At 49.4% G+C, this 70,998-nt stretch overlaps 1 protein-coding gene and 2 long non-coding RNA genes across 3 annotated transcripts; all 3 read right to left on the reverse strand.

Annotated features, from left to right (window-relative positions):
- Positions 1–15,482: 15,482 nt before the first annotated feature.
- On the reverse strand, positions 15,483–38,429 carry LOC125153316 (uncharacterized). The gene is made up of 4 exons (XR_007147457.1): positions 38,163–38,429; positions 37,444–37,557; positions 16,137–16,263; positions 15,483–15,606 (listed from the first exon to the last, which is right to left on the reverse strand). It is a non-coding gene; the product is annotated as an uncharacterized LOC125153316 (long non-coding RNA).
- A 12,388-nt stretch (positions 38,430–50,817) lies between these two features.
- On the reverse strand, positions 50,818–55,379 carry LOC125153130 (uncharacterized). Its single transcript, XR_007147421.1, has 4 exons — positions 55,220–55,379; positions 54,834–55,063; positions 54,572–54,711; positions 50,818–51,017 (listed from the first exon to the last, which is right to left on the reverse strand). It is a non-coding gene; the product is annotated as an uncharacterized LOC125153130 (long non-coding RNA).
- A 1,490-nt stretch (positions 55,380–56,869) lies between these two features.
- HSBP1 (heat shock factor binding protein 1) lies at positions 56,870–61,451 on the reverse strand. Its single transcript, XM_047837058.1, has 4 exons — positions 61,299–61,451; positions 60,797–60,863; positions 60,149–60,269; positions 56,870–58,449 (listed from the first exon to the last, which is right to left on the reverse strand). Exons 1-3 carry the CDS (start codon positions 61,341–61,343, stop codon positions 60,151–60,153), a joined length of 231 nt encoding a protein of 76 aa, XP_047693014.1. The 5' UTR covers positions 61,344–61,451; the 3' UTR covers positions 56,870–58,449; positions 60,149–60,150.
- Between the last annotated feature and the right edge of the window lie 9,547 nt (positions 61,452–70,998).

Genomic DNA, 70,998 nt, shown 5'->3' on the forward strand with positions numbered 1-70,998 from the left:
AGTGGAGCGCCCACTGAGGCTGTACTGGCGGCGGGAACACCGCTTTGTCCCTCTGGGAAACGTCAACCCGGGACCTAGAGAAAGCGGTGGCCCTCCGTCACCCCACGATGCCATCAGTGCCCCGTCACCCCCCTGAACTATAAGAGAATACATTTTTGTTGTTTGAAACTGCTAACTCGGTGAAAATTTGTTACAGCGGCCCCAGGAGACCAATACAAGGATTATGATTATCACCACTTTTTTCTGTCTGCCTTCAAGAAGATATCCATTCCCTCCCTCCCCCCCAAAAAATCAACCCAAAATGGATTAAGGACTTGGATGGAAGAGCTGAAACTCTAACACTCCTAGGAGAAAACACAGAAGGAAAGTTTCTTGACGTTGATCTTGGCGATGATTTCGTGGACGTCACACCAAAAGCCCAGGCACCAAAAGCAGAAATAGACAAGTGGGACTACATCAGACTAAAAGCCTTCTGCCCAGCCAAGGAAACAATCACCTGAGTGGAAAGGCAACTTAGGGGATGGGAGAAAATATCTGCAAAATCTAATAAGCGGTTAATACCCTCAAATATATAAGAAATCCCTACAATTCAATGGCAAAACACCCGAACCATCCAAATAAGAAATGGTCAAAGGACTTGAATGAACATTTCTCCAAAGACATACTCGTGGCCAACAGCTATTTGAAAAGGTGCTCAACAGCACTCATCATCAGGGAAATGCAAATGAAGGCCACAATGAGGTCTCACGCCAGGCCACTTAGAAGGGCTACTGTCAACAGGACTAGAGGCAGCGAGCGTTGGTGAGGACGGGGGAAGATTCGAGCCCCTCTGCCCTGCCGGTGGCCATGCCGCCACCGTGGCCAACGGTTTGGAGGTTCCTCAAAAAGCTCAAAGTAGAATTGCCTTGTGACCCGGCCCCCTCACGTCTGGGTGTATTTCCTCCCCCCCCAAAAAAACTCAATTAGGATCTCAAAGACCCATCTACACTCCCACGTTCATGGTAGCGCTTTGCCCCGCAGCCAAGATGCGAGAAGAGGCCTGATAAGCATGCAGCACAGGGAACTGCCGGGTAATCGCGGGACGAACAAAAGAGGGAGAACGGTGTCTGACACCTGACGGTGTTTGTGACAATCGAGTCAACCCTGTGACAGCTCTCTGGTTTCTCATAGACGCAGAGCACCCTGGTGTAGCTGGAGCCCACGCCGGGCACGCGCACAAAGACCCAGCGGGCCTGCAAACGACCAAGAATGATCCCCTTCGCTAGGGGCACTCGAGGACACCCAGGAGACCTTGACGCTACAGGGGGACTCCGCAAGAGAAAAATCAGACTGTGCCTGCACAGACTCGGATCCCCCGAGGGCACCCCCGCTCTCCCTCCCAGTGTGTACTTCTGGTTTTGCAATGAAGCTTCTCCTGCTATACTTCACTCTGACTCCTTGAATTCTTTCTCAGGGCAAAGTCAAGAACCTGGCACCTGCTGGTGGTTGAGTTTGCAGGACTCTGGAACAACCCCCCCCCCCCTCCCGCCCCATCTCTGGTATCAAAATATCCAAGACAGATGAATGGACAAAGAAAAGGTGGTCTATGCCTACAACAGACCATTATTCAACCTCAAAAAAAAAAAAAAAAAAAAAAAAGGAAATCCTGCCATTTGCGAGAACATGGATGGCCCAGAGGGCATTATGTGAAGTTTCGTAAGCCAAAAAAAGAAGGACAAACATGGCATGATTCCATTTATATACAGTATTTAAAATGATTAAATGCATAGAAGCAGGACTCGGACTGATGGTTGCCAGGGGCTGAAGGGGAAGGGGAAATGAGAAATCCCTGTTCAGCCAACATGAAGTTTCAGTTGTGCGGGGCGAGGAAATTCTAGACCTCTGCTCTACAACCAAGGGCGCAAGGTTAACAATACCGTATTGTGCTCCTAACGTGTCCAGGGGATAGAGCTCATGTTCGGTGTTTGTATCACACACACACACACACACGAGAAATAAAACAAATGGGACACAAGGAACCATTTGGAGGTGATGGATATGTTTATTAACTTGATCGTGGTGATGGTTTCAGGCTGTAGGTATAGGTCCAAATTCGTCCACTGTATGCATTACATATGTACATTTTTTTTAACATATCGATTACACCTCCATAAAGCTCTAAATAAAAGAAGTAAAAAGAAATAAAAGAAAATCTCCCTTTCCCTGCTAAATCTTCCTAGAGGGACAGATTTGACGCCTCCATTTCTCCACCACCTGCCGCCCTTCATTCAGAATTCAACCGAATTCTCCCCGGAAAGCCACAGGTAGCAGGCTCACTGGGACAGGCAGGGGTGGGGTGTGGGGGGTGCGGGGCTCTACAAGGCTCTGCTGCAGGATTCCTTGTTCTAATTCCTAGGAGATGGGCATGGAGTACAAAAATCTCCATTTTTTAAAACAGATTTTATTATTTGTAAAAGTTTATTTATCTTGAGACAGAGCAAAAGGACAAGTGGGGGAGGGGCAGAGAGAGAGGGAGACACAGAGAATCCCAAGCAGGGTCCGCACTGTCAGCGCAGAGCCCGATGTGGGGCTCGAACTCAAGAACTGTGAGCTCATGACCTGAGGCGAAGTCAAGAGTCGGACGCTTAACCAACTGAGCCACCCTGGCTCCCTCAAAATCTCCATTTTCCAAAAACCTGCACTCCGAAAGATGTACATGAAAGTTTAAGAGCCACTGGCTGGAATGCAAAATGGATCTCACATTCAATCTTTATTTGTTCTGTTAAAAAACAAAATTCAATCACTTGTCATCAGGGAAATGCAAACTGAAGCCACGCACCTGTCAGAACGTCTAAAATCAAAAATACAAGAAATTAACAGGTGCTGGCGAGGATGTGGAGAAAGGGGAACCCTTGAACGTGGTTGGTGGGAATGCAAATTGGTGCAGCCACTCTAGAAAACAATATGGAGATTGTCCTCAAAAAGTTAAAAATAGACCTACCATGTGATCCAATAATCACACTACTGGGTATTTATCCCCAAAATATGAAAATACTAATTTGAAAGGATTTATTCACCCTTATGTTTACTGCAGCATTATTCACAATGGCCAAATTATGGAGACAGCCCAAGTGTCCATCAATAGATGAATGGATAAAGAAGACGTGGTGTGCATATGCACCCGTGCGTGCACGCGCGCGCACACACACACCCACACACACCCACAGAGGAATATTATTCAGCCATAAAAAATGAAATCTTGCCATCTGCAACAACATGGATGGAGCTAGAGAGTATAATACTAAGCAAAATAAGTCAGTCAGAGAAAAACAAATACCATATGATTTCACTCCTATGTGGAATTTAAGAAACAAAATGAACAAATGAAAAAAAAGAGCGACTGAAAAACAGACTCTTTGAAAAAAAATTTTTTAATATTTATTTTTGAAGGAGAGAGAGACAGAATGTGGGGGGGGGGCGGGGCAGAGAGAGGGGGAGACACAGAATCCGAAGCAGGCTCCAGGCTCTGAGCTGTCAGCACAGAGCCCGGTGCGGGGCTCAAACGCACCACCGTGAAATCGTGATCTGAGCTGAAGTCAGACACTCAACTGACTAAGCCACCCAGATGCTGTTGAAACTAAGTTAATACTGAATGTTGACTGTACTGGAATTAAAATTAAATAAAAGAAAATAAACAAAATTCGACTGAGTAAATTGAAGATCTCTTGGGGTTTATTAAGCAATTCAAGAATCGAGCAGCATGCCTTCTATCAAGTAGAGATGCTTGCAGGAGTTTGACAAAATGGAAGTTTTTACAGGCAAGAGGGCCAGGCAAGGAAGTGATTAACCAAAGAAAAGAAAGGACATTGTTTTTGGGGGGAAGGGACTGGCAAGATTTTATCGTGGGGATTACCTCTCCAGGGCTGATCAGGAAATTTCAGATGAACCATTAACAGGCCATATTCTAGGAGAGACTACAACTATAATTCAGTCTTGGGGTGGGGGTGGGGGGACGATCCCATTTGGGATTTGTTTTTTTCTTCTCTTTCCTTCTTTCTTTTAAAACACTTCTTAATAAATATTGTTGCAATACCTACAAGTTCCAGCAGAGGGGGATGTTACCGCACGAAAGAAAAAAAACCTCTGGCAGGAAAAGGGGATTGACAAGCCCCGCCTTCCAGGGCAGGAAAATGAGGATGTTTGCTTTGGAGGATGTCCACCTGTGAATGGGTTTCTCCACCGCCCACACTCTTAGCGATCTCCGATGAGGATCAAGGCACTTTGTAGAACAAATACCGCTGATTGTGTTTATGTTCTGTGAATCTGCGAAATTGTCAAAGCCCACCGCTGCTGCATTAATGAGATCCTTGTTTTTAAGGAAATTATTTCGACACCCATTGCCAGGTCAAGGATGCGTTTGGTTCCAGGTTGGTTGACTTATCAGTGTCATGCTTGGCACTGTTCTTGAGGAAGCTATAAGCTTCATAAGCTGTATGTCTGTTAGTCCCTAAATGAAGCCAGGAAACTGGTGCAAAGCGGTGTTCACTTTGGTGCAAAGCGGTGTTCACGCTTGACTCAAATTGCGCTCACGTTTCCGCATCTTCATGGAGGCAGAATTGCACGGATGGAAATTCTGACTCCTAGAGGGAGAGAAACTGACATTTCTCAGCACGATCCTTGGGCAAGCAATTTATACACTGTGGCCTTTAGTCCTCCCCGCCACCCTGCAAAGTCTGCATTAGCTTCTGTGCTTTAAAGAAACGGTAACTCTGGATCAGAGGGGTGGGAAATTTGTCCAGACCATACAGGGAGAAGTGCCCGAATCAAGATCTGAACCTTGGTCCAGCTGACTCGGTAGACAGCAAAAGGGCATCCCAATCTCCTGTTACTTGAACAGGAGGAAGCTTATTACTTTTAGCCAAAAGGGCAGAGACGTGACAAAAGCTGAAGACGTATTAGCTGAAGACAGAGTCCAGCTCCCCTTCAAAGCAGAGCTTTGAAGGTGAGCTTGTGGGGACCTCCCTGCTGGGAGCTTCCACACCCCATCTGACCGTGGCTGGCACAATTTCTTTCTTGCTTGGGTCAGCTTTATCGTTCTTGCTCAAGGTTTCTGCAGTAGGCCAGAAGATGGCCCCTAAAGATGTCCACATGCGGGGTGCCTGGGTGGCTCAGTCGGCTGACTTTGGCTCAGGTCATGATCCCACAGTTTGCGGGGTCGGGCTCTGTGCCGACAGCTCAGAGCCTGGAGCCTGCTTCGGATTCTGTGTCCCACTTTCTCTGCTCATGCTCTGTCTCTCTCTTTCTCTCAAAGATGAATAAATGTTAGAAAAAAAAAAAGAAAAAAAAAAAGATGTCCACATCCTAGTTCCCAAAACCTGTGAATATGTTACCTCACATGGCAAAAGGGACTTTGCAGATGTGGCTGAATTAAGGACCTTGCGATGGGGAGATTATGGGGGTGGGGAGCAACTTCATCCGAGGGGTCCTTGTAAAAGTGTGGCAGGAGAGACAGAGTCACAGAAAGAAATGTAACGATAGTGGCAGGGTCAGGAGCTCAGGGATGCAGGCCGCCCGTAGAAACCAGAAAAGCAAGGAAATGACTCATCCTTAGAGTCCCTGGAAGGAACCTGGTCCTGTCGACATCTTGATTTTAGCCCGGTGAGACCCATTTTGGACTTCTGACTTCCCAAATTGTAAAACATTATCTGCGTGATGTTTTAAGCCATTATGGTTATGGTACTTTGATACAGCAACTACAGGAAACGGATACAGTCTCCAGACATTTTTGACCAAACATATTCGTCAATAAAAAAAAAGGTTGCCGTGCACAGATAACATGCATATTGTAAAGCAAAGACACTAAAAGCTTAAAAAGAAATGTAAAAGGTTAAAATCAAAAGAACATAGTATTTTAAAATGCATTTTACGTTCAAATGTTTAATTTTTAAGTTTAAAGTTTAAGTTTTAAGTTAACCATATGGAACTTTTTTGGTTATCATTAAGATTATTTATATTATAATATAACATTTTATTTTCTTATATTAAAAAATCTTTTGACGTTTATTTAATTTTGAGAGAGGGACAGAGTGTGAGCAGGGTAGGGGCAGAGAGAGAGAGAGAGAGAGAGAGAGAGAGAGAATCAGAAGCAGGCTCTAGGCTCGCGGGGCTCGAACTCATGAACTATGAGATGACTTGAGCTGAAGTTGGACGTTTAACTGACTGAGCCACCCAGATGCCTCTATATTACAATATTTTAAATCAAAGTGAAGGATTGAGTATGCTTCACCGTGTTTTAACTCTTTAACATTTTTCGATACCACAACTGAAGTCCTGATTCTAAGGGTCCGAGTTTAATATACGGCTTGAAAGACGATCACAGCTGAAAAGTATTCCGTACAAAGCTTCGTGGCTCTATGTGTAAGAAGTTGATGATGCTTATTTTTCAACCCCAACCACCAATTATGCAAAGATTTTCAGTGACATCTGCCTGGTAAATTTCCACATTTCCTGATCTTGACGCTGTTTTTACAAACTAAGTGGAAGGTATTTTTTTTTAACAAGTAGGTTCAAAACTCGCTAACAGTTTTTGAGAGATTTTGTAAATAGTAAGAATGGTTTATTTTCAAGGTTTTAGGCATGCAGCTGTGAGCACTTTTATAGATGATGCATTTAAAAGTAGGTTTATTTTGGGGGGAAAAAGTGACATAGTAATGAAAACATTCCCCCAAATGCTCTCTCCATAGCAAGAGTTTCTTTGGAAAAGCAATCCCCTTCTCGTGTGTATCAAGAATGGCATGTTTTTTAAAAGTAGGCTTCATGCCCAGCATGGAGCCCAACATGGGGCTCAAACTCCTGACCCTGATATCAAGACCTGAGCTGAGATCAAGAGTCAGATCTTAACCGACTGAGCCACCCAGGCGCCCCCACTGTGTTCTTAAACAAGTGTAACATCTTTAAGTTCAACAACTCTTCTGTGGCCTCTGCCACAAGGTCCTCAACACGGCTGGGAGGGTTCTCCCTGTCTCGTTGTGAGCTCTGGCTTTCACAGGGTCACCCGCACCAATGACATCTAGTGGCACTAATGTGTGCTGTGCTTCTGACTTCACCAGTTTCTCTTCCTTCCTTTTGCTGTCCCCCCTCTTCTCCTTTCTTGACCTTGAGTAGACAGTTGGCTTGAGCACACTCTTCCACTCATAACCAGCATCACTGACTCACCCACGATCTCTCATTGAAAAGAAATACTCCCTTGTGTCGCCATAGATCACTCCAATTTCTCTGGTTCACCAGGCAACGCTTCTTGTATTTAATGTTCTCTGGGTACGTGTCCTTTGCAAAATTGTCATGAGATGCGTTTTTTAAAATATTTTTTAATGGTTTTTCATTTTTGAGAGAGGCAGAGCGGGAACAAGAGAGGGGCAGAGAGAGGGGGAGACACAGAGCTGAGCTGTCAGCACAGAGCCTACTGCGGGGCTTGAACTCACAAATGGCGAGATCGTGACCTGAGCTGAAGTCGGACGCTTAACCGACTGAGCCACCCGGACGCCCCTAGGCTATTCTAGATATATCAGGTTAAATAAAGTATAGTAACAATTTCACTTATTTTTATGCTCTTTATATAGGAAATTTACAATTATGTCAGGAGCTACATTATATTTCCAGTGACATATGCAATGCTAGAGATCACCCCCTGGTACCTTTCAGACCTTGTAAACGTCTTTTCTTGTTCTGTCTCCTTTGTATCAACTTTACTCAACGGAGGTCCTTTACTTTGGAAAAAGTCTCCATTTTGATCTAGTCAGATTCATTGATTTTGTTGCCTTACGGTCGACCCTTTGAAATGTGATTTGAGGATTTCTTCCCCTGTCCTGGCTCGCCAAGATATTTTCCTGTTTCTTCTTTCCCTTTCAACTCCTCAATTCATCGGAGGCTACTTTTATGTAAGGCTTTCTGCGGGGATCTTGTCTCGTGAGTGAGTTTTCTGCAAACCATCTATAAAGCAGCTTGTAGCTGCAACCTTTTTTGCACGTGGAATTCTTACACACACAGACACGCACACGCGTGCGCACAGGTCTGAGAGCTCCTGTTTTGTCAGTGGCTCTCCCTACACAGCTTTTGCACAGACATTATTCTCATCAGAGGATACACTATTGAGAATATGTGTTCCCTGGTACAGCTTTCACTTAATGGCTCTCAAAAGTGGTCTTTTGTGTAGTTCCTCGTCGAGACAAAATCTAGCAAATACCATTAGCTAGGACACGTTCTTTTTTTTTTTGTTTGTTTTGTTTTAAATCTGGGCTCTCACATGGATTTTATGTTCTGCATTTTTCTTTCTATTATTTTATCCATTTCTTTTGTTGTTGTTGTAGCAGAAAGAACGAGCATTTCCCCAATGGCATGTGTCTCTTTTGCCTTTCCCTAGGAATCTCAAGAGAGGCTTTTATATATTTATAATTATGTTCAGTACAATTTTATAAAGTACTAGACTGGGTACGGCATGATCTTACACAGGGCTGGAAAAAAAAAAAGTGTAGGGTTTTGTCTTCATGCCCTGGAGGTTTGGTTTTTCAAGGTCTTGTTATCGTGACTGCTTTGACTCTCAGTAGCTAACGGCCCTGGCCTAGCATCAGGTAGGCTGAGAAAGGGCTACATTCTGCTGACCCATTGGCCACCCCTCCTTCCTTCCATTAGCATCTTGATCTGATTGGGAGCAATCATCACATGGAGTTTTTGTACCAATGACACCAGCCAGTCTCATCTAGAGGCGGGCACAAGACCCAGGCCCAGCCAATCAGCCTATTCCATCCTCCGGGCCCTGATTGGCTCACGGATGGGCACATGACTCAGGCCAGGCCAATGAGAGTCAGTTCTAGGGTATTGCTGGAATATTAGCAAAGAGAAACTCCCCTTCCGTTGAAGGTGCAAGCCTGGGCCACTGGGGAAGACCGTCTGCCTGAAACCACAGGAGGCCTGATGGTGTTGCCCCTTCGGTCTCTCGCCTACCTGCCGTGACATGAGCCAAAAAATGCCCCCCTCCCTTTTTGTTTATAGCTGTTTGGGTTTTTTAGGGTCATTGTCAAGCTAAAGAAAATCCGAGGAACCACGATGCCCTTTCCTTTATCTTTAAGGCTGTTTCTTTTAAAAAAAAAATTTTTTTTTTCAACGTTTATTTATTTTTGGGACAGAGAGAGACAGAGCATGAACGGGGGAGGGGCAGAGAGAGAGGGAGACACAGAATCGGAAACAGGCTCCAGGCTCTGAGCCATCAGCCCAGAGCCCGACGCGGGGCTCGAACTCACGGGCCGCGAGATCGTGACCTGGCTGAAGTCGGACGCTTAACCGACTGCGCCACCCAGGCGCCCCAAGGCTGTTTCTTAATTACAAAGCTCTGTGGTGAAGACAGGGCAGAGGGACTCAGCGTCATCTGAGGTTCTGTGCTGTGGGTGACCTGTCACCCGCAGGTTTCCAGCTGGCCTGAATGGAAAGGGCCTTTGAATTCTCCACTCTGTCAGCCGGAGCTGATGGCATCGACGGGGACATCACCGGCTTCACTCCCAGACTACGTTAAAAACGTGAAGTTGATGATACTGGATTGTATACTTGGAGTTTACCAAGAGAGTAGATCTTAACTGTTCTCACCCCTCCCCCCCCACAAAGAAAATGGCAATTATGTGATGTTATGGGTACATTAACTGGCTTGATCGTGGCTATCCCTGTATCAAAACATCCCACTGTACACCTTAAATATACGCCATTTCTATTTGTCAGTTACACCTCAATAAGGCTGATAAAATACATAATGCTGTGCTGAGAGCACTTGCCTCTGATTTCCGATCTTTGCAGATGTTCTGGGAAAAGGGAGGATGTACCGACTCAGCAAAGTCCTGTGCAGCTAATTACCCGGAGAATTTTGCGTTAGAAAACAGTGATGCTGGCATTACAAGGGAGGCAAGAACCCCAGACTTGACAGGAGCTCAGAGATTTTGATTTGTAGCCTTATAATCAGAGGACTTGTGTCATCCCAACAGAGACTCAGTACTCGTGCGTAGTTCCGTGGCAAAACCCTTAAGAAAAAGTCTGTAAGTTTCTTTTAAAGTTAACATTGACTTTACCCTGCAACCAAACAATCCCATCCCTGTATTTTCAGTCGTGAGACACGAAAACCTGTTTACACAAAGATGTGTACACAAATGTCCTCCAAAGCTTTCTTTATGATCGTCCCCAAATAGAAACAACCCAAATGTCCATCAACAGGAGACACAGGTTGGTTTGTTTCTTTGTTTGTTTGTTTTTTTAAGAAGCCATATATTCAGGGGTGCCTGGGTGGCTCAGTTGGCTAAGCATCTGACTTCAGCTTAGGTCATGATCTCACAGCTCATGAGTTTGAGCCCCGCATCCGGCTCTGTGCTGTCAGCTCCGAGCCTGGAGCCTGCTTCCGAATCTGTCTCAGTCTCTCTCTGCCCTTCCTCCACTCTCTCTCTCAAATATAAATAAACATTAAAGAAATAAAAAAAAAGAAGTGATATATTCAGACAATGGAATACCACTCAGCAATGAAAATAAATGGATTACTGAACAAACAATCTGACTTAGAAACAGGCAAAGAAACCAAAAAGATATTGTCCCAAAGAAGACACAGTCATGGCCAACTGATGCACGAAAAGATGCTCTATATCCCTAATCACCTGGAAAATGTGAATCAAAACCACAATGAGGGGCACCTCGGTGGCTCAGTCGGTTGAGCGTCCGACTTTGGCTCAGGTCATGATCTTGCCAGTCATGGGTTTGAGCCCCGTGTGGGGCTCTGTGCTGACAGCTCAGAGCCTGGAGCCTGCTTCCGATTCTGTGTCTCCCTCTCTCTCTGCCCCTCCCCCACTTGCACTGTCTTTCTCTGTCTCAAAAATAAATAAACATAGAAAAAACCCCCACAATGAGCTATCCCCTCACGCCTGTTAGAATGGCCACCACTGAAAGAACAAGAGGTAACAAGTGTTGGCGAGGGTGTGGAGAGAAGGGAACCGTGTGCCCTACTGGTGGGAATGTAAACCAGTGAGGCCGCTGTGGGAAACAGAATGCACGTTCCTCAAAAAATTAGAAATAGAAATGCCATATGGTCCGGCACTTCCACTTCGGGGTCTAAATCCAAAGGAGATGGAAACAGGATCTTGTGAGATCCAGGCGGAGATTGGGCACATTCAGAGGGGTGTGGCCAGAGACCTAAAACAGGATCTTGAAAAGACTGGGCATTCCCATGTTTATTGCAGCACGATTCGTAGTGGACACAAAGAAACAACCTAAATGTCCACCAATGGGTGGATGGAGAAAGAAGACATGCCATACATATTGTATCCAATGGGCTATTATTATACAGCCACAAGAAAGAAGGAAATCCTGCCATTTGCAACAAGGAGGAACCATGGGGACATTACGCTAAGTGGAATAAACCAGACACAGAAAGACACATACTGTATGATGTCATATATGCAGAATCTACAAAAGCCAAGGTCACAGAAACACAGACTCAAAAGACGGCTACCAGGGGGCTGTGGGAAAGGGGGAGACGTCGGTCAAGATCACAGACTTCTAGCTCTAAGAGGAGTGAGTTCTGGGCATCTGATGTACAGCTTGGGGATTTTAGTTCCTAACACTGTAGTATACACTTGAAAGTTGCTGAGAGTAAATCTTAACTGTCCTCCCCACGAGAAAGGAGGGGTAGTCATGTGACCTGACACAGCTGTTGTTGCCGAATGCTCTGGTCAGTGTTACTTAGTTTGCAAAATGCAAGTGTATCCAATCAACAGGGGCACATCTGAAATTTACACAATGTTATCTGTCAACTGGGTCAGGCTAAAGCTGGGGGACGAAGGAGTGAGCTACTGATAAACACAACAACATAGATGAATCTCAAACACATTCCGCTGACTGAAGGAGGCCAGATCCCAAGAGCACATAGTGTAGGACTTCCATTAGAGGGATGCCTAGACCAATAAACTGATCTAGGGTCTAAAAATCAGGACGCGGCTTTTCCAGCGGAAGCTGGGGCCCTGGAGAAAAGGCAGCCACGGCCAGAGATGGGGCGAGAAATGCTGGCTCCCCTCCCGCCCCAGTCACTGCCAGCATCTCCACTGCCCAGACCATTTGCGCTCGAGCCTGGAAATACAGCCCAAGAAGTCAGACCTGGAAACTGCAAACGCCACACGGTCAGTGATGAGCGGAGAGGCGAACACAGGCCTGCCTTGCTCCTAGACTCAGGTTGCCAGATTTAGTGAACCAAACTACGGGATGCGTAATTGAATTTGAATTTCAGATGAACGACCATTTTTTTTTTTTTTTGGATTAGTATGTCTCATGCAATATTTGGCACAAACTCATCCTACAAAATCATCCGTTATCTGAAATTCAAATTTAGCCGTGCATCCTGAATTGTACCTGAATTTTCTCGGTTACACAACACAGAAATCGCACGCAAACAAGTCAGGCAAAAGAACAGCTCATTAGCTGATAGTATCAAACCTTGGAAAGGGCAGGCCTCCGGGCCTGGAGCAGGAATCCACCCTCGGTCTGCCCCTCTCAGCAGGGGCCTGCTCTCCAGGGGACTTTGCTCCTGTACCTCGACCCCTGCTGGGCACCACAGGGGAGCCACCCGGCCTAGGTCACAGCGGGGCAGCCGCACACAAACAGGGCCTGGGGCGGAGTTAGCTGCAGGTGCGGGGGTGGGGGTGGGGGGCAGGTATTGAGTGGTGGGTCGGAACCCGGCTCGAAAAGGAAGCACTGCCCTGGGTGAAGAGGTGTGGCTCTTTCCAGAGCGGGAGAAGGTTCTGGGCAGAGATCAGCAAAGTGTTGCCCAATCCACGCCAGCCTCTCTGAACCGAGTTGCCGTGAGTTCTCACGCGTTTTGATAAAATTGCGCCTGGGAGCTTGCGGGAGCCCAGACCGTGGCCTATGATGACGTCACCAGGACAGGTGCACTGGGGGAGGGGGACCCTGCCATCAGCCTTCCCCAGATGCATTCCCAGCCAGGTTTCTTTCAACCCCTGACCCCTCCTCCTTCCCCGATGCAGCTGACCTTCCCACTCCCTTCTGTCCGCAAACTGTGATCAGCTGGTCACGGTCACCGGCATCCAAGACGGGGCAATTAAGTGGTAAAAACAATGATGTGGGTTTCAGCTGTCCCTTGTAAAGACCTAGCAAGGAGCCTTTCGCATTTTGTAAAGAAAAAAAAAAGAAAATGCTATCATATTAATATGCCTAAACTGATTATCGTTTCTTCATATGGCTTTCTTTTTTCACTTACGATATTAAGGCAGACGTTTGAAACCGAATTTTTGTGTGTCTCCAACATTAACGAATTATCAGACACTAATTGCTCTGGGTTCCAGCCTCTTCTCTAAACAAAGTTTTCCATTTGCAGAATTTAAAACATACCAGAGCAATTTGTGTTCCTTAATAGCTACAAATTTGTTAGCTTGACTTGGAACCAGCAAAACCTGGGAAGCTATTATGTAAATATAGATAATGTCTCTCCGATGATGGTAATTAATGCAGATTCCAGAAAGGCATTCTCTTTATGATTAGGTCTGTAATGGGGAGCAGCTGAAAGCCGGTGGGGTGGCGCAGAGAACCCCCAGAGCCTTCCCTCGTTCCTTCATGTTTGTTCAGTTTCCTTGGAGGGAAGAGGAAAAGGAAGACGGCCTCCCTCCTCCAAAGCCCTGACGTTAACCTTGAGCAGAGAGGCCTTAGTGCTGGCTGTACCTCTTCCCTGGGGTCTCTCTCCACCTCGAGTGGTCAGTTCCCTTTCAAAATACCCAGCTGTGTCTGAGGTTGAGCCATTTAATTTGTATTAAAATCAGGGTCTTTAAAAGGTGTGCTTACTCCTGGGTGGTTCAGGTGGTTGAGCGTCTTGACTTTGACTCTTGCTGTCGGCTCAGGTCAGGGTCTCACAGTCTCCAGATCGAGCCCCAAGTAGGACTCTTTGCTGAGCCTGGAGCCTGCTCGAAACTCTCTCACTCCTCAGTACAGAGAACAAACTGAGGGTTGATGGGGGGAGAGGGGAAAGTGGGTGATGGGCATGGAGGAGGGCATTTGTTGGGATGAGCACTGGGTGTTGCATGTAAGCCAGTCTGACAAAAAATTATATTAAAAAAATAAAAATGGAAAAAAATGAAAATAAATCCCCCAAAAGAGATTCCCTCTCTCACTCTCTCTCTCTCAAAAGAAACAAACTTGAAAAAAAAGCTGTGTTTACTCTTGATCGAGGCACAGATTGGCCTGTCTCCCGTCTCTAGAGGCAATGAGGTTCTATTTGCCATTACAGGAAAGGCCTTCCTGATCAGCAGATCCAATGCTCGCATTTTCCTTTTTGGAAACTGAGACCCAAAGAAAGGAAGTGATTCCTTGGGGCAGAAAAGCAGCAGACTGTGGAAGGCGACCCGAGGACCGCCTCTAAATGGAAAGACCACACTGGTCTTTATACTATCTGCTGACTTCGTGTCAATGACCCTAACATTTGTGGGTTGGGTAGTGGGCTTACGCTTCTGTGCAAGGGAAATGTCTCGTCCTACTGATGAGGTTTTTTTTGGGGTGATAGTGGGGTTTGTGGGGTCTGGGGCCGACAGCCAAGAAAGAATTACTGAAGAAATCTTCGGTGCAAAAAGGTAATTTTATTAAAGCACAGGGACAGGACCCGGGGGGCAGAAAGAGCAGCCTCAGGACCACGAAGAGACACTGGTTATATACTTGGGAGTGGGGGCAGGTACATAAAGTCAAGGGGAAATTTCCAGTGAGATTTTCATCTGCTAAAGAAGATTCCCAAGACAGTGGAGGCCTAGGAGCTACTGTCAGGCTAAGGTTGTGTTTCCCTCTAGCGAAGCATGAGCACTGAGACAGTAAGGGGCTCCTGGAGAGCCGCTGAACTCTGCCGGCCTCAAGGAGTTGCCAATGGGCTGCAGGATATAAGGAAATTGAATTTTATCTGTCATTTCCTTCCACCTTTGTTTCCCACATCACGACTTGCCACAGGGCCTTTACACTTGCTGTTTGCACTGCCCGGTTCGCTCTGTCCTTCCCCCTTTCCCTGGTTAACTCGGCCTCCTCCTCCTCCTGGTCTGTCCCCACTTCCCTTCCTCTGGGAGAGGCCAGAGTTCCTCTTCTGCACTCACTACGCAGTTCCTTAACCGGACCGGAAGCTCCTTGGAGCCCCAGCTGCTTCTTTATTGCTCACCGTTGTGCTCGGTCACATGAGAGTGACAATGAGAATATGCTATGCATATTGAAACGACAGAAGACGCCCTGAGTTTACCAGAAGCCACCAGAAGGTCTGGAAGAGCCACCTCAAGCCACCAGAAGGTCTGGAAGAGCGGGGACTTTTGTTCTTCGTCTTCATTGCGGGGTGACCGACACAAACCACACACACTTAAGGTGCACGACGTTACGCCCTGATACGCACCTACGTCGTGAAATGATTGCCCCCATCAAGCTAATTAACATTTGTTGCAAGTCTCCTTGGCGTGCGTGCGTGTGGTGAGAGCACACGAAATCCACTGTCAGCGAATGCAAGGAATACAATTCCGGGTCACGAGCCACAGCCTCCACGCTGCGCATCACGTTCCCCAGAACTTCGTCCTCTTCCACCTGAAAGTTTGCACTGACGACTAACCTCTCCCCATTTCGGACCCCTCTCCTCTAGGCTTCTCGGAGTTCAAAGTTTTGTGCGTGAATACACAGGGGCCCTTCTTGATTGACGGCCCCTGCAGGACATCTAGCCTCCCCTCCCCCCGAAGGCCACACCAGGCATTGTGACCACCAGAATCGCCCCACCCCCGGCTTCCAGACGTGCCCCCCACAGCACTGGCTGCTCGTACAGACGCTAACCTGCTGGGAGGGGACGCCTGGGTGTAGCTGGAGGAGGCACTGTGTGGCGGCAACCGTCCTCCCCTCTTTCCCCCCGCACTTGTGTGTGCACTTGCACAGGCTGGGGGCTGGGGACCCTGGTGTGGGCCACACCTGACGTAGCCCCTGCCTGCACGGGGCTTCCCACCCAGAACTATAACGCAGGCCAGGGGGAGGGTCTTGGGTATGCAGATGGACAGGAGCTTTGCCCCACCACTGGCTTAACAGAAGGTGCTGGACGGAGTTAAAAGAACTTGGGAAGGTCTTTGCACCTCGGGGCTGAGGGCTGGTGCATCGCACCGAAGGTGATCCTGATGGTTCGTTTTCCTCTGTCCGCTCATCTCCCGTGAAACAGAAGACATGTTGATCAGATTTGGAGGCGAGGACAACATCTTCACACTGGAGGACAGAATTAAGATTTAAAAATCTTAACAAAAAATTTTTTTTAAGTTTATTTATTTTGAGAGGGAGGGAGGGCACCAGTGGGGGAGGAACAGAGGGGGGCGGGAGAGAGAGAATCCCAAGCAGGCTCTGCACTGTCAGCACAGAGGCCAATGTGGGGCTCGCGCTCACGAAGCCTGAGATCACGACCTGAGCCGAAATCACGAGTCGGCGGCTTGACCCACTGAGCCCTTCAGGCGCCCGAAGATTTGAAAAAACTCTTAACAGGTTGAAAGGATGGTTGGGAAAAGCTAGAGTAACTCAGATGTGAGTGAATGCTGAGAATGAGGTTATTACCCTGTCCTCCCCAATCCCCACAAATACCTAGCTTAAGAGAAATTCGCGTGAAGAATCCTGGGACCAGCAAAGTCAATGCAACCCATTGGCTATATTAAGCAAGGTATTGCATCCAGACGCAGGGAGGGTCCTGCTGGAGAGGCAGTTACTCTTGACTTGCGAATCATACTGTTGCTGAGTACCCCGCCTCCGGCCCTCCTCGTTCTCATTGCTCCCCCCCCCCCCCGCCACACACCCACACCCTGTAGGCATCTTGCCGACACCGCTACAACATCCGGGCACTGAGAGACCCTGGGATGCAGCTCGGTGGAAGGGGAGGGGTCTTGCTACTTAGCTGTCCTCTTGAATCTCACTTCCACCACTGTTCAGCTGAGCGACTCGGGTCAAGGCAGATCACCTCTTCTGAGCCTCGGTTCCACAGACCGTGGGGTTGGGGGTGGGGGTGGAGATAATGTGTGAGAAGAAAGAGACATGTCAGAGTATCAGGTAGCCTCCGATTACCCTGAGGTCCTTTCCATATAATTTCTTTTTTTCAACATTTATTTATTTTTGGGACAGAGACAGAGCATGAACGGGGGAGGGGCAGAGAGAGAGGGAGACACAGCATCGGAAACAGGCTCCAGGCTCCGAGCCATCAGCCCAGAGCCGACGGGGGGGCTCGAACTCACGCGAGATCACTCGAGATCTCGCGAGATCGTGAACTCCCGGACCGCGAGATCGTGACCTGGCTGAAGTCAGACGCTCAACCGACTGCGCCACCCAGGCGCCCCTCCATATAATTTCTAAGACTGGGTGTGATTTTATTTCTTCTTTCCTCTCCTAGATTTGATGAATGCTTCAAACATGCCACGGACTGAAAGCGAGGGCCTTGTTACCCATCCCAATTAGGCATTACAAAAGCCCCATAAATCTTGGTGAATATGTTACAGGGAATTGAAAGCTGGAATTGTACGGCTGGTGCGCTAAAGAACACAGCAATCATTCTCCTAAAGGCCTCGTGTAATTTTTGGTCTGCTTCGCAGTGTGTGTCTATCGACAATTGGCCCGTTATCGATTTCCTAACCCTGAAGAACACGGCTCATGGCTCCCGTTTTCCCGGCCAGCACGAAATGAAGAGGCCAGAGGACGCTGACGGCCGGCTGTTTGCCTTACCATTTGGGGACCTGTTAATCCAAAGCGCGAATGACCCACAGAATCTGGGTGGCTCTGGCTTTTGAGAATGGGATGGAGTATCGATTTCTATCCTGTTCTCTTGGTGTGTAATTAAACAAACCACAGCCCCTGAGCGTAAGCTGGCCAGTCTTCCTCATTAACAAGCTAAATGACGTCCCCTGCGAGCACCACGCACCTGTCGTGGCTCCGGGAGCACGGGAGCCGGTGGCTTTGTGACAGTTTGGACTTCCACGTTCTGTAGAACGCCAGCTCCATTCAAATATGTGATGGTTCATTTTAGGGGTCCACCTGGCTGGCTGTGGGGTGCCCGCACGTTGTCTCTGGGTGTGTCTCTGAGGGTGGCCCAGGATGAGCTCAGCGTCCCAATCCACAGACTTGGTAGCCTGCCGTCCCCAGTGTAGGTGGGCACCGTCTCATCTGCGGAGGGCCCGAGGAGAACGAAAGGTAGGGGAAGGATCAGCCTCGTTTTCCTGCCTCGTTGATGGGAGCTGGGACTCCACTCCTGCCTCTTTGGGGGGATTTACCGCACGGGCCCCCCCGGATCTTACACCTTTGGACTCAGACTGCCTGACACCACTAGGTTTCTGGGCTCCAGCCTGGGGAGGGCAGCTCCTGGGATCTCTCAGCACCATAACCGCACGAGCCCATCTCTCATGCTAAATCCCACACCCCGACACCCAGCCAGGCACACCCCCCCAGCTGGGCACAAACCCCCAGCCCCCCAGCCAGGCACACACACACAGCCAGGCACACACCCAGCCTGCTGTTGGTTGTGTTTTTCTGGAGAACTCTAACACTACATTCCAATGGTGCCCTTGCTCCCTTATTGGTCAGTGCACCTGCCTGGCTGATCACTCCCCAACCCACTTCAGCTTTGGAAACACTGGGGAGGAATGGGCGGCGGGGCGGGGGGAGCTAAGTGGGGAGGAAGGTGAAGAGATCGTGGGATTGAGAGGGTGTGTTTGGCGGGGGGAGAAACACAGCCAGTGGTAGGTCAGCACCTGTGCTGTGCACGATCCTTTTTGGCCTCCTGTCCTTGCCAAGATGTCATGGTGGGTAGGGTCCATTCCCTTCAAGGACCTAGGGTTTAGCCTTGTGATTCGCTCTGGCCAATGCACTATGAGTGGACACAACATACCCCACATGGGACCAGCCTTTACACGAGCTCTCGGGATGTGGCTTGGCCTCCTGTGCCTCAACTTGTGCCCGGAGAAGAGCATGTCCCGGAAAGCCACTGACCCTTCATGAATAAAAGGCTCAGGGGCGCCTGGCTGGCTCAGTCAGAAGAGCACACAGCTCTTGATCTTGGGGTGGTGAGTTTGAGAGCCCTACGTTGGGTGTAGAGATTACTAAAAAAATTAAACTTAAAAAAAAAAAAGAATAAAAGGCCCATGAAGTAGATGGAAACCCAGCCCGTTTCCTGGGTTTCACTGATACATGAGTGAGGAATAAATGCCCAGTGTCAGGCCCTACGGTCTGGGACTGTTCACTACCCAGCATGGCCGTGGCCAAGCCTGCCTGCAGGAAGTGGCTGTCCCAGGTGCTGGGGGACAGGAAGTGACAGGTGGAGGAGGGAATGGGGGTGGGGATCTGCCACCAGCCTTGTTGGACATTCACAAGGTGGCTTCCTGCTGAACAACCCCCCCCCCCCCACCGCCCCGTTGTCCCAGATTTATTTCCCTGATAGGGAAATGCGCCTCGGTGACAATTCCAGGGTGCCCCAGGGGTGTGCCGGTAACTGTAGCATTGTTTGTGATGAGGAAAAAGTGGATACCACCTAAACGTCCAGCCAGGGGGCAAAGGATAAAACCCACGCCGTGTATGGAAATTCAGGGGCGTACGAAACCCAAGGCCAACGGAAGGGGCTAGACCTACACGGACGCACTTGGATGCATTTCAGAAACAACGTGGAGCCGGAAAAGCAGGCTGTGGAACGAGGGGGTCTGAATGACGGTATCTGTATCGAGATTGAAACCCCCAAAGGAGACCACCTATTGGGCGCATAAATACGTCTTCAGAGCATAGACACGCGCGCACGAAGGAGCACGCCAAGCTGACGGCAGGACCGCGGGAGAGGGCCGGAAAGTGACGCACGCAGGTGCTCGGGAGGCCTCAGCCCAGCGTGGGTGACTCTCCATTCCTTCCAGAACGGGAAGAGTCCGAGCAAACGTGACAGCCGCTTCGATGGGATAAAGCTGTGGAGGGGCCCACGGGCGCCCGTCATCCTGCACTATCTTTGTGTCTGTGCACTGGAAACATTTCAGATAAAACTGCTTTAGAGAAAGAAATGTCCATGGTGTGATGTGTGTCTACAGGGGAGGACGAGGGGTGTGGGTGGCGGCTGGGTGGGTGAGGGAGGGCATACGGGCGCCCGTGGCAGGTTGGAGCCCCGGGGAAGCCGACTCTGGAGGGAGGCGACGTCACGGACGTTTGTTGGGAGTGCCCCGGGGTCAGCACCACGGGGTGAGGGAAACTGTCAGGCAGCCTTGGCTGGTCCCCCAGAGCTGTGGGGGGCTGCGGTGGCCCTCAGAGCTGTCACCACTGGGCCAGGATGCCTGGGCCCTTACACACCAGCGTCGATGGGTCACCGAGCACGGGCCGCCCAGGAAGGGCCTGACCTTGGCTGAGGTTGACCCTGAGAGGCAACAGCTGAGCACTGGGGCTGATGGCACGGCCAGCGATCAGGACATGTCCCCATTCAGGAGGGTCTGGGAGGCCCCACAGGCCACCTGTCATGCCAGGTCACTTGGGGCGAATTCATGAAGGACTCAGGAACCTGCCCTTGCCCCCCTCGACAGCTGTTACTTGTTAGCACACGTAGACGTTACACCTAGAATTTTAGGTAACGTTTAAAAAAAAGTTTAATTTGGGAAAACTTCAAACGTACAGAAAAGCTGCAAAACAGGACAACGAGGCTCACCAAGATTCATCACTTGGTAACATACACCATTAACAAATAACGTCACCTTTCTGGCATTTTCTCAGGAAGACTTCTCCCCCCTCTAAGTTAGGATGAGTTGTAGGCATCATGACCCCTCATCCTGCACTGCATCAGCCCGTGTCCCCTAAGAACGAGGACCTCCCCTTGCATACTCAGAGTACAACGTCAAGTTCAGAAAGCTTCACAGAGGCAATCCTATTATGTCATAATAACCCATGGACACTATCCAGTATTATGCTGGGGGCAATTTCCCCCAAAGGACGGACCTGATCTAGGGCCGTTCATTGCATTTCAGAGTCCTGTTAACTAGCCTCCTAAAAGAACAATAGTTTTTGCTTTTTTAAGAATTTCCTGGACGTGTTCCAGATTCTAGTCATGGCGCGTCTCAGCTTGGAAAGGGAAGCCCTCGCCTCCCAGCTGTAGCCCAGCCCAGCATCCGGGTCCGAGCCCGAGCCCCTCCCTCGCCTCGCTCTTGCCCTCTGTCCGCACCTGCCCCAGATGCTAACGGCTACCAGGCAAAGGCTTCATCCGATGACACCTCTCAGAGTCTTGCTGTCTTTCTCCTGAGCAGGCCGGAGAGTGAAGCCCTCATAAGGGGGGTGGGGGGGGTGGGTCCTGACCTCACCAGGGTGCTCAGGCATCTGCACGTGCAGGGTCATTGGGTTTGGAGGAATATGCACCTTGGCTGAGCAGAGCTGGTGGGTGATGCTCCTCAGTCCCCGGGAGCTGCTCCCACTGCTTGCAGCCCTGGAGGGTGTCCCTGGCTCACCCACCGACACCGGCACCGAGCCCGCACCACCGTCAGCTGGGGCCCCGGCCCACCCTCCACTATCAACCATGCCTTTGACTTCACGGGCTGGGTCAGCCACAGCCGCTTCCCTGCAGCCGTGACCCAGGAGCAGGCCAGAAGATGCTCTGACACCTATAAAGCACACGTGGTCACAGACGCCATCAGATGGGTACCGAGGTTCTGACAGGTACATTCACACACAACCCGTTATTCACACGTCACGCGAAACAGTAATGAAATGTCCCTTTATGAAAACCCCTATTTGTGTAAGCAGTTGTAATTGGATTTGCGCTTACACGTGCCAAGCATTTCTAACCGGTACAGGTTTCTACAGGTGCAGTTATCTGGAACCTGAGTTTCCAACAACAGAAGCGTGTTCTATCATCTGCTGCTATAGCGACTCTGGGCAGTGAGGTTATAGCCCTGGAGATACCTGCTAGGGTTCAGATCCTGAAGCGGTCCCTGAGTGACCTGGGACAATTACTGATGCCCTCCGAACCTCCATTTCTGCATCTGTAGAATGCAGAGAATAGCAGGAGAATTAGGTGAGCTAAGGGACAGTGACTGTGGCCTGGCCACACACGCCACACGAGCTGCGGCCTCGCCTCACGGACCGGCCAAGGCTTCCCGGGGTGGTCCCGGGCCCAGCCTGGACCCCTCACACAGAACGAACACGGCAAGCAAAACCGAATCATTTTACCTTTCGCACCCATCAAATAATATTGAAGTCAGTGGGAAAAAATGTTGTACTATATATATAGTTTGACGGTCACTCCTTAAAACACAGAAAGACCCTAGGACACAGAAAAAGAAAACCGGACCCAATTTTTAAACATGGGTAAAGCGTTTGTATTGGCAATTATAAATGGCCAATAAATAATCACTAGTAACTAAAAAAAAAATGCAGATTAAATCAACAAAGATGAATTTTTAGTTATCATTTTCATTAAATTTTTTTTACATTTATTTATTTTTGAGAGACGGAGTGAGACACACGGCGAGCGGGGGGGAAGGGGGAGAGAGAGAATGAGACACAGAATCCGAAGCAGCCTCCAGGCTCTGAGCAAGTGTTCAGCACAGAGCCTGATGCGGGGCTCGAACCCAAGAACTGTGAGATCATGACCTGAAGTCGGATGCTTGACTGACTGAGCCACCCAGGCGCCCCTTTAGTTGTCATTTTCAAATGATAGCATCAGGTCCCAGGAGTGGTAAGAAGTCAGGAAAATGCGCCTTACTCCCACACTGCTGGTGGGGCTTTAAATTTCGATCTTCGTAGGGCCAAGTTGGCAGCATTTATCAAGGCTTGCCAATCATTTAGTATCTGCGAACTTATCCTCAGGAAATAATGATAGATGTGCCTAGGAGTTTCGAGAGTGTTCACTGCCTGCTGCTTCTAACAGTGATCTACTGGTTTCCACCTAGATGTCCAACAAAAGGGGATCCCTTAAATAAATTATGGCACATCCACACTCTGAAAGCCCTCATGCCTTCACAGAGAGGTGGAAAAAAAAAATGTTCACAGATATCAAAAGTGTTCACAATTTATTGTTGAGTGAAACAATAGTTTAAACTTTAAAAAGCATACCTAGGGTAGAATCCATTTTGGTAAAAATGAAAAGTCCATTTATGCAAGGAGGAAAAACATTTAGAACAGTCCCTTCCCTAAGAGTTAACAGCGGGTATTCTTGAGCAGTAAGAAAATTTTTATGGCTCCCTCTCTTCTCTCTCTGCCCCTCCCCTGCTCACGCTCTGTCTCAAAAATAAACATTAAATTTTTTTTTTTTAAATGAGAATAAGTTGTGATTCTCTGTCGGGGGTAGGATTGGACAGGCATGGGTGAAATACTTCTTTTTGATGTATTTCTTCAAAGAGTGGTGAATAAAGGTGGTTTTCCCAGCATCTTTGGAATCTTCTGGTCTTCTCCAAAATTACAGCAGGATCCGGTTGTACAAGCAAGCAGTGTGAATTCTACCGGGGCGGGGGGGGGGGGGGGGGGGGGCGCCACTGGCCATTTCGGCCTCTGTCCCATCCTGAATCCAACAAAAAGGGAAGTCATATCTACTTGGCAGAGTTTTCATTGCACAATAGGTTGAATGTAGCCACTGAAAATATTCATGCAAATATCTTCATTAGGAAAATCATGCAATTAACCTGAAATATGTGCTAAATAAAGCAGGCAAATTGTTGCAGCTTTTCTTACCTCTTAATTATAATTTTGGTAATCAATTTGTCTCCTGATTAGCAAAAAGGAAAAAAAAAAAATCTTCAGCCTACGTCTGAGGACGAGTTGGTACGTGAGATTAAACCCCGAACCGTTTTAGCAAAGAAGGCCATTAACCTTTCCCGTGTTTTTGTTCATCGAAGGCATTTCCTGCTAATGCTCATTGTGGAAGATGATTGGATTTTAACAAGAGCTTTTTGGAGCAGGCACCAGCCCTTCCGGAACGTACGTTTTGCAAGAGCCGCTGTCATTAAAGGTTACCAGCGTTTCCATTATCATCTTGCCGGCGTTTATTTCTTAAATGGCTTTTGACTGCAGCGTAAAAATTTTCCCTAAGTGAAAACTGACATTCCAGCTCAACCTGAGGCATTCGGAGGGCCGCAGACGTCCAGCGGCCAAGTGGAAAGCCGTAAGGGTGGGAGCAGGGGGTTCTCCCACATTCTTTCGTCTCTTCTCCCAATTTACTGAACTGTTCGGGGATTCGAAGGGGGGGAAGGCCACACAGGTGACACAAGGTGACCCTGGAGGAGTGGCTCAGCCTGGGAGGGGGGCTCAATTTCTAGACCTGTGAAGTGGGGTTAGCTACTGAAGACTGAAAGATCACTCAAGTCTCTGGCACACGTGAAGGAAAAATATATCCGCCAACATTTAGGTTGACTCCTTTTAACCTCCCCCATTTAACGTGTTCTCCTCCAAACAGCCCACCTCTTAAGACAGGAATCGGGGCGCCTGGGTGGCTCAGTCGGTTGAGTGCCTGACTTCCGCTCACGTCATGATCTCCTAGTTCGTGAGTTCGAGCCCCTGTTCGGGCTCTGTGCCGACAGCTCAGAGCCTGGAGCCTGCTTCGGATTCTGTGTCTCCCTCTCTCTCTGCCCCCCATCCCCCACTTGTGCGTGCATGCTCTCTCTCTCTCTCTCTCTCTCTCTCAAAATAAATAAATAAACATTTAAAAAAAAGTCCATGGGAGTTCCAAGTGTGCTGGCTTCTTGTTGGTGGAGCTGTTGCCCAGGGGGGAGGAAAGCTCTCTTCTGGAGTAGTGGAGTAGCATCCAACTCCAAGGTCAAGTCCCTCTCTTCCATCTGGGTCTGCAATTCACTATGAGCGGTGGCATGAGAGAGGGCCGTGAGAGCTTCCCCTGCTCACCTCCCGACTCCATTTTTGTGACGTTTCTCGTGGCTAGTTTTCACAGAGGAGACCCTCTTTAGGGAGTTGTGGGGAACCTGAGAGGGGGGAGCTTCTGCCCTGGTTCCTGTTTAGGACCTGGAAGGGGGCTGCCTCTCGGGTGGTCCTGGACTTATCAGGGGAGGTTGGTGATGACGTGAGGCTAGAAGAGGCCTGCAGTACTGGGCAAGCTCCTGGCAGGAAACAGTCCACTCACACTGGGGACGTGACCCAGATGGGGGCAAGGCCCGAGGAAGCCAGCAGGGGGAAGTGCGGGGCCTGAAGCCAGTAGGGGCAGGGAGCCACAGGGCAATCCACGGACAGGCTGCCCCACGGAGCTGGGCCTGGGAGAGAGGATGCAGCAGGGAGGCAAACCGACAATAAGAACAGAACCCAGCTGCCCTAACCTCCTTCCCTTGGTGTCGGGGTGTGTGTGTGCATGCAGGGTGGGGTGAAAGAACAGGAAAGGGGAAAATGAGGGAAGGAGAAGAAGAAGGGAGACGCTTCTCCAATATTCAATCCCAGAAACTCACTAAAATGGTTAGGGTACACTCTTCGAATGGAATATTCCAGAACCAAGAAAAAAGTCATTTCTGAAAAATATTATGGATCAATACCACTTGTAGTGATAGATGCGAAAGTCTTTGATAAATTCCTACCAACCAGCATAAAACAACTCATTAGAGAAAAGTCACCCGGACCAAATAGGTTTTGTTCTTAAGGTAATTTATCACTAAATAAGAGAAAACGTTTAAAAACATTAATAACTGAAGCAGAAAATTTTAAAAATGATTCGATGCCTCCTTTTCACAAAGACTGGAAAAACAATGTTTAAAGGGAATTTTCCCTTAACACGATGACACCGCCTTAGAAATTCAAATCCAGTATGTATTTATGGATTAGCACCACGCCAGGGCACTGACCAGCCTGACCTAGTCCTTACAGCAACATGCTGTGCTAAGCCCTACTCCATTTGGCCCTGCCCTACCTCCTTGGTCTCATCTCCTCCCATCTTCCCCTGGCTCTGACCTCTTCACCAACCTCCCTGTTCTCCTGGAGCATACCAGCTTTGCTTCTGCCACAGGACCTTTGCACGCACAGTTCCCTCTGCCTACAACCCTTGCCCCTGCCCCCAGTATCCCTATGGCTGGCTCCTCCATTTCTTTGAGAGCTCAGCTCAAATGTCACTGTCTCTTTAGGGACTTTCTTGTGAACGCTATGTAAAAAAAACAAGCAAGGTCTATCCCAACTCCCTATCAGTTCTCCCCATCTCCCCTCTATCTTATATCAGCACCTGCCTGCCTGGTATAGGCTTGCTTGTCTGTCTCCCATCCCAGAGCGCAAGCGCTGTGAGGACCAGGGATTCTGCGTTGTTTCCCCAGGGCCAGAACAATACCAGGCACAGGAACTGCTCAGAGAATATTTGCTGCACGAGTGAGCGAGCAGGCCAAAGAGCCGCCCTGTGGGAGAGGAAAGGAACATCTGCAAATTCTCCGCTCCAAACCTTTCTGCTCAGGAATCCTGCTCGCCTGCACTGAAAACACTTACTTTTTGAGAAGGCAAGATGTACATCTGGTCTACAATTCGAAAGGGACCCCGATCTCTGTGTCCCCGGGGAACGTGGCGCACCCCGCCCGTGCACGGAGCCCGTCCCTTCGCCAGCCTGACACACGGGAAGGGAGGCTGGGCTGCAGGCTGCATGTGGGATGGCCTCCTGCAGCCACCTTGGACCCCCGAGAGTGGCAGCAGGATGCCACATGACTCCACTCTCAGACACACGGCCAGAGGCGGTCCAGAGCGTCTCTAGATGTTGCTGGATGTTGCATGTGACACAGAAGAACACTGGGAACGTGACATCCTGTGATAGGTCTCTAGCACCTAGTGTTCTGAAATTTCTATCTCGCTGTGATTCAAAGAAATCAAAATGTGAGTTCACCAGAGAGTATACTCGAGGATAGGAGAGCCTCTAAGGTCCCCTTCTTGGAAACCTTTGTGCCTTAAAAAAATTTTTTTTTAATTTTTATTAAAAATGTTTTCATGTTTATTTATTCTTGAGAGACAGGAGGAGACAGAGCGTAAGTGGGGGAGGGGCACAGAGAGGGAGACACAGAATCCTACACAGGCTCCAGGCTCTGAGCTGTCAGCACAGAGCCCGATGCGGGGCTCGAACCCACAAACCGCGAGATCATGACCTGAGCCGAAGTTGGACGCTTAACCGACTGAGCCACCCAGGTGCCCCTGGAGACCTTTGCACCTTTACTGTAGCAGGGTCTGGTCTGTATGGGCTCTCTCCTCAGCCTCTTCTAGTCTTCTGGGGCCAACCTGCCTGTGGTGGAGAGATGCTCCCACTGCTCAGAGTGTCTCAGTCCCTCTCCTCTCCCTTCCCAGTGCTCCTTCTCAGGCCCCACAGGATCCTCTACCTGCTGATGGCTTCTCATGACGCCATTTCTGCTGCAGGATTCTAAAGCCAGAAGTTTTGAGGTAAAGGTCTAACTTGGAGGAAACTAGGAAAGATATATTTGGTTATTTGCTTTAAAAAACATAATAAGTTTACAGCTTTTCATAAAATGATACGTGATTACTGCTTTAAAAAAAAACTGAACAATGTATATAGTTGCAAAGAATAATACCATAAGAAAAAAACGCCCTCACACCCTCCTCCCCAAATCAGCACCATGGTCAGCGTCTGGTCTCTGTGATCTACACCCTCCTCCCCAAATCAGGACCATGGTCAGTATCAGGTCTCTGCAATATGGATGTAAACCCAGTAACACGGTTTGCTGAAAACAGAGTATTTTACTATACATATTATATTTGATGAGAAAGCATTTGATTTTGCTTAGATTTAACAATAAAAGAATCTGAAATCATAGAAACTACCCATCACTGGCCATGCACACACACGTGCACGCTCTCACACATGTGCACACGCGCAGGCACACACACGTGCCTGCACACACATCCCCCCACACACATTTAGGAGAAACAAGTTCACTATCCCTTCAAAGTTAAGAAACAAGATTATGAAAATCACAGAAGCTGAAGCGACTGACTTTCTCTCGGGCTCCACGTTTTAACTCTCAAGAGTATTTATTGACTCTGTGGCATGAAAAATGAGAACGCTGGCCCATTTATTTTTTCTTCCTACTTCCCTCCCTGCCAGCCCCAGGAAATCATTTTTTAAAAAGAAAACTACATTTTATGGTAGTTGATTAACAAATGTTTATGCCATAGAAATATTCAAAACTTAACTACTGGCTGAATTAAAAATACTGAAAGTCTGGGGAATAAAGCCAATTAGATAATTACAATTGTGACACCTGAATTAATTAATCTGTTTTGTCTTCTCAACTCTGTCTTAAAAACTGAAATCCAACATGAAGATGCAAACACGGTTCAATGGCTTTGAAGATTTTTTTGCCTTCTGGTTTTGCCTCAGGAGCAAGAAAAACTTAATACAAGTGGAAAATTAAGATTTCTGTTGTACACGATAAAGATAAACTAAAGCACTCCACGGAGTCCAAATCACTGTCAGCGTTCCCACATGGCACTTTTTTTATCTGTGGTTGACAGAAGAAACATCGACCCTACTAATAACTAAGATAACCAGCTTGTGCATAATTTCCTGAAATATATTAATGGACGGTCTGGTTTTTAAGACAGTCCAGGTACTCGCATCTGAAATTTGGGTGTCCTTCTATAATCCACAGAGGGGACGTGTGAAGTTGGTCTGACGTGACTGGAAGGTTATGTCTGATCACATTTCCCTTTCTAGGCACACAGACTCTGAACTCAGCAATTAAAGCGATCGTGGATGTTGTCACTTGGTCCTCCTGTGGAATGAATCGTCCAACAGAACAAAAGGGTTGCATCTCTCACATTCCTCTCCATTTGTTCGTTCATTCATTCATTCATTCATTCATTCATTCATTCATTGTTTCTTCTGTTCATGGACTCACTCATGCATTTGGCAAATATTTATCGAGCATTCACTAGGGCCAGCCCTGTGCTAGGCATGACAGAAGCAATGATGGATGTATCAGTTAGTGCTTGCTAAGTAAGGGGTCACCCCAATACTTAGTATTCATACTTAGTTTGAAACAACAGTGATATTTTATTACTGATGACTCTGTGGGTCACCTAGGAATTCTTCTGCTGGTCTCACCAAGGCACATGGTTAGAGGGTCAGCTGGGCTGGAAGTCCTAACACGGCCTCACAAACATAGTGGCTGGTGCTGGGCATTGGTGGGGTGCCTCAGCTCTCCTCCAGGCTGAGATTATATTAGACTACTTTCCATAGAGGGCAGCATTTCACAAGAATGAAGGTGGAAACTGTAGGCACTCTTAGGCTTAGCCTCAGAGATGGTAGGATATCAGTTCTGTAGCCTTTGTTGGTCAAAGCAAGTCATGGGGCCAACCCAGATTCAAGGGGAGGGGAGCTAGGACCCTATATCTGGGTGGGAGGAGTGGCAAAATCTCATTGCCCAGGGACCAATACTGGGATGAGAGAAATCTGAGGCCATAATTTGCAATTCACCACAGTGAATACAAAGGACAGGGTTCCTGCCCTCACGTAGCTCAGAGTCAAATAACAACCATTCGTAATAAGACCTCACATTTGTGCAGGCACTGTCCTAAACGAGTTCCAAGTATCAAGATATTTAATCCTCATCACGACCTCATAATAGTAGGAGCCCCATTTTTAACACCAATAAACAGAAACACAAAGAGGTTCTATAACTTGTGGGTCCTAGGACTGATAGGTACTGAATAAATGAAACACGAAAGTCTAGATGTGTTTTTGAAGAATCCATCAACGAAAGTCAAAAGGCTGATGCCAAATAGGAGAGAATACTGGCAATGTGTGTGAGCCCAATTATTCAAGTGTTGACTCTACAGGGGCAGACCCTCCCCAAGAAGCTGCCTACGTACACACCCAAACAGAAAATTACTTTGCGGGGGGGGGAGCATTCTCTAACATGAGTTCCAGCTTGATTCGTTTCTTACCACGTTCTCCCCGCCACAACATGTCTCGATAAGTGATAATCATCATCAGTGTCAATTGGCCTAGCCCATCCTTTTTGAAGGCACGTGTATGATTGTTCACTGAAATGTGAACTCCTGCTGGAACCAAGTCTACCAGGAACATCTCTGCTGTCTCTCTGCCCGTGGGTAAGGTTTCTGCAGTGTGATAACTGTTGTGTTAACATGTTCACAGTGACTGCCGCAAATACCTCCTGATAAGGCTGTAGCAATCTGCATCTCATTGGCTTTTATGAGAGCAGTTACTCCTTTGCCATCATGAGGTATCATCAATCATTTAAATATTTAATAATCTGAGGGGCACCGGGGGGGGGGCGGGGCTCAGCTGGTTCAGTGCCCAACTCTTGATTTCGGCTCAGGTCACGGCCTCGTGGTTTGTGGTATCGAGCCCCGCGTTGGCTCAGCGCTGACAGTGTGGAGCCTGCTTGGGAGTCTCTCTCTCCCTGCCCCTCCCCCCTCTCAAAATAAATAAACATTTAAAAAATATTTAACAATCGGAAAGGCAAACAAACAAAAAGCCCAACAACAACAACAACAACAACAACAACAACAACCCCAACCAAAGTCCTGATCAATCATTGTTCAGTTAGTTTGAATGTAAACTGTCTTAATTGTCAGGGCAGTCTCGCCAATTTTAAAGTGGTCGTGTTTGTGAGCCACTATTTCACATTTCAGGAGTAATTTGCTTTGGGAAATTGCCCAGTTTTCTTTAAAAGTTTGTGGATAAATTGAAGGTTAAATTGCCTGCAAATGAAGCTTAAGGTTTATAGCAAAGTGTATGGCTCAGAAGGATATCAACAGCTCAGAGCAATTTCAAAGTACTTATAAGGCTAGAGCATATATGAACAGGGAATCCATGATTTGTCTAGGGCTTATCCATTACAGAATTCCTTTTGGGGGTAATAACACAAATTGGCAGGCCACCTTTCCTTCTGAGCAGAGTAAATGTGATAATGCTCTATCCCTTGTATTCATCAAGATAGGACGGGAGCATCCCTGTTGACAAATGCAGGCTTCATCATCTCCGAAGCTGTTTATAGAAAGTATGAGTCAGCAGGAAAAGCACACTTGAAACCACATGATATCTGAACTGGGCTTTTGACCAGAGATGCTTTAATAAAAGCCATTATGTTGGACTTTCTACCCAGACATTTATATTTTTAAATTTAATCAAGTTGAAATCTTAAGCGGCATAATTTTATTAAACGGGGAATTGGTTGAAAGCAGTTTTTTTCCCCCTCCAAACTGGGCCGAACGGATTCTAAGTTCTCAGGACTGGGACATGTGGTGAAGTCATTGGTGGGGACAGAAAATACTCCCGGAAAATGGGGTCATTATCCTTGGGGGATTTCATATTATGTTACTAATAGAGAATGTGGATACCCCTCTCTGAAGGCTCCCACTTATTTTTATTATTTTTGAAGGCTATTTATTTGAGAGTGGGTGAGCATGTGTGGGGAAGGGGCAGAGAGAGAGAGAGAGAGAAAGAGGGAGAGAGAGAATCCCAAGTAGGCTCTGGGCTGACAGCTTAGACATGGGGCTTGATCCCTTGAACCATGAGATCATGACCTGAGCTAAGATCAACAGTCAGATGCTTAACTGACTGAGCCACCCAGGTTCCCCCCCAGGTTCACACTTAAAATGAAAAAGTGTTCTGGGGCACCTGGAGTCTGGGATTTCCATTACTTGTAGGAGAGCACCTAATGTTTACACTGCCTTTGCTTCCTCCACTCAGGGAGATTATAAAAAGCACACAAATCCTAACATGCTCCTTCTCAGCTTAAAACCTCTCAATGGCAATGATGAAGTACCAGAAAGAGAAATTAAGAAACTGATCCCATTTATTATTTTTATTTATTGTTGAGTGCACTGAAAATAACAAAAAAACCTGGGAATAAACTTAACCAAAGAGGTGAAAGACTTATACTCTAAAAACCATACAACACTGATGAAAGAAATTGAAGACAACACAAATGGAAAGATATTCCATGTTCGTGGATTAGAAGAAAGAGTATTGTTAAAATGTCCATCTTACCCAAACTAATGTACAGATTCAGTGCAATCCCTATCAAAATACCAACAGCATTTTTCACAGAACTAGAACTAACAGTCCTAAAATTTGTGTAGCGCCACAAAACACCCCAAATATCCAAAGCAGTCTTGGAAAAGAAGAACAGGGGCGCCTGGGTGGCTCAGCTGGTTGAGGGTCCGACACTTGATTTCGGTTCAGGTCATGATCCCAGGGTCATGGGATCGAGCCCCATGTCTGGCTCCAGGCTGAGTGTGGAGCCTGCTTGGGATTCTCTCTCTTTCTCTCCCTCTCTCCCTCCCTCCCTCTCTCTCCCTCTGCCCCTCTCCCCCACTTGTTCTCTCTAAAAAAATATTTAAAAAAAAAAAAAAGAAAAAAAGAGGAACAAAACTGGAAGCATAACAATCCCAGATTTCAAGATATACTACCAAGCTATAGTAACCAAAATAGTATGGAACCGACACAAAAACAGACACAGAGATCGAAAGAACAGAAGGGAGAGCCCAGAAACACACCCACAATGATACAGTCAATTGATCTTTGACGAAGAAGGAAAGAATACGCAACGGGAAAAGGCAGTCTCTGCAAGAAATGGGTGTTGGAGCACCGGGTGGCCACGTGCAGAAGAATGAAACTGGACGGACCACTTTCTTACACCACACACACAAATAAACCCAAAATGAGTGAAAAACTTAAATGTGAGACCTGAAACCATAAGAATCCTAGAAGAGCGCACAGGGAGTAGTTTCTCTGACATTGGCTGTAGCAACGTCTAGATATGTCTACTGAGGAAAGGGGAGACAAAAATAAACCATTGGGACTACAGTAAAAATAAAAAGCTTCTGGAGCGCCTGGGTGGCTCAGTCGGTTGAGCGGCCGACTTTGGCTCAGGTCATGATCTCGCGGTCCGTGAGTTCGAGCCCCGCGTCGGGCTCTGTGCTGACAGCTCGGAGCCTGGAGCCTGCTTCCGATTCTGTGTCTCCCTCTCTCTCTGACCCTCCCCCGTTCATGCTCTGTCTCTCTGTGTCTCAAAAATAAACAAATATTAATAAAATAAAATAAAATAAAAAAGCTTCTGCACAGTGAAGGAAACAATAAAACTAAAAGACAACCTACCGAATGAGAGAAGATATTTGCAAATATTTGCAAAGATAGTCGCAAATATCCAACAAAGGGTGAGTATTCAAAATAAAGAACTGATTCTACTCAACACTCAAAAAGCAAATAATCCAATTAAAAATGGGCAGAAGACATGAACAGGTATATGTCCAAAGACATACGGACGGCCAACAGACACACGAAAAGATGCTCAACGTCACTCATCGTCAGGGGAATGCAAATCAAAACCACAATGAGAGGTCACCTCACCCCTGTCAGAATGGCTAAAATCGACAACACAAGAAACAACACGTTTTGGCGAGGATGCGCAGAAAAAGGACCCCTCGTGCACTGCTGGTGGGAAAACGATGCAGCCACTGTGGAAAATAGTACGAAGGGTCCTCAAAAAATTCAAAACAGAACTGCCATATGATCATTTCACTGCTGGGTAGATACCCAAAGAATCTGAAAACACTAATTCAAAAAGATACATGCCCTGTTGTGTTTACAGCAGCGTTATCTACAATAGCCAACCTATGGAAGCAGCCCAAGTGTCCGTCGACAGATGAACGGCTAAAGATGTGGTAGGTGTACAGTGGAATATTACTCAGCCATAAAAAAGGATGAAATCTTAGGGCGCCTGGGCGGCTCGGTGGGTTAAGCACCCAACTCTTAATTTTGGCTCAGGTCACGATCTCACGGTTAGTTCATGGGTTTGAGCCCCCCATTAGGCTCTGCACTGACAGCGTGGAGCCTGCTTGGGATTCTTTCTGCCCACCCCCCCCTTCTTAAATATAAATAAACATTAAAAAAAAAGAATGGAATCTTGCCATTTGTAGCAACGTGGATGGACCTAGAGGATATTACGCTACGTGAAACAAATCAGAGAAGGACACATACCGTACGGTTTCACACATAGGTGGAATTTAAGAAAGAAAACAAAGAAAAAAAAAAAGAGACAAACCAGGAAACAGACTCTTGACTACAGAGAACAAACTGGTGGTTACCAGAGGGGAGGTAGGTGGGGGGACAGGTGCAGTGGGTGATGGGGATTAAAGCACACCTGTCACGATGGGTGCCGCATAATGTACAGAAGTGCTGAATCGCTGTAATGAATTTCAGGAGCTGGGGCTGTGGGGCCGTCACCTTCCCTGCAGGTGGAGGTCCGCGGGGCACCTCCTCACGGACACCAAGGCCACGGGGAGAAGCCACGTGTAAGTGCCCCTCTGACGGTCCCTGTGTGGTCCTCCCAACCACCAGATGCTGCCTCCAGCCTCCATCACAGCAGAGGCCAGGACATGAAGACACATCCTTTCCAATGTGCCCTGTCCAAATTCCCACAGAATCTGGGCACGTTCACAAAATGGTCCTGTTAAGCCACTAGGTTTGGGGTGACAGGCCACACAGCTCTGTAACGGGATCGCTTATTGCCCTCGCTGCTGGGAGACCCGCCTGCCCCTTTATAATAAACTCCCCTCTCCTGCTTATGTGGTCATGGTGGCCTCTGAGACATCCACTCTGAGACATCCACTCTGAGGCATCTCACTGACGACCCTCCCTGGCCTGTGGCTTAAGAAGTTGCTGGAGCCTCTCGTGAGAGGTGCTGGAAAGAACGTACTGCCTTTGACAGCATTGAAACCTAGACAACCATGGAGGGCTTTCCCAGGCCTGGCCTCAGCCCTCCTGGATTCCAGGCCATAGGCATTTCCCCTCCTGGGTAAAGGCAGTTTATAATTCATCCCCCACCCCCCCACCCCCGAAAATGCATCTGTTTGAAGGGATTGGACTATAGCAGTAGAAAGCCGGGGAAGAGCTGCTCAGTGCCCAGCGGAGGGGGGCAAGCCTGTGACCCACCCGGGCCGTGAGATGTGGCTTCGCACCTGAGCAGGCACCTTCAGCATCTTCTGAGCAACGCAAATTGAAATGGCGAGACCAACCCTTTGACACAGAGAAGCTTCTGGTAAGGACTGAGAGCTGCTATTTTCTGCTTATATAAAGAAACTGAAGCACGCTTTTACGCAAACAAGATCTGCTGATCTCTAATGCATTCCGGACTGTTTATTCACCGCCTTTCAGAAAATTAGAATTTCTGTTTAAACAAAAGATTTGCTTCTCATAATCCACTTATGGCTGACATTGCCAAAGTCACCTGATGACGCACGTCAAAGAGCGAGAAGTGGGGGGTGAAGAGAAAGGGCAGAAGGGGTGCCGAGGGTCACCTAGGTGGGAAAGAGCAATTATTGGCTTTTCAGTCCTCCGCTTCATGCCAGCATGTCCCCAGGGGAGGAAGGAGACAGGGCAGGAGGGAGGAAGAGGGGAGGGAGGAGGGACCAAAGACGGGCTGTCATTGGGACCGACTCGGCACCCATCCCTGGTCTCTTTCCTTATGGCATTTGGATTTCATTCCAGCATCTACCCCGTCCTCAAAGCAGTCACCATCTCCCCTCTGCCCTCCGGAGAAGCTGTTCCTACCTCTGGCTCCAGAATGCTTCTGCATCATCCAAGGGCAGTGAAGGGCACAGGAGTGTGGAGGTAAATTCTGGAGCCCGGTGACTTGGGCTAAAATCCCAGGTTTTCCACTTACAAAGCTGTGCAACCTTGACCAAGTAACCCAGCCTCTCTGGGCCAGTTTCCTCATCTGTGAAACGTGGACCGTAATTACACCCAGCTTATAGGGCTGTAAGAGGACTGAGCTCGTATCATAAAGGGTTTACAAGGCAGGCGGGCACAGAGCATTTTGTTACCTGAATGTAACCAATCTCATTCTCTTTACCAGTATTTGGTTGAGGAATGGGTATGTGAGAACTGCCCCCCTCCCCCTGTCCGGGAATTCTTGTTATGTGAGAGAAACACACGACATCTGTCAGAGCATCGGGGGGGGGGGGGGGGGGCGCTGCTCCTCACGGCAGAAGCCATCCTGATTTATTTCACTGTTAGTGGCTCAGCTAACGGTGGCCAGGTGGGCTCAGTGGTTATCCTGAATCCTTGGGAACTCCTGTGACACGAGAAAACAAAGCCTGCCACTTACTTGCAAACGCCGTGACATCCTATGAATGCTCACTTGTAACCATTAATAAAGGCGGCATAATGATATATTTTGTAGATATTTATATAAACACAGGCTGGTCTTTGCAATTTCCCTTCTGGATTTGGGGGTGGATACCATTTTCTTCCAGGTCTCCAATAGGCTTGTATGTTCTAGACAGGTTTGTAGGCCACTGATGCCTTCTGAATAAATAGGGCTCAGGGTTCAGTCCCCAACAGACTTCCCACAAAGAACCAGTGTGGCCGCTGAGACTTCCCCGCCCCGCCCCGCAAGCCTTCGTCCTCTCGACAGCCGGTCATTTCGAGAAGGAGAAAGGCAGCCCGTCTCCCCAGCCTGGAATCAACACCTGACGAAGCATTCTGCTTGTCCTGCCTTGGCCGCGTGGCCGTCTTTGGGCCGGGGCTGCTCAGGGGGGAGGAGGGGCTCTCTCACGTGACCCACGTAGGTCACGAGGGGACGTCGCCAGAGTCACGTGGGAAACGAGCACCCAAGACGATTTCTCGGTGGTGATCACACTCCTCAGGCTCTCACGCGGTGATTCTAACTTACCGACTGCCATAAACGAAACAGATGCGCACCGCTGCCCCCAGGCCCACACCTGCCCGCACGCGCACACCTGCCCCACGTCCACACCTGCCCGCACGCGCACACCTGCTCCCGGTGCACGCCTGCCCCCACGCGCGCACCTGCCTGCGGCATCCAGGGCGCCGGCCAGCAGCTCAGCTCAGGGGCTCCCGGGGAGCGGACGCAGGCAGCTCACCCGGCGTTCCTCTTGCGCAGAAGCAGTAGAACGGTTTCCGGCCTCCCCACGCACCACGTTCGCCCCTTCCCATTGGCCAAAGCAAGCCACGTGGCCTAGCCCGCGTGGAGAACGCGGGGAGGACGCACGCGCCGTGCGTCCCACGTCGGAGGTGGAGGTGACCCCGGCCAGACCGTGTGGGCTGAAGCCCTGGCGCGCGTCTTGCCGGCCGCGCCGTGTTTGGCCGCTCGTGGTGTCCGTGAACTTGGCCTGTCGCTCCAGCGTGTCGCCGCCCTCCCCTGGGCCAGGCTGCCCCAGGCCGGGGTGGAACTGACCGGATGCGCCTTTAAGATACGGGTGTCTCCGTCATTCCAGGGAGCTGGTACCAACACCTTGTTAGCTCCCTTCTCCCTGCTAACCACGGCGGCTGCCTTACCACGGGAAAGCAGAGGGGAAGGTGGCGAGCGGGGCCATCGTACCCGCCGGGGAGCTAAGAACAAAGAAGAAACGGATTCTGGAGGTAATCCGTGAGCACGCACATTACAAGAGTCCGACAGTAAAGACGTGTGTGCAAATCAAAGCTGTTAACGCGCCCCTCACCCTTCTCCCTGCCTCTGCCTCCCTGCTGTCCTCCAGGGCACCTTCCTCCAGCGTCCGGGCAGTCTGGAAGCTCCTCTCCTCTGGGTTGTTAGAAGGGTTGCCTCTCTGGAGCTTCTGGAATTACACAGAGATGGAGGTTTCTAAAAACGTGCCAGGATCTCTCACCCTAAAGTGCACGTTGACCTGGCATGTTGGGGGCGACAGCTACGCCATGCTGCGGGCTCTCCCTTCCACAAAAGGCGAGCCCCCTTCTCCTTCTTGATGGTGTTCGCCTGCCCCGTGCCGGCCCAGGGGCTGGTGCATGTTCACACCCCTGGGAGCTGGGTGCAGAACGTCCCTTTTCCTATCTTGTGCCCCCAAGGGGTAACACTGGTTGGGGAGGGGCGTATGTAGAAGGGTGGTCTGGCAGGCACGGCCCAGGTCCCAGACGCCTTTGCTCCAGCACACGGACCGCTTATCTGCAGTGGGAAGGTCCCAGCCCCCTTCTGTCCTCCTCTTAACCGAGTTATTGAGTATTAGAGAGGTCTCTACCTCACTGTGTGCAGGATCATTCGGACAGTTACCACGTGGAATGTTCCGGACACGTCCATCCTCTGCCCTGCTAAGGAGAGCCCTGGCAGGGTCAGCGTGGTGGCCTGAGCTACAAGGCTGGGGGGGGGGAATCGCTGATTGGAGGAAAGGAGAGAAACTTATCCCACGGCCTTGAGGGACACACATACCTGATAAAAAATCTGCTACTTGTAGGTGCCACACACCGGGGGCCTTGCAACAACGGACAGGTGTTCTGTCATATTCTGGAGGCAGGGGCCTGAAATCGACATGTCGGCAGGCCCACGTTGCCCCTGGAGCCTCTAGGGGAGAATCCTTTCTTCTTCCTGCCTCTGGTGGCTTCTGGCAATCTTTGGGATCCCTTGGCTCATGGCAGTACGTCTCCAATCTCTGCCTCCACTGTCCCATGGCCTCTCTCCCGCCCCGGAGGGGTTCTGTGTCTGTTTCTTTCCCTCCTATTATGACCCCAGGCACTGGATTAGCCACCCCCCCCCCCCCCCAAGCCAGTATGACCTCGCCTTAACTTGATGACATCTGACAAGACTGTTTCCAAATAAGACCACACTCCCAGGAGCTGGGGGATTAGGACTTCAATGTACGTTTTTGGGGGGACGCTGTTCTATAGTGGCCTTCCCATAATTCCCCACCTTTGCCCCTTGAGGAAACACCAACATCTCTCTCCCCAAGAGCTTTTTCTCACCAGCAGAGCCCTGTTGCCATCACCACCTCATACCCACCCCCTCCGCCCCCACCAGCCTGCAGACAGCGGCTGGCAGCTGTTGGTGTGTAAATATTCCAGCCCCCTTAGCCCTTGGGGGTGAGTCTGCCTAGGGCTTCCAGGCCCCAGGTGCCCCCAGTGGTAGCTGGTCTGATGAGCCGCCCAGTGCAAGCCACTTTCCCTCTCGGTCCCAACTCTCCAGTCCCCAGTGGATCTGACACCTCTCACATAGGTAGAGCAGAATCCTGCTCAGGGGTTGCTTCTGGAAGAAGCCCCGAACGAGATGATGCACTCAGTAGTCCTTCCCCGGGGCAGGCAGGAAGGAGGTGGCGTAGCCGTGTGGCGCTGAACAGAGCAAGCAGCTTCTAGAGCTGGCAGAAAGGTCTGGCTGCAGAAGCAAGAAGCTGGAGAGAGCGTACACCTGGGAACAGGAGATTCACGTTGGACTAACTGGCTGTGTGCTTTGGGGCAGGTCCCTTAACCTTTCTGTACCTTTAGAATGGCGCGGGGGGACCAGAGACCTGGCGAATCCTTTGGGCCCTTGGGACCCTAGAATCCTATAGCCTCTCCTCCCCACCCCGACTTTCAACAATTTCTCTGTCTGGTTCATCTATTTATTCTAACATTTTTTATTTATTAATGTTTTGGAGGCAGAGAAGTAGAAACTGGGGTTTGTCTCTGAGGGGCAGGCTCATGTTTTTTGTATGGGCTCAAGAAAACACGACATGATAACGCAGTGGAAAGTTTTATTGAAAAAGAAAAAAAAAACCCACGATTTTCTTTCTCCTATTTGTAGTGGACATTTGCTCATCTTTGGCAACAAGATAAAGTAGGAAGTGGGTTGACTTAGGGTCAGATGATGGGGGTTGAATGCCGGCTCCGCCTCTGTCTAGAAGCTGTGTGTTGTTGGGCAAATGTATTCATTCATTCGATACATACGTATTTGTGGGTATGTGCCGAGCAGTGTCCAGGATATCGGAGAGTCCATGGCGAGCAAAATGGTGAGTTCCTGCCTTCTTGGGGCTTACAGACTGGTAAGGGAGAAAGACGTTAATCGGATAACCACACCGATTGGTGTATATACCACAATAGAAGCTCTGAAAGGTATACAAGCAATAAACAAGGAGACCAGCGAGGTCTGCAAGATTTGAAAAAGCCTTCCCGATGATGCGATGTTGAGCTGCGATGCAAGCACGTGTAGGTGTCAGCCACGTATGGAGTGGAGTGAAAGAACAGCATTTCCAACAAAACACGCAGTGCATGCAAAGGCCCTGGGGTGGAGGGAGCCAGCCTGTCCTAGAAATAGCCCTGGGAGTGTTGTTTGTTCATCTGTTTGGAAATGAAATCTGTAAAAATGCCCAGCTCTCCAGGTCCTTGTAAATATCGAATGAAAAACTGCGCAGGGAAGTGCCTCTCCCATCTTGGGAGAGCCAGCAGGGCTCTGAAGTTTTTCAACCTGGGAATAGAAGGGTGGGGGATTTGGGTTCTAGGTCCCAGGAAAGCAACTACTTTATGTTGCCTCTGTTGCACGCAGCTCACGTGCCCTTTGCTGTAACCCGTTTACTAACCTAGCCTCACCCCGAAGGCCAATGGTTCATATCACTACTTGGGTCTTTTGTTTGCTTTAGTTTTGAGAACTGGAAATAAATTGTTCGGGCTCTCCGCCATCCCTTCTGCCCAAGCAAGGCCCTTGATGTTGGGGACTTCCCCTGTCCTGGGGCTTTAGTTGCACAAAGCTGTCCTCTGCTGACCACAGCCAGAGGTCTGGGGCCGCTCTTAGACAGGGGCAGGATTCCATGCATCGTGGAGAGCCTTCGATTTTCAATTGGCAGGTGGAGACGGGGCTTCCACTCACACCAGATGGTCAACCTCTCTTCTTCCCCTCAACCACGAAGTGGTACCTAAGCCCCACCTTAAGCACTGCACATCCGTGTTCCCACTGTGGTCTCTATACCTGCCCCCCACCCCCAGTGGTAGGTGTCGCTGTCTTGTTTCCAGGAACGGGACAGGAACGTAGGGGGTCAGATGACTTTCCCAAGTTTGTGCGTAGTGAAACTGGGTCGGCTTCCTCGTGTATGACCCACGCACAGTTCTTGGTGCTCAGAACCCCCCCCCCTTTTCATTTCAGCCTGTTGTCACCGTCTTGAAACTCTCAATAGCTTTTGAACAAAGGACCTTGCCTCTTATTTTGCACTGGTCCCCACAAATGGTGCATTCAGTCCTGCTGTTAGAATAAGGGCTTCAGACCAGAGCCGCTCACTCCAAACCCAGAGCCTTAGCGCCTCCCCCAGGGCTGTTTCTGGAAGGCACAGCTGGCATTTCCTGGTTTGGCCCCCAAGACAGCTCTCCATTACCTATGGGGTGAAACATTTTATTGCCTAACCGCAAGGATTCTTTAAATTGAACTGTAGTTGACGTACAGTATTATAGGTACAGTTTCGCTCTTTGTACAACACAGTGATTCAACCGTCATACGCTACAAAGTGATCGCTTTGATAAATCTGCCACCTGTAACCACACAAACTCGCTACACATTATTAACTGTACTATTCCCTGTGCCTTACATCATATCCCCATGTCTTTTCACTTTATAACTGGAAGTTTGTACCTTTTGATCCCGTTTGCTCCCCTTCTCTCTGGCAACCACTGGATTGTTCTCTGTTGTCTATCAGTTTGTTTCTGTTTTAGTCGGTTTGTTTTTTTAGATTCCACGTCCAAGTGAAATCATTCCGTTTTTGTCTTTCTCTCTCTTACTTCACTTAGCATAATAGCTTCTAGACCCATCTAGGTTTTCACAAATGGAAAGATTCCACTCTTTCATGGCTAGTACTCCACTGTGTGCACGTGTGTGCGTGACGCACACACACACACAATCTTCTTTATCCATCTTTCCATCGATGAACAGCAAACACTGGAGGAGGGAAGGTTGGGGAAAAATACCGAGGCTCCTGGCCACATTCCCAGAACAATATCAGCATCTCTGTGGGTGGGGCCCCAACACGGTTGTGTACAAGTTTTCCAGGTGGTTCTAATGAGTAGCCAGACTGGAACCCCATTGGTGGAGGGCGAGGCATAGCTTCTGGTACTCAGTGGGTGTTTAATAAATGTCCTCTGACTTTTGAGAGCCACGAACTGACTAGAGGGCTCAGGCTAAAATGAGTTTTGAGCAAGAAGAGACTCATCGTTGGGTTCCGGGTGGGTCAGAGTAGCAGCTCAGAGTTTATCAGGCAATGCGGGGGGCGGTGGGAGTTTACCAGCTACCTGGGGTTGGCTGGAGAAGGGCTAGTTTAGTGGGGAGGAGAGGGAGAGAGTGGGGAAGCTTGGAAATTAGGTGAATCTTCCCCAGATTGAACATGTGGTTCACTCTCTGCCTGGGAATATTACCCAATTCTGTCTTGGCAACTCTTCTCCCCCATTGGTAACTCCAGGGTTTTGACGAGCGGGCTGGTACCAATTCTGAGTTTAGCAGAAGGCACTGACCGAGGCCTGGCCAATTGGATCGTCGTCTTTCTCAGCGACTGTGATTGGCCCAAAGATGGGCATTTGCCCCAAGCCAGACTAATGAGATGCCACCTCGGATGTTTGCGGGAATCCTGATCCAGGGCAGCTCTTTCTCGAGGGGATTTCGATGCCATCAGAACCGCGGCTGGTCATTTTACCACGATGGCAAGGGCCAACACAGAGGGTGGCACAGCTGACTGGTGACTGCGGGCTCCTGAGGAGTATCTTTGAGCACCTGGATTCAGCCATGCCTGAATCCACCCCAGAAGTCTTGCTTACAAGAGTCAACAGGTGAGCCTTCTCGCATCAGTGGGTGGAAATACATCATTGGTCACTTGCAGCTAAAAGCATGCTGACGACAGGAATGTAAATATCCTGACATGCTTCCCTCAGTTCCCGACGCAGCCTGCAGGACTTGGACAGACGTGGACATCCAGCTGGGAGTGAGAGGAGATCATGCGCTCTAGGGGGATACGGTTTCCAAGTCTCAGGAGGCCAGCATCTGGAGGATCTTTCTCTCCCATCAGAACAACAGTAGGCCTTTGAGATGGACTAACCAGGGTCCATTTTTCCCTCTGAGCACGGCTCTCCGGTACACACACATGGCCAAGCATCAAATGTTGGCTGAGCCCTATTTTGTGTAAGGCCCTGTGCTGGGCCCAGAATGGCAAAGATGATTATGCTTCTAGGGCAGCCCAGAAAACGCCAGTGAAGCCAGTCGTTGACTGCTTCATTTTTATATTTATTTTTTTATATTTATTCATTACATTTTTAAAAATTTTTATTTATTTAAAAGTTGTTTAAAAAATTTATTTATTTTGAGAGAGAGAGAGAGAGAGAGAGAGAGAGAGAGAGAGAGAATCCCCAGCAGGCTCCAGCTGCCAACACAGAGCCCAATGTGGGGCTCGAACTTGTGAACTGTGAGATCATGACCTGAGCTGAAATTACGACGCTTAACTGACTGAGTCACCTAGGTGCCCCATGATAATTTATTTACTTATTTTTTTGGGAGCTGGTGTTATTGGGAGAGACAGGTGGACAATTCCACAGGGACTCTGACGGCCATGCTGGCCTCTCTAAGGCTTTGGATGGTGACAACACAGGTTCTTCCGAGGACAGCTTTCTTTTGAAATAGTCACACATCTCAATGGGTGCCTGGAACCTTCCTCTCTTAGGTCCTCTCCTCTGGCTGATCTGTACCACCCACATCCCCGGAGTTCAGGCTTCTTCCAGACCGAAAGACAGCAAAACCCAGTGTAAATCCACCAATTCCATGTTTAGTTCAATATTTAGTATAAGAAATTCAACTTTAAGCCGGGGATGTAGGACGCCAAAGTGGTCAGGGTGGCACAGCACCGTGGCAGGAAACGGAATTGGGAGCTGGGGCTTTCAAGGTGCATCCGTGCAGTGCTGGCCTCTCTTCCACGAAAGACTCTGTTCTGCAAACACCTTCTAGACGGTCACTGCTTGTAAATTCACATTAGATATTAGCAGGTTGAAAGTTCTGAGAAGCCCGGGGGTGCCTGGCTGACTCAGTGGGTGAAGCATGTGACTTCGGCTCCAGTCACGATTTCACCATTCCGGAGTTGGAGCCCCGCGTCAGGCTCTGTGCTGACGGCTCAGAGCCCGGAGCCTGCTTCCGATTCTGTGTCTCCCTCTCTCTCTCTGATCCTCCCGGCTCATACTGTGTCTGTCTCAGAAATAAAAGTTCCGAGAAGTCCTGCTTGTGAGAAATCTGTGCACATTGCTTAGTGTAATGCTTCCCCACCTTAGTCACCGAACACATTTTTTTTTGTGTGTGTGTGAGTAGCAGCTATTTTTATCTGCCCTTTAGAAAACACCTGCTCATGTGTTGCGCTGTTCCTTGCTCCTGGTTGTGGTAGTGATGCTTCACACAGAGGGAATGGGGGCCACGGGATGTGGGCTCATATCTGGCCTTACAGGCTGGTCTGCAAAGAGGGTGCCAGTGAGTGTGACGGGGCAGCTTGAACTTAAATCTCGCCACGATTACTTCGTTCTGGGGAGTTCCAGCCAACATTCTTGTGCACCGTTTGCCTACCGTTTACACACGTGCCTCACACCAGGCCCTGTGCCAGGCACCAAAGGGGACGAGAAGATGAATCAATGTCCCAAGGGGCCCCCAGGGTCTGTCTCTCTCTCTCTCTCTCTCCCTCTCCCTCTCTCTCGCTCAGACCAGGGGAATGAGACACAGAACAAAGAATTTGAGGACAGCGTGGTGTTAAAATAAAGCCACGTTGGAAATACTTCGGGGATCACAAGAGAATGAGGCTCCCTCTCTTTGCAAGAACCGAGGCTAGTTTCGTCTTAAAGGGTTAGATGAGGGGCACCTGGGTGGCTCAGTCAGTTAAGCATCCGACTTTGGCTCAGGTCATGATCTTAGGGTTTGTGAGTTCGAGCCCCGTGTCGGGCTCTGTGCTGACGGCTTGGAGCCTGGAGCCTGTTTTGGATTCTGTGTCTCCTTCTCTCTCTGCCCCACCCCTCCTCATGCTCTGTCTCTCAAAAAACGAATAAATGTGGGGCGCCTGGGTGGCGCAGTCGGTTAAGCGTCCGACTTCAGCCAGGTCACGATCTTGCGGTCTGTGAGTTCGAGCCCCGCGTCGGGCTCTGGGCTGATGGCTCAGAGCCTGGAGCCTGTTTCCGATTCTGTGTCTCCCTCTCTCTCTGCCCCTCCCCCGTTCATGCTCTCTCTCTGTCCCAAAAATAAATAAACGTTGAAAAAAAAAATTTTAATAAAAAAAAACCGAATAAATGTTAAAAAAAAAAAGGGGGGGTTTAGATGAGTCGGGTCTTAATGGTGGAATAGGAGGTTACCAGGCAGAGGGGGGTTAAGCACACATTCCAGGGGCGCCAAACAGGGAAATGTGTTGGTGGGAGGTGGTAAAAGGTAAAATCCCCATTCCAGTGGGGTGTTTCCACACCCGGCAGTCCTATGACACCAGCTGGGGGGGGGGGTGTCCCACAATTCGACTCGGTTCTGACAGTAGCTACCTGGAGACAGTATCAGACCCCCCCCCCCCCAGGTGAGGGCTCAGTCCTGCAAGGCAGCCTTCCAGGTTGTTTCCTGTGTTCTGCCCTATTCCCAACAAACAGGAGCTTCCCCAGACCCCCTCCTTGTTCGCGGAATTTGCTAGAGCGGCTCCCAGAACTCAGAGAAACGTGTTACTGACCTGTTAACAGCCAAGTGGACAAGACGCACCCAGCAAGCTCTGGGCAAAGGACGCCGACCTTCCACACCCGCTCTGCCCCTCTTCTGGAACCTCTCGGAACCCAGCCCTTTTCTGGGTTTTAAGGAGGCCTCGTTACCTAGGGACTTCTTTCCCCGGAAGGCTAGGGGTGGGACTGAAAATTGCAACCCTCCAATCTCTCCGTGGCTTCCTCTGACACCCAGGTGGCAGGCTTAGGCGCTTTCTAGAAATCACCGCATGAACATAAACTCAGGTGTGGTTGAAAGGGGTTTGTTAAGGATAACAAGACACCTTTCTAGCTCCGAGCAATTAGGAAATCCCCAGGGTGGGGCGCCTGGGGGGCTCTGTGGGTTAAGCTTCCGACTTCAGCTCAGAGCATGATCTCACAGTTCGTGGGTTCGAGCCCCGCATCAGGCTCTGTGCTGACAGCTCTGAGCTTGGAGCCTGCTTGGGATTCTGTACCTCCCTCTCTCTCTGCCCCTGTCTCTCAATAATAAATAAACGTTAAAAAAAAAAAAAAAAAAGGAAATCCCAAGGGTTTTAGGAGCTCTGTGCCTGAAAAGGAATGAAGGCCAAATATATATTTCTTTTTTTTTTTTTTTAATTTTTTTTTTCAACGTTTATTTATTTTTGGGACAGAGAGAGACAGAGCATGAACGGGGGAGGGGCAGAGAGAGAGGGAGACACAGAATTGGAAACAGGCTCCAGGCTCTGAGCCATCAGCCCAGAGCCCGACGCGGGGCTCGAACTCACAGACCGCGAGATCATGACCTGGCTGAAGTCGGACGCCTAACCGACTGCGCCACCCAGGCGCCCCCAAATATATATTTCTTACAAATCACAATAGCACAAGGTGGGGGGAGGGGGTCAGATATGAAGGGCTTCAGTCGATCGTGGGCTGATGAACTTGGAAAGTGAATGGCTCCCTGGAAAGTGAGTCTGCTGTGCATTTTCCCTGCAAAGAGTGAGTCCCCAGGGCAAGCTGGTACTCATCTAATCAAAAAAATTCTCAGAGACAGAGACAGAGAGAGAAGGGAGGGAGATACAGAACAGACTATGATCCAGCAAGTGAAGTCATGTGTTAACGGTAGAATCTAGGTGGTGGGACAGGGGCTCACTGGAGAAGTTCTTTCAGCTTTGCCGTTTCAGATTTTCATAATAAAATTTGGGGGAGGGTGAATTCTCCATTCAAATGTATTACTTCCCTCTTTCTTTCATGCCGCTCAGTTTTTCTTAGGCTTCTTCTCTCTGATATTAAAGCCGCCAGCACCAGGGCAATTACTTCCTGCAAACAAGTTGTCAGAAGCCTTAAATGAATTTTAGACCTAATTTAATTCCCAATTTACTTGCTTATGAAAAAAAAAATCTTAATTTCTCCAAACCCAATCAACCCTTGATATAAGTTACAATTCCTTTGTTAAAAAGCCAGCTGTAAAACGCTAAGCTGGTCCCCCGGAGGTGGTCTGCATGTATCACCGGAGGAGCGGGACGAGGAAGGGGTGCTCAGACCTTCTGAGACAACGGCAGACCCCAAGCACCCATCAAGTGAGACTGGGGGCGTGTCAGGAGAGGGGGTGGGGGGAGGACCGTGCAGAAGATCTGTTCCAAAAGCAAGGGCAGCTCGGGCCCCTCGGGCCCCTGGAACGGCTGCGTTGAGACGTGGGGTGCCAGCAGCTCTGCTCTCTGATCCCCTTTGCTACATTGTGAAATCGCGAAGCAAACCAGGGGGCCAGTGTCAGATAAATGCATTTCTGTGCCGGACGTGGGCGTTGTGGGTAATAGACGGAAGCCTCTCCCAGGACTCCGACAAACATCAGGTGTAGGGATGACGGCCCCCGAGGGGCTCCCAGCCCACAGCATCACGCTTCCTGCTGGCAGGACTGAGCCCGGAGCCACCCTGGGCGAATGATAGCCTCTGTCTTTACACTTCCAGATCGGTGGCCCCAGGGATGGGAGGTGGGGAAACCTAGGTTGAAGATGTGTGGAGGTCTGGGGGCACCTGGGCGGCTCAGTCGGTTGAGCCTCCGACTTCGGCTCAGGTCACGATCTCATCGTTCACGAGTTCGAGCCCCGGGTCGGGTCAGCACAGAGCCTGCTTGGGATCCCGTCCCTCCCTGTCTCTCTGTCCCTCTCCAACTCATGCTCTGTCTCTCTCTCTCTCTCTCTCAAAAATAAATAAATAAATAAATTTAAACAATTAAAAAATAGACATTTAAATATATATTGAGGTCTGAAGCCGCAGGACCAGTGAATGTGACCTTAATGGGAAGTAGGGTCTTGGCAGATATAATTGCTGAGGTGAGATCGTAATGGACCGATGTGGGCCCCGGTCCAGTGCCCGGCGTCCTTACAGGAAGAGGCTGTTAATGTGGACACAGACACGCAGGAAGGAGAGGCCGCCAGACGATGGGGCAGAGACTGGAGAGAAGCAGCCACAGCCCCGGGGACCCCCAGCACTGCTGCAGCCCCCAGAAGCAGTCAGAGGCAAGCAAGGATTCTCCTCTGGAGCCTTGGGACGACGGGGCATGGCGCTGCAGACCCCTCGATTTGGAGTTTTAGCCTCCAGAACCACGAGGGAGCACTTTTCCGTTGGTTTAGGGCCCCGGGTTTGAAGTACTTTGCCACGACACCGCCCCCCCCCCCCCCCCCCCCAGGAATGCGGTCAGGAGGAAGCCCGGAGACAAGGTCTGCTATGACATCCCACACGCCCCTGGCTACTCTCCCCTGGCCTTGGGGCCCGACACACGGGGTCCTTTTTGTGTGGTTCTGTTTCTTGAACCCAAACAGCCAACACTGTCTTCAGCCAGAACCCTGGGCTCATCCAGGGTTACATTCACTCATCCAATTCCTTCCTTTTGCAGGAATCCTAGGGAGGCAGGACCCCAGCTTGGCCTCGAGCCTGACTGATAATATTAATATTATTGATTAAGACCAGAGAGTGCCCAAGGGGAGGCGGGTCAGCCACGGGGGCTGCGCACAGGGCGGAGAGAGTAAACGTCAGCTCTGGGCTTCTTGGCCTTTCTGAGAGGAGTGGGTCCAGGTGGGGTCTGCGGGCTGCTCTCCGAACTGTCTTCCGGGATAGAGTTTTCGCTGCCTGGACAGACTGGCTAGCAGAGGGAGCTCTGGCACTGTCACTGACAATTTCCACGTGGCCATTTTGGACCACACCTGGGGACCCAGTGACTTCGCCAAGGTGGGGCCAGCCTGGGGCCATCGGTTTGGGTGGGTGCCGTCCCATTCCTTCTTGAAACGCCGTCACTGGCTGTGACCAGATGAGGCCGTCTCCTGTTCCTTAGCCGGTCAGTGACACCCCAGGTGGCCTGACCAGTGGCCAGTGTGAGCCTGTGACCAGTCCCCTTGGCTGTGAGAAGTATGGGCACGGGGGGGGGGGTGGTGGGAGTGGGGGAAGGGGCTTGGGTGGGAGCGGGAGGGGGAGAAAGAGGATGAACGAGCCAAGCCCACCTCTCGCCTACCTGCCTCGGATGGGCCGTGACACTCCTGTCCCCGTCATTGGGACGGTTCACACCCGGAGAAGCCTTGATGACTCACGGTTTCTGTTGCTCGGGTGTCCCTCGGTGGGTGCCATCCGACTCTGAGGGAGGGTTTCAAGGATCCAGCCTCTTCCTCTCTCTGTGGGTCCCCACTCTTCTCTCTCACCTCCACGCTGCCCTTCTCAGGCTCCGAGATCTGAGCCCTGTCCGAGTTCAAGCAGGGGAAAGGGGGGGACCCACTTCTTTCCCTTTCACCAGGCAGTGGGATCCTTCCCGGAGCCACTTGGCAGGTTTTCAGTGACTTCTCCTGGAGGAGGGCATCGTCAACCAGCCACGTCCCGCTGCCAGGAAAGCTGCAAAAATGCACAGTTAGCTCTTCTAAATGTTGGAGACTGTGTTAGTTTCGAAGACCGATGTAACGCTGAGCACAGCCTGCGAACTTCAAACACCAGCCCCGCGGGGGTTGGCGGAGGCGGGAGGCGGATTCCGGTCCCTGCCTCTCTCCCAGCTTTTAGAGGCTGCTGGCCATCCTTGATGCTCCTGGCCACGGGACCTAACACTCCAGGATCAGCCTCTGTTGTCACGCGGTGCTCACCCCGTGTCGGTCTCTGTGTCTCTTCTCTTCTTAAAAGGACCCCAAGTCACTGGATTTGGGCCCGTGGAGATCTGGCATGACCTCGCCCGGAACCTGATGATACCTGCAGAGACTTTCCACATAAGATCACTTTCACGGCTACCAGGGGTTAGGACTTGGACGTATCTGCTGGGGGCACACAACTTAACCCACGTAACTTAACAGAGGTGGACGGACAGAAAAAGCTTGGGGGCGGTGGTGTTGGGGTGACGCTTGGGGGTTTGTGTCTGGGTGAGGGAGAGCCAGCAGGGGCACCGTGCAGTCAGCCTGGAGTCAGGACAGAGCGGAACTGACTCGCAAAACGTCCCCAGAGCCTCCTGACCTTCTCATTTTATGGGGTCATTAAATATCCCTACTGTTTAAGCCGTTTGAGTCATTGCAACTGAAGGGATTCTAATTCCTTTTATTATCGAAATAAAAGATTGGACCATAAATACTGAACTCGGGGCCTTCATTTTGGGCTCAAGTATTAAAACGCTTTCCTTTCTACCCATAAGAAAAAAAAAAAGTCAGTCCTGCGTTAGTGACTTTCTTTTTTTTTTTTTTTTTAATTTTTTCAACGTTTATTTATTTTTGGGACAGAGAGAGACAGAGCATGAACGGGGGAGGGGCAGAGAGAGAGGGAGACACAGAATCGGAAACAGGCTCCAGGCTCCAAGCCATCAGCCCAGAGCCCGACGCGGGGCTCGAACTCACGGACCGCGAGATCGTGACCTGAGCCGAAGTCGGACGCTTAACCGACTGAGCCACCCAGGCGCCCCGTTAGTGACTTTCTTTAGGAAACATAACTCAAAAGATAAATGAGAAATTTGATCTGTTTTTCAAAACGGCAAATGTGATTTCTTTTTAAGTGCCTGAAACTATCCTTAAAACCCTCCAAAAGTTCTTTTAAAATGTAATTTCACAGATCTCTCACTTGTTAGGAGTAAAATCTTGTTACTTTCTCAAGTTAAATGCTATTTCAACACATCTACATATTATAAAATCATCAACTCACAGGCTAACCTGCTTCGGGAAACAGAAGCTGTGCCGGGATCGAGTGTGCACGTTCACGAAAATAAAGATAAACGACTAATAAGTTATTGGTTTTTAATAAATAATCTCCTTATGGAATAACTTCTCCTGCTAGTAAAATATTTACCGTGCTCTTTAAAACCTTTTTAATCAGCTGAAATGCTCAGGAAGCTTTAAATGATTGGATATCCTTTTGTGGCTTAAGAGTTGAAATGATTTTTTTATTGAAGTACATTTTAATAAGAAGCAAATTGATTTGAAGTGATTCAGGTCTTCATGGTGTGAAGGCTGTTCAGGCTCAGCTCCTTGGGCTGGAGGGCCCACACCTCTTTTCACTGGGCAGGAAAGGTCACGCTAGCCTGTTCTGGGTAATTAAGAATCAATTCCTTGTAAATTACCTTAGGACCCGCTGCTGATGCTTGAGTGACTCGGCATGGGATTATCTGCCGTGCGGTCCTCCTCTGTGTGTAGGAAATAACATATAAAAACAATAAACTGGGGTATTGATGAGCAACGTGGAACCCCCAGCCCACGCCCTGTCTATACTGGATCAGGGTTTACAAAAGAGGAGGCCAGGATTCGCCTGTTGGTCAGCGCCCCCAGGGATGGCGGGGTGGGGTGGGGGGCTCTTGTGTTGATTAGTCTGATGCCCAAAGCTATGGGACGACAGGAACGAGGTTGACACCCTAATGCTCAGGTGCTCACGCTGGAGTGAGATCGGAACCCGTTGGAGGGTGTGTTAAATCTCTGGCCACCTGACTCCACCCCCAGGGTCTCTGATTGAGTGGGACTGGGCAGGGCCTGGGAACCTGCATCTCTAACAAGTTTCCTGGGAGTGCTGATGCTACTGGCCTGGGGCCCCCCTTTTAAGAAGCGGGGCCATAGACAGGAACCTGTCTCTGAGGAAGACATATCCTCCGGCTGTATGTTTTGTTTAAAGCCCAGGCAGAACAAACACCCATTCTCAGAACCAACTATGGAAAACGAAGAATGCAGAAGAATGCAGAAGAATGACTATCGTCAGCGCTCTAAGTGACCAGAACAGATGCCATTGCAAACCTTTCAGAACCAAGACCAACTAGAGAGCCATCTCAAGAAGTTATACAATCCAGAAGAGACCAGTCGTTAGTTCCCCAGGAAGAAAACGCTTAACATTTCAACAGTGTTAAATGTGGCATAAAGCAGATAATCTACCCCATCAATTTAGTTTCAAAGAATTCTTGCCCAGTTTATTACATTACTTAATACAAAAGAGACCCTGTAAGTTCTCAACTTACCAAACAGTAACTTGTCAAAGCATTACTGGTGAATTTTTTCCAGGATCGTCCTGGAATACAGATAAGCTTGAATAAGCCCAAGAGATTTCTGGCAGGGTTCACGGTGAGGAAATTTTCTCAGTCAGTGATTCCAGAAATACTGGCTCAGCTGTGCCAGAGGGGTCGTACGGGGTCTGCTCTCCATTGTGAGGAAGACAAAGTTGGGTCACAGATCCTTGTTAAGCCTTGTCTGCCATGAAAAAATGAGATTGACCCACTAAAAGAATCTTAACTGCGCTTCCTTTTGATGATGCCGGCAAGATGTATGTTTCATGTAATCAACCTCTCAGAAAAAGGATTCTAGAAGGTCTGGCTCCAGTGATGAGGGCTCACAGCCCCCAGTGCAGACCTGTGGCAATCAGAAACCTTTTTGGAATTCTGTTAGCAAGGCAGCTTGATTTTGACAGCTGGTTTCAAAAGAGTCTGTCTCTTTAAGATGCTTAATATGGGCCCGGTGAACACAGGTTGGGTACACATCAGAGAGTGATTTCTTTGTAGGACACCGTTTTGTACCACTTCCAGCTTTGTGATCTGTACACCAGGCCAGTCCCAGGCTGCTGGTCCACGAAGAATTTGGGCCCATCCTTGACCTCGACAGGATTTTGGAGCAGCATCAGCTAAGTGGTTCTCTTACATTTCCGAGAGAGAGAGTATCATTAAAAGAAACAACCATAATATTTTAATCCCCGGAAATGACTCTTCTGATGATTATCCACAGCCCATCAAAATTAACTGGGTTTTCGTCTGCATAACACGCCTTCCGTTTTAAAGTATTTAATATTTAAAGTTTCTTTCTGGAAACGCGCGCTGCGTTTTGATGACAATTTCTCAGGACCCATAAAAGGTAAGGGATAATGAAATGACAGCACTGGTGTAGGGAGGGATTATTCGAGGGCCGATTTGAGGGAGAAGGACCCCTTCTGAAAACTGCTGATAATGTCAACAGCCTCCCAGGGTTCTGCGGCCGTTTCTGAGGCTGGGAAAGCACCTGGCAGAGCGCCCAGCCATCAGACGCCTGACGCAGGTGAATGGGAAGCAAGACATCAGCCGTCAGGGAATCAGAAATTCTCCTGACGGGGTGGCACCATCCAGCCGTCGAAGCAGCAGCGACACGTGACTGGCACTGAACGCCAGGTAACAGGTGCCGTCTTGACTCCCGAGTGGGGAGTGTCAGCTGGGTGGACAGAAGGTTGGCAGAATCCCATCTGATTTGCGTGGTGAATGCCGTCGCCCCATGAGCACCACTAGACAGACCTTCTCGAATGTGAGCTTGGAGCAGACCCTGCTGTCCGGGCCGGCTGCAGGGATTCTGACACGGTGGAGTTGGGTGCTGCCTGCTCATGGGGTTTTGACATGCTCCCCGGGGGACTGTCATGTGCAGCCAAGGCTGAGAGCCAGCTAATTCCTCATTTAACCGTCCCCGGTGTTACAATATATAATCCGGAAGCTGCCTCTGTAAGAGGTAACGCACTGTGGGGTGTCCACCAGAATCCTGGTTTTCTTCCTTGTCTTGTCTCCTAGGAGCATCCAGGGGCCGTTAGCAGGGGCCCCATACCAGGCTCAGGTTGAACCAAGAACGGGTTGAGCTGGGGTTTCTCCGCCTTGGCATTGTGGACACGTGGAGCCGGCTAATTCTCTGTGGCGAGGGCCGTCCTGTGCACGTAGGATGTTCAGCCGCATCCTGGTCTCTACCTGTTGCCAGTAGCACCCCCAGCCCCCAGGTCATGACCGAAAGCCGAGAGTTGCACAGCTGTCACGCGGGGCCTGTCGCCTTGCCGGGGATAGTTTCAGGCACAGGCATCTAGGGATGGACCGCGAGGTAGGAACGCCTTTGGGGAAACATTCTCCTCAACCTTAAAAAGACGTGGAGGGAGAGAGGCGTTCTCTTTCTGTGGGATGCACCAAGGTGGTCCATATCTGGGTCCCTGAGCGCATCGTGGAGGTGTGGACTTCACTCTAACCGGAGCTACCCTTCCCTCGGACTTGTCACCTTGGGAAGCGATCCCACCCCCTTTGGCTGACAAGGCAGTGCCGTTATTGGCAGCTAAGCGTGTCCAAAGAGCTCGATCCTAAATTCGGGCAATTCTTCCTGGGCAACAGTACTGTTTCTCTTTGGAAGGCAGACATGTCCCCCTGTCCAATATGAATAACTGGTCAAAATGGACCCACCAAATAGGGAGCTATAGACATAGAGCACAGATTACCACCACCAAGCAGGGTAGCATCCCTGAGACATTTACGGATGTGCTATATAAACGTGCTTTGGCTTTGCTCAAGGAGAGAGCGACAAAGCATCACATTTCACCCGCGGTGGCCAGGGACCCAAGGAAGCAGATGCTATTAGATACAAATCTAACCCTAGGCAGGTGTCTGAGGAACTTCCAGGCGCCTCTCTTGGTGAAAGCCTCAGCGTAGGAGAGGCAAACATTCGAATTGATTCCTTTGTAAGAGTCAGCCTGACGTGTAGAAACCAGCTCCCTTCCTAGTTCCAAAGTGATTTGTGGGGCCGATGGTGTCATGTTGTCACGGGCCCTCTGATTTTTGTGTCCGGGCGGTGACTCACGTCCCCCCACCCCCATTTCCGTTTACTGAAAAGTTGTGTTGTTTTTTTTTTTTTTTTTTCCAAAGAGGCTGCAGCTCAAAGCAGACACTTAACATTACTGGTAGGCTAAGATTCCAGGTGATGGCTGCATGGGTACCTTTTTAGGACTTCTGTACTCATCCGGGTTGTCGTTGTTGTTGTCTTGTCATTAACAACGTGTCCCGAGAAGACGGTAGGGAAATCCGTCATTGTGAGAGGGGCTCTCTCTTCCCCCAAGGTGGGTCTCAGGGGTAAAATCTGTGCATGAAAAATGATTGGGTTAGAAAGGAACCGGACGAGAAAAGCAGTAGTTAGTATTCCCCATGGCTCTGTCAAGGGGAGCATTCCACTCAACTGGACTTGTCTCTCAAATCACTTACCCAGGAAGAAACAAAAAAAGAAGCTAGTCCGGGAGCACGTGTTTTCTCCGAGCCCCGAAAAGTTTTCATCTTGAATCAAAATTCACATCAACATGTTTACTATCGAATTCAGGTCACGTGTCATTGAAAACACAAAATCAGTCTTGAAACTGAATTTCAAGATCCGCTGAGGTAGTGGGTTGACGAATCCCAGGGAGTGCGGCCATCAGTATTGGGAGATGTTGGCTCTCCTACGGAGGCAGACGAAACACAGCTGTGAGCTGTGGGCTCCGCCGTGGGACAGCTGTGGGCAGAGTCCCGGGTCACTGTTTTCCGCCACGAGACCCCACCCGACCCCTGACGATGGCTTCCTTCTGTTTAAACAGAGGACTGACCGGATTACAAACCTCACTCAAAGTTGTCCTGAGGATTAAGACAAAGTAACATAAAATGCTTTGCCCAGCGCATGGTGGTGGCTTCTAGGAACACTTGTAACGGGTGCCGGCCAGGACGGTTAACTGTCGCCAGTTACCGTTCAGGGTTAGATCTGACGACATAAGGTGCCAATTCCTCCACCTAAATCTAATTAAAATGTATAAGCTGCAGAATACCAAAAAAAAAAAAAAAAAAAAAAAGAAAAGGAATATAATTATCCTTACAGGGAACCTTCAATGTGCAAACAGCATGTTTAAAGTTCATTTTCAGTGGATCCTTTAGAGGACTCTATGTTCCCATAGCAACAGTGTTATAAAAGTGCCGTTAGGATGCCAACCACTCACAAAGACAAATTAACCTTTAATTACCCCAAATACTGGAGGTTTATTCTGAGAAGGTCAAACATGATGGGACTTTACTGGAAATGAAACGCTGGAAAAACAAAATTGGTCAGCCGAGATCAAAGTGCTTTAAAATCCTGTGGCTTGAAGGAAAGGACCAGCTAGAGGCCCGGTGGGGAAGCGGATGGGCCCCCTGGGCTGGGAGGCGAGGCCCTTGGGTCAAACTTCCGCCTGTCTGGCTTGGCGCGAGCCCGTGACACTCCCGGGTCCGAAGTGGGTTCCTCGCGGTCTTCGAACGGGCAAAGGCCGGTGGGAGAGCGAGAGAGGCACAGACCTGCCCGCCCCGAGATCCCGGCTGGACCCGAGGCGGGCCGTGCCGCTCCGCGCGAACACCCGCCACGACCACCACGGCCACGCGCCCGCGGGACGGGCGCACCTAGCGGTGGCTGCAGCACACGAGGGGCTGGCGGGCCGGGAGGGGGCAGCGGGTGGACCCGGGTTGTGCCAGGAGGGCCGAGACCCGCTAGGGGGTGGGCAGCCAGCGCGGGGTGACGTAATTGCACGGGCAGCCGCATTCCCGGCTTCACCGCAGAGGAAAACCATCCCCTTGCACAGAAGTGAAGGCCTCACTGGGGTCACAAAGCTATTGGATATCAGGCTAAGTCAAGTCTTGCCCGGAGGCCTGGAGAACAGGTCAAGTGAGCGCTCGGGGATGCGGGCAGTTATAAATTGAATCCAAAGCTATTTATTGGATTACTTTAACGGCCATCTCCCCATGTGTATTTTACACACACTAGTTCAATCAAACGTTAATTAGGTGCTAAGTATAAAAAAAAAATCCTTGGTCAAATAATCTGGAAACTGGCAGGTGAGAAAGTTAAATCACATGTCTCTGCTGTGGGACCTCAGAGCCTTTAATATGCTAATTTGCTCCGTGAATTTTCATGAAGCGAATGGAGTAGGAGGCAAGTTTTCTAAGCCCAAGCGACCTAAAGCCTTCCTTCCCAGTGCCTCGCCCAGGACAAGCGTCCCTGGATGTGCTTGGGGAAGGTCTGCGTCCGGGGCGTGGGAGGCACCAGCCACCCTCAGCAGTGGGAAGGTGGCTCGCCCTCTCACAAGACACAGCCCTGCCCACACCTCCCTTTCCCCTTTGGCCTTGGGCTACGTGTATGCAATCCTGTGATGGTTTCAGCCCCTCGTCTGACACGGCGCGCACACCTATAATCTGAAAACGTAGAAAACCACACAAATCACTTGTGACACAAAGGAAGCTCCGACAGCAGGATTTCAGGCACCTTTATTCATAGCGGGTATTCCTGGTCAGGGGAGCCTGCCTCTGAAATCTTTGTCACGTAAGGAAGACAACTCCCACCCAAGTCCCGACAGCAATCGGCCGCATCACTTCCGCTCGCCACTGACCAGGCTCGCGAGCTTCGTGCACACGGGGCTCCTGTCAGCTGGAGGCCAGCAGCCCCGGGGCTCGCGGCTCAGCCGTGCACGGCGTGGCCTACCGGCCCATCAGAGGAGTTTCTGTGGCAGGGCAGTAACAGTGGGTCATTCACTCAGCTCAGAGGAAACTTACTCCTTTGTGTTACCTACGTTATTTATAAATACGACAAGTTATTTCTCAATAATATTATATATTCGCAATACAAACACGACTGGTGATATAGGAAACTTTAAAAAAAACTCACACTGTTCATTCAGGGTTTCTAAGAAGCACTAGACCATCCCTCATCTTTTCCCATTTTTTTTGTAGACGGAGTCACGTTTGCTGTGACAATCACAGGGATCTCGTGCACGGTCAGGGCCGACCTCTAGGCTTAGCGCTCTGGGCACTGCCTTTCTGGCTGGTAGGAGTTACTACCCCTGTCTCGTAAGGTCAATAATAAAACCATTACTCTGTAAGAATTCAGGTAAGAAATCGTTTAAAGAAACAGTATATCTTAAAAACTTGAGCCTATGACAAGTCATTTACCATTTTCTAGCTGGGCTATGGCACGAACTTAGCATGATCTGCTCTCCGGTTCTGTTCCTTCTCCTGGTCAGTAGCTCCAAGACAAGACGGCGAGCTGGGTCGTGAAATCCTGCCAGATTTTCAACGAGGACTATCGTAGACGAACAGCACAGGGGCCTACTCAAGTGTTCAAATCTCATGCAAGACTCTAACTAATGAACGCCTCACTACATGAGGCAGTTCTGTCATTTTCCAGATTTGAGAATTCTAACACACAGAAGCGGGAGTGGCCATTCCTCATTACTCTGGCGTCTGACCTCGGAGCCTTAAGACATCAAACTGCGGTTCAACTTTGAATTTTGGCAACAGGGCAGCGCCAGAGATTTCTGAACGAACAATTTTTAAACGTTCTGAACCACTTGAAAAGTATCACCGACGTGCTATTTGGTGTCGGCTCAACAGTCACTCTGTGCTGAGAATCAGAGAGTCGTCAACTTGCCAAACGTCTTCCTTCACAAAATCTGATTGGAACTGAAGGACCTACCATATGTCTAATAAAAATTTACACAGCAACTTTCATCAAACAGCAACTACTACAAAAGGAATGATAGAAAACGATGAGTTCACAAATATACACTAAAAAACTTGACAATTTTATGCAGGAACCGCCAAAGTTTTAGTGTTTAATATTTAACAGCACGACTGACCAAGGTCCAAGATGTGACGTTACCATGTTCAAGAAACTGGGGGGAGAATCACTCTATGAACTAACTATGTAGTATGTGGTAAGAACGCACACTTTCTAACAGAAAACCTGTCTACGCATAGTAGTTGCTTCAGAAAGCCATTCGGTCTTCTCTTCGCTTGTAAAAACGGTGTTCAGGTCTCAGGGTGAATTAGCAACCTGTTGGAAGAGAAAAAACCATCGACATGTTATGTTCAGAGAAGGACAAGAATGATACATACAATTAGCAACTATAAACCCTTTGAGAACCCTCTAGGGAGCTAAACTTAAGTCTCTGCAGACGCCCCAACAAAGATACAACAGATCGATTGGAAATCGTTACTTAAAAACTTCTGAATGCATCCCAGCTTCTCTTGCTGTTATCCCCATCACTAAAGTCTCCCAAGTTCACTTCACCTCCCGTCACTGCAGTTCTCGGGAGGATGTTCTCACTCACTGTGGCGGGACTTTGGACTGCCCCGCCGTAGGAGGCCCAGAAGCTTCTACGACTGGCAGGGCATTTCCCAGGACACCTCTACCCAGGAATAAAGAGAGGACAACCCACCCGGAACTGTGTGCCTCACTCACACAGCGGATCAACCCAATTGGTAAGAGTAACAGCAAATTTCCAGGTCTTTTACCTCCCAAGTCTCTATTTTCTTGGACTTCAAAGCAACCTGTATTTTACGGCTACTTATGATTTGGTCCAGCCAGGACATGCCCAGCACACTTAAGAAGACAAAAAGGAATTTGGTGCCTTTGGCTGTGTATTCTGCTTGGCACCACAGTTACCGAAGATTCTCCGGAAACTTTATTTTTATAGTGAGTTTTTAACTCACTGAATTAAACGGGATGAAAATGAAAATCCACTGAATTAAATGGGCTGAAAATGGGATGAGAGAAAAGGGAGTTTCAAAACTACTTCTGGGTTGCGATGAGGTAGCTGTCATCCTCATGGAAAGCCTTAAAACGAGAAAGTCACTACGGGGAAACTGGAGGCCAAGTGCATCTTGCGGCCTTGCTACATGGCTACTTTCTTTTTTTTTTTCTTTAAAAAATTTTTTTTTTCAACGTTTTTTATTTTATTTTTTGGGACAGAGAGAGACAGAGCATGAACAGGGGAGGGGCAGAGAGAGAGGGAGACACAGAATCGGAAACAGGCTCCAGGCTCCGAGCCATCAGCCCAGAGGCCGACGCGGGGCTCGAACTCATGGCCCGCGAGATCGTGACCTGGCTGAAGTCGGACGCTTAACCGACTGCGCCACCCAGGCGCCCCGCTACATGGCTACTTTCAATTATCAGTCTTTTGTCGGATATCTGGAACTACGTAGTGGGAATTTAAATCAAATTATTCGTCTTTTCTCGGGTATCTGGAACTACGTGGTGGGAATTTAAATCAACTCTAGGGTGAAGGCTTAACGTGGCCTCATCTAGTTCATTGAAGTCACAATCAGCTGCCGTCCTGGCATTTATCTAGTGCAGGAATTCAAAGCATTTATGAAGGCGGCAATGTGGGGTCTGGGTTATCAAAAAAAATAAAAAAATAAAAAAAAAGAAGAAGAAGAAGAAAAATCTGCCAGTGGTAAGAATTCTCAGGCCAACGAAACGCATTTCTTGGGTTCTGGCTCCCATGATATAAACTCAGTGACTACCTAATTAATGTTAACCAATTACCTTAACTAATACGGATGCAGGTCTCATTAATAAACACTGGGAAAATAAACTCCTGCTAACGAATTCGGCATGAAAAATCTGCAAGCTCGGAGCCCGCGGAGGGGCCGGTACAAGAGATGCTCTGGGAAGTGACGGGCAGAAAGTCTGACCGCACGGAAGTCACCGCGACGCACACGCGCCATCCCGAGGCTGTCCCTTCCCTCACCTTCAACTCTTTGGCGTGGCTGGGATCTTGCTTTCGCCTTCCAGTTCTTCCACGCCAGCCTGTGTCATGAGGTCTGCAATGTTTTTCTCCAGGTCGTCAATGCGACTGCTCATGTCATCAAGTGGTGAAGTTAAAGGCCACATACAACCAACACCCCTCACTCCTCACCCTTCCCCTCCAGGGCCCCTGGAGACTTCGGCCCCCCCCCACAGCTATCTCAGCGGAACTGCCTTTTCCAACTTCCTTTGAGTACCGACTTCTGCTGGCCAAGAGTGCGGGGGTCTGGGGGGTACGGTCACATCCCAGCCCTGCCCTTTACTAGCTCTGGGACCTGGGCAAGTTCTTGCAACCTTCCGAAGCTTCCGCGGTCTGCATGGGCTAACTAAAGGGAACATTGTCACTTCAGCAGTCTACACTGCTGGGAGACTGGAAGTCCCCCGCGGCCAGGGGTCCAGCTCAGCTGTATCCCCAGCCCTTGGCACAGTACCTAAGACTACATCCAAAATCAGTACCAAAAAAAAAAAAAAAAAAAAAAAAAGAAAAGGAAAAAAGGTGGTGAACGACCGCCTGAGGCTGTCCTGCAAACCTCACGTTTGTCAACACCGCCGCCCGGACGCAGGCGAGGCTAACCACGCGTACAAAGGATATTTCTGCCAATGATCTGGTCGGACATGGTCTGAAATTTATCTTGCATCTGTTGTAGGAGCGTCTCCACCTACGAAACAGTGACACACGGCACCTCGCGCTTGCCCCGAGACGCCAGCGCGGGGTCAGCACGGGAGGGGGTGGGCCCGGTGCCCGTCCGGCCGGGGCCTCTCCCTCTCCGGGTTTCGGTTTCCCCGCCCGTCCACTGGGCCCTTTCCCGTCGCGGCCGCTGCGAGTCACAGTTCGCCGGGCCTTCCTCTCGTTTGGGCGGCGTGGAGGCCTCGGGGCGTGAGGGGGAGCGCGGGGAGAGCGGGGGGTGCGGGGACTGGGGGTCGTCCGGGGCGGGGGGGACGGCTCAGGGACAGGCGAGCGCGACTAAGGGAGGGGAGGCCGGGCCTGGGGGCCTCGGCCGGCGAAGCCTCTGGAAACCCGGCCCCGCGCGGCCACGGAGAGGGCGCTTCGGTCCGGGGCTCCCGCGGCCTCGGGCCCGGCAGGCGTCCCTTACCACCGAGGTGAGGTCCTGCATGGTCTTGGGGTCAGTCTCGGCCATCTCCCCGGTTCCCAGCTTGGCGGCGAAGCTCAACGGTCAACCTGCACTTCCGTTTGTCCGCGCACACGCCCCGCCCCTTGCGGTCTCCTCTCGCGAAGGAGGCAGGCCGCGGGACCGCGAGGCGTTGTGGGAATCGTAGTTCGCGGCACGGGCCGGAAGGGAGGGTCTGCGTTCTCGCGTTTCCGTTCCAAGCGAGGCCCCGCCCCTGGAGGCCCCGCCCCGCACTGAGCCCGGGTGGAGAAAAGGGGGCAGGCCCTGTCTTGGGGACCGCGGGAGGGGATGGTGATCTTGGCCTTTTCCCAGGCTGTCGTTAAAGGCCATGCTGTTTTGTTTGGCCTGTTGGGACGCACTTACTGGGCGCCTGCGAGGTCCCAAGCCCAGGACTGTGCCACCGCCTGCCCTCCAACAAAACCCTGCAACCCCCGAGTAGGGAGAAGGGGGTCGGGTCACTGGAGCCAGAAAAATGAGGCCCCGGGTGTGAGAGGCACGCCCACCATGCACACAATGCCCAGCTGCAGGCCTGGTCACACCCTAGACCCCAGCGTTCCTCCTTCTCCCCAGGAGGGTCGAGTGGAGGTGCTGCACATTTGGCACACTTGGGCAGGTTGTTTTTGACTTTGCAGCATAACGTACGTTCCGGATGGTGCAGAAATCCCAAGTGACTTTTTACCGAGTTAACCTGTTAACCAGCTCCAGGGCAGGAAACATGACCGGCCTCCAGGAAGCCCCTCACCTCAGCCCCTTTGCTATCACCCCCCAGCCCACCCACCCACGAGGGGCACAATCGTTTGTCTCCTGTGTTTCCACGTCGTGTGAGTGGAACCAGACGGAAGCTCTCCCTAGCGCCCGGCTCCTTTCATTCAACATGATGGCCCATGCTGTTGAGTGGTCGAGGTGGGGGCAGCGGCGGGGTTCAGCGGCTGGATTTGGGTGTTTAAGGAGGGGGCTGCTGCTGAGTTGGGACCTTGAGTTCCAGCCTCACAGGTGGTCTTGGGATTGGGCCTCATTAACAAGGGGGTAGGTGAGTCCTGGGACTGAAGGCCTGTCATGTTCCAGCAACTGTTCACACAGGGTAGCTAATTTAAGGACTGTGGGGCTCAGCAGCAGCTTGATTTTAGCTGCAGAGAAGGCTGTAGGCCTCCCCCCCCCCCCCCCCCCCCCGCCAGCATTTGTAAAAAACCTGGGGTGGGGGGCTGGCCATGGGGAGGGTAAGACTCAGCTCTCTTCACCAGCTCTGCCCCCTGACTTCACCCACTCGTGTCTCCTCGCCTCTGCCCACCACCTCCCTTTCCACCCCACCCCAGACCTTCTTTCCCATGACAAAGGGGCAAACCTCTGTATTTGGTTGTTGTTAACTGCTATGTGGTTGGTACTTTACCTGATTACTTAAAATAAACACCTCTCTGTGTTCTAACCTAATCCTCAGAAGAACCCTGTGATATGATTACAACCATTTTCCAATTTTGAGAAAACGGACTGGAGAGGCTAAGGCTCTTAAACCGGGTGGTCACATTAGGAAGAGACAAGACGTGATCCCAGGGCTTTCTGACTCTACCTTCTCCTGTTTCTATCATTCTAGAATTCTCTGAGTTGCCCGAGTTTAGAAGCAATGTTGCACAACAGGGCACCTTTGGCATTTTGGGTCATAATTCTCCGTTGCTGTGGGTGGGTGGGTGGGGGGTGCGGCGTGCCCTGTACATTGTAGGATGCCGAACAGCTTCTCTGACTTCTGCCTACTAGATGCTTCCACTTCTAGATACTCTAGACTGCCCACTGTCTCCAGGGGTTGGGGGGAGTTGCCCTCAGTTGAGAACTAGTCTCTTTAGAAGGATCTATGGACGTTGCCTAGAATTCTGTTGACTCTGTCTTCAAGTATGAATTTATTTTCAGTTGGGGCATTCCTTGAGACTATTCCTCTGGATATATTGACATTGGCCTATCCATTGACATTGGATAGGTTTCCTGGGCCTGCTGGAACAAAGTATCACCCACTGGGTGGCTTAAAACAACATTTATATTCCCACAGCTCTGGAGACCAGGAGTCTGAAAGCAGGGTGGCAAGGTGTTGGTGCCTCTCTCCCAGCTTCTGGTGGTTGCTGGCAATGCTTGGTGGCCCTTAGCTCATAGATGCACCTGCCCATCTCTGCCTCCATCTCTTCACATGGGCTCCTCCCTGGGTGTGTCCTCTCCTTAGAAGGTCACCAGTCATGCTGGATTGGGGACCCAGCCTGTTCCAGTATGACCTCATTATGCCTAATTAACCCTGCAGAGACCCTGTTTCCAAATAAGTTACATTCTGAGGTATTAGGGGTTAGGATTTCAACATGTCTTTTTTTTCTGGAAGGGGTGGGGGACCCAATTCAACCCAAAGCAGCTGGTAAAGTTACACCACGTGAAATCTGCAACCCACACCGTATTTTATAAAGTGTCTACATAAAGCTCTGGGATAATTTAGCTGGAGAGCAGCCAAGGCTGGGTAGGATTTCAGGCCTTCTTGCTTCTTGCGCCAATTATTGGGGCTCCCCCACTCTGCACAGAAGCCTGGATACCCACACTCTGGATTTGCAGCCAGATTTGGCTTATGGCTGTGAGCAACACAGAATGGGAATTAGCATGAGGACCTACAGTTTTGGTGTGCGTGTGTGTGTGTTCCTGCAGGAGACTTGAGTCCTTTTCATTCTGATTGAAAAGTTCTTTTACATAAACAGCAAACTAACTTGACACCGTCTAAGGGAGCTTTTTTTTTTTTTTTTTTTTTTTTTCTTCACTTAAGCAGAAAGACGGCATACTTTTTTTTGTGTGGAGACCAAGGTCTTTTATAAAAGACCACTTTAATTTTTTAAATAAATTTTTAAAAAATGTTTATTTCTTAGAGAGAGAGAGAGAGAGCGAGCACACACACAAGCTGGGAAGGGGCAGAAAGAGAGGGAGACACAGAATCTGAAGCAGGCTCCAGGCTCTGATAGGTCAGCACAGGGCCTGATGCGGGACTTGAACCCATGAACTGTGAGATCACGACCTGAGCCAAAGTCAGACACTCAACCGACTGAGCCCCCAGGTGACCCAGAGACCAAGGTCTTTTAAGGAGCTGCTTTACACAAAAATTTCCCTGATTTATAGTCGTGGCTGATACACTTACTCTGTGAGGTTGATATACTGAACATAACTGAATACTGTTCCATTAGCAAAACTATTGAATTATGTGTAAGGCACAAGTAGTTAACCTTTAAAAATGCAGCTTTGAACAATCCTCGTTTAAACCTTGATTAAAAAAAAAAAAAGATCTGTGTAGATGAATTGCGTAACTGAAGTCATTCCCTTTCCCCCTTCTCAGGACGGTTTGGTTTTACGTGAGTCAATGTGGCACTTTCCTGCTGGGTCCCTGGTTCCAGCCGGGCTGGCCCCGCGCCCCTCCTTCCCCCGGGCCTTGCATCGGGGGAGGTGTCCCTGCACGAGGGTGGTCACCGGGCAGTGAGACGCTGCGTGTGCCCTGTAAGCAGAGATGGAGCGGTCCCCGCAGGCCCCTGGAGAACCTGCCACTCACCTTCTCCCTGACTGCACCTGCTTCGGCGCCATAGGCCCAACGCTGGTCTGAGCTGCTGTTCGCCTGCTCTGCTTTTCTCCCCGGCTGTCCGGTTGTCCCATGCGGCTGCGCGGGAGCACCCCCTGCCCCAGGGCCGGCTGTGCCGCTGCGTCCACCGGGGGCCTGGGCGCGCCAGCCCCCAGCCTTGCGTGGACGCTCCAAAGCTCCCCGGTCTCTCCCAGCCCAGGGTTTCCTTCCTTCAACCTCAGAGGATAACCTTGTATTCTGTTTTACAGGGACAATAGAGACTACCATCACCTGTGTCCTACCGTCACATAAGTACCCGCCCGGGCATCATTCCAGCCCTGTCTGCCTCCAGAACAGGTGTCGGCCTCCCGTGGGGGCTGGGCTCTGGACCCCTCAACCCGCTCCGGGAACTCGCCTCCTCCACCTGCCCCGCCCCTGCCCGTGGACGCCTTCCTCCCAGCATATAAAAGTGGGGGGTGGGGGCGGGGGCGGGGAAGGAAAACAAAACCACTCCAACAAGGTGCCCCTGTGCCATTCTGTGCCACCACTCAAGAGCCAGGGTTCTAGAAAGAGGAGGACACGTCGCCTTCAGTTACTGGATCTGAGACGCTCCCTTCTATTCACGCAGTTTTGCTTGTTTCCTTTCTATCAAAATGTATGGAGGTGATTCTGGATGGTTGGAGGGCGTGGTCTGCACGAGTGAGACTCAACTGGGAGGCAGTTTTTCAGTCCTTCCTCATTTCACTTTGCTGGCGAAAGGTGCAGGATCCCTGTGGGGTGTAACTGAGTCTGAGTCCTGGCTAAAGCTAGGTCATCTCTCCTTTTCACACAGGGGTGTATCCTGCCCAGACCTTCAGTGCACATAATGTCTAGCTAACAGGTAATTATCTTCTTGGTTTTCATTGCATTTATTTTATTATTATAAAAGAGAGAGAGAGAGAGAGAGAGAGAGAGGCAGAGAGAGAGAGAGAGAGGCAGAGAGAGAGGGAGACAGAGAATCCCAAGCAGGTTTGGAGCTGGATCCCATGAACCATGAGATCATGACCTCAGCCGAAATCAAGAGTCTGACCCTCACCCGACTGAACCACCCAGGCACCCTATTTTATTATTTTTTAAAACCACTTTATTGAGGTATGAGTGCCATGTAAAAAGCTGTACTTTTTAATGCATTCAACTCGATGAATATGGGGATAACAATACGCCCACGAAACCATCACCGTTGAGATCATAAAGATACCCATCACCTCCCAAAGTTTCCTCTTGCCTCCTTTATTATTCATGATTTTTATTTGTGTGGTAAGAACACTAAACACTTAGGTTGGCACGTTTTTAAAAAAAATTAAAAAAAATTTTTTTTTCAACGTTTATTTATTTTTGGGACAGAGAGAGACAGAGCATGAACGGAGGAGGGGCAGAGAGAGAGGGAGACACAGAATCGGAAACAGGCTCCAGGCTCTGAGCCATCAGCCCAGAGCCTGATGCGGGGCTCGAACTCACGGACCGCGAGATCGTGACCTGGCTGAAGTCGGACGCTTAACCGACTGCGCCACCCGGCACCCCTTTAAAAAATTTTTTTAATGTTTATTTATTTTTGAGAGAGAGAGAGCGCAATCAGAGGAAGGGCAGAGAGAGAGGGAGACACAGAATCCGAAGCAGGCTTCAGGCTCTGAGCTGTCATGTCAGTACAGAGCCTGATGTGGGGCTTGAACTCATGAACCATGAGATCATGACCTGAGCTGAAGTCAGACGCCTAACTGACTGAGCCACCCAGGCGCCCCTTGGCACGTTTTTTATACATTTTTTTAAAAACCGTTTATTTACTATTGAGAGACAGAGAGACACAGAGCAGGAGCATGGGAGGGGCAGAGAGAGAAGGAGACACAGGATCCGAAGCAGCCTCCAGGCTCCAAGCTGTCAGCACAGAGCCTGATGTGGGGCTCGACCCCATGAACCGTGAGATGATGACCTGAAATGAAGTCGGATGCTCAACAGACTGAGCCACCCAGGTGCCCCTGACCTTGGCTATTTGTCAACACTGTGGCAATGAACATGGGAGCCCAGTGATCTCTCCAAGATCCTGGTTTCAGTTTCTTTGGGTAAGTACCCAGAAGTGCGGTTGCTGGATAACATATGAGTTCCATTTTTAATTTTTGGAGAGCCCTCCCTCTGTCTGTGAGCAGCACTGTTGATGGAGACTGTGGGCCAGGCAGTTGGACCCGTGGCCAGTTGTTAAGATCTGTTGGTGCTGTAAACTTCCCACCCCCCCCACCCCCTTTTCTCTGCTGCTAGCTGTCCCCAGACCCTTCAGCTGTGCTGATCCCCTCGGTGTTCTTGGCAGGATGACACTTGAGTGTCAGTGTCCCGCAAAGCTGGGAAGCAACGTTTTGGGGGCAGAGAAGAAATGTGGATTTGGAGGTCTCAGCCCTGAGCTGGGCTGCCTTGGGGGAAGGGTAAAGTGACACTCTTATCTCTTCAATGCATCTCTCCTCTGTTTTTTTTTTTTTTTTTTTTTTTTTGCACCACTGAAATGCTGGAACATTCCAGGCATATTTCTGGGCTCCCCAAAACATGTTCTCATCTGTGAATGGAGGTTAAAATTGGTGTTTCTATGGCGGGGTTGGGTGCGGGTGGATGGGGAGACATATAAGGACTGGTATCTCTCGTTCTGCCATTTTGCTATTGACTTTCATTGTTACTTTAGTGCATCCCAAGGGATACTGGCTTTCCATTCATGGTAAGAATATACAATTTTCTTGGAAAATACATGAATTTAAGCAAAAATTATCAATTTAAAATTATACAGTTTAAAACTGTAGTTGCCCTTGGTAGGACGGGTGCATTGGGATGGCGGGATTTGCAGAGGTCGTAGAGAGACATCGTTCAATCGTGAAGATGTTCTTACAGGATTAAAGTTCAGCAGCTGCTGGCCTCAGAGAAGACAGGGGAGCAAAGGGGAAAGAGGTGGTGCTTGCTGTGAAATTGCACATCATTCCATCCTTTGGGAAGGGGAAGCAGGAGGACATATTTGCTGAACCACCCTACCAATGTGACAATTGTAACATTGGAACATCGAACCCATTTTCCTTGGGGACATATCTCCAGAAGGACAGTGGGGAATTTCTGCAGGTTCCAAATACCCCTTTTGTACAGGACAAGCATTCGAGGTACCAGTAACCCTCCTGAGGGAAGACGCGGCCCGGCTGGCCCAGGGAAGGGGCAGGGCAGGGTTTTCAGGATCTTGCTTGCTGAGGAGCAAAGGTGGGGCCCTATTTTGGAGAGGGGCGTCTAGTTCTGCCAAGTTTAATTTAGAAACGCCTTCGTCCAGGTACCAGTGCTCCCGGCTTGGATTCCCGTGTGAAAAGCAAGTTTTGCTGGGATCTCTGGAGTGTGCCCTGGGGAGCATCCCTGGATCCTTTGTCTTGTGCACAAAAGCAGGGGAAGGTCTCTTGCGAGGCTGTTTCCAAAGAACAGAAAATCGCTTTTATGGAGAACAACGGTACGTATGATCAGGGGCGTCGCGATCCGTCTTGAAGTGTTTTGCTTTGGGTTTGAAGTGTCAGTTTACGTTTCTCATGCTCATTTGTGGCAATTTTCCAAATTAGCGTCTCCATGATTGGCTGCCAAGGAATCGCTTTCCTATTTATTTACCCAAACTAGCAATTTCCCGGAGACAGATGCCCCGGGGAGGAAGGAGACATTTCAGGAAGACTCTGACTTGCAGGTTCGGTTTTCTTCAGCTTCACTCACCCTGTCCTGCCAGACTGTCTCGTCACCATCAATTTCATGTACTGTGTGTGAGGGTACGGCCTCGGTGGTTTCTTCCGGGTGACAGGTGGGTGGTGCTGTCTCAGGGTAGAGTGGAAAAGCACCCGTGCTGTAGTCACGCACGCGGCTCACTAGGCAAGACCCAGCATGAGATAGTTTTAACTCGTGAGCCCCCTCTTATCATTGTACAGTGGAGACAAGGTCTATTCCAACATTCCATGCATTATATGATATACGTAATGTATAATGATGTTCCATATAAATTACACATGTATAATAGGTGTATACTTACCTACATACTTACATATGTAAATACCTACCTACCTACATATGTAAATTATCTGGTCTGTAGGAGGCAGTTATTTACATTTTTTAAAATGTTCATTTATTATTTTTGAGAGAGAGAGAGAGAGAGAGAGAGACAGAGTGCGAGTGGGGGAGGGGCAGAGAGAGGGAGACACAGATTCGGAAGCAGGCTCCAGGCTCTGAGCTGTCAGCACAGAGCCCGACGCAGGGCTCGAACCCATGAACCGTGAGATCATGACCTGAGCTGAAGTCGGACACTTAACCGATTGAGCCACCCAGGCACCCCACGTAGGAGGCACTTATTAAATATTACCACCTTTCTTCTCTTTTGTTAAGGACCTCCCTAAAGGAATCCTGCTTGCTTTCTATCATCAATCAATCAATCAATCAATCTGGTTTGTTTCTATCCATTTCTCTCTCAATCTCTCCCTTATCTTTGTCTATCTGTATCTGTCTCTGTCTGCCCATCATCTGTATCCATTTATCTATGTATATACTTATCCCCATACCTACCGATCTATATTCACCCGATCTATTATTCTTTCTATCATCTATCTATCTATCTATCATCTATCTATCACGTATCATCTATCTGTTTTTCTCAAATCAGAGGGATCTGACTGTTATGAACGAGGAAGGGGGAAGAGTTAACTATCAGGAAGGCGGCACTTGGTTTTAGCCTTGGCCTTTCAACATTATAGGCCATCCAGAGCACCATTTAAACAAATATCCCTTTTGCTCTGTCACTGTGTTGAAACTGTACTAAAGACAGTCTAAGACCGAGGACACACTTAAAAATCCCAGATAACCTTTATTTAAATATTTCACAAATAAGTTACAAGTTTCCGTGCAACTACATGGTAAATAAAATGCCGATTTACGTCTCTGAGACCCTGAGCAATTCAGCAGCTCGAGCCCAAAGGAACGGCACTACCATAGAATTAAACATTTTAAAGTGATACACTTTTATCCCTTTTGAGTGTTTATGATAAAAATCTGTTTGAAATTTTTGAAAATTTTTATCTTGGGAGGATACATAATATTTACCACCAGAACGGTGTTGATGTGGGTATGACATCACAGACTGTTTTTCATATGGCCTTCATTTCCAACTCTTCAATAATCTAAATCTATGTATATTATAGATAAAGAATGACTTTGCTTTCTAAAGGAAAAGCTTTGAAAAAAGCAGCAGAAAATGGAAATTTTCAGCTTATACTTATAGTGCTTCTAAAAGCCACTTTCTCAAAGGCTTCATAGCTTCATGGTGAAATTTATGGTGGTCTTATTACACCTGCTTCTTTTCACCAAATCCCTACCAACCAGCTGGCGCAAGCCCAACAAAATGGTTCAAAGGCTTATCAAGCTCAGCAGCCCTCCAATGATTAATATGAGGATAGCGATGTAGCACAAGCGATAGGAAGAGACTTTTCTGCTTACTGAGTTTGATGAATATCTAAGTTGTTTCTGCTCATAGGCTTATTCTTCAGTTATGCAATTAAAGTTCTTATCTGAAGTCCTTGTTCACAGGCTCGATCCCACCCTTTTCTTCTGTGTCTACATATTTTGTATATGCTTCGATTTAAACACAGTCAACACTAGAGCATTTTTTTTCCAGTAGTGGGCGAACCCATCAGCAATAGGAGATCTAAGAAGGGCAACACATTTTACATACAAAAGAAGTGTTTGTTGCTGTGGATGAACTATTATGAAAGCATCTTACCACCATTTTATGAGAAGTTCCAACTCTCAACAGGCAGTTAAGAAGACGGATGCATCATCTTTGTGAAAGGTGCAGCCAGATCATTGATGATGATGGTGATGGTGGTGGTAATGGCGGTGATTTACTTATTACTCAGTGGTTAAACACAAAAGCTAGGTCATTCTTTCTCAGTGCTCACCTTTATCTTGGTGTGATTCACCTGTCGGTTAGTGCTTCAGAAAACTCGACATGAAGAGGTTAATGTTCATTAAACAACATTAAAACAAAATTAAAACATTAAAAAAACATTAGAAAAAAATAGAAGTGCTTGG

The sequence above is a fragment of the Prionailurus viverrinus genome, chromosome E2 (assembly GCF_022837055.1).
Source record: "Prionailurus viverrinus isolate Anna chromosome E2, UM_Priviv_1.0, whole genome shotgun sequence".
Taxonomy (NCBI): domain Eukaryota; kingdom Metazoa; phylum Chordata; class Mammalia; order Carnivora; family Felidae; genus Prionailurus; species Prionailurus viverrinus.

Excerpts from the sequence above, each read along its gene's own strand:
- HSBP1 (XM_047837058.1), bottom strand. The coding sequence starts at position 61,343 with ATGGCCGAGACTGACCCCAAGACCATGCAGGACCTCACCTCGGTG. Across the intron at positions 60,864-61,298 it reads TGCAGGACCTCACCTCGGTG|GTGGAGACGCTCCTACAACA; the intron begins GTAAGGGACGCC and ends ACTGTTTCGTAG. Across the intron at positions 60,270-60,796 it reads CGACCAGATCATTGGCAGAA|TTGATGACATGAGCAGTCGC; the intron begins ATATCCTTTGTA and ends TAACTTCACCAC.